Source organism: Somniosus microcephalus, chromosome 13 (assembly GCF_052327205.1).
Source record: "Somniosus microcephalus isolate GS21.2 chromosome 13, FLI_Smic_1.0, whole genome shotgun sequence".
NCBI lineage: Eukaryota > Metazoa > Chordata > Chondrichthyes > Squaliformes > Somniosidae > Somniosus > Somniosus microcephalus.
The window spans coordinates 7,366,221-7,425,632 of NC_140999.1; the positions used below are offsets into that span (position 1 = coordinate 7,366,221).

Below are 59,412 nucleotides of genomic sequence, written 5' to 3' on the forward strand. Positions count from 1 at the left end.
CAGAAACGCTGTTTATGGAGGTCACTGACCATCATCAAAGACCCTACCCACCCCAGCCACAGTCTGTTCGCCCCCCTGCCATCTGGGAGACGCTACAGATGCATTCGCACCCGAACGACCAGATTTAGGAACAGCTTCTTTCCCAGGGCTGTCATCCTACTGAACTCCACAAATAAACTCTAAAGCCTGCACATCTGCCAATGCACTTTATTATGGTTATGTTAATGTATTACAAGCCAAATGAATGTTGAATGTTTAAATGTCTTAATCTAAATGTACACTCTCGGGAGCCGCAAGCCTACATTTCGTTGTACTGCACTTGTGCACTAACAATGACAATAAAGTTGATTATTATAATGCCCCAAACAAAAACAGCAGACACCCAATTAAGCCCAAAGAGTTTAATATAATATATACAAAGATGTTCAGAGTCACTCAGCTTGTCTGGTCCCAGTCGGTTCACGTCTACAGGACTCAACGTGAGGCTCAGTGTGTCAGCGATTTCCGGCCCTTGAGCATCCTGCGTAGAATCACCTCGATGCCGCCCCGGGTGCTGATGCGCTTCTGCCAGCCGTGGGTCCGTATCCGCTTGATGGTCTTCGGCTGGTACTCGGTGCCGCGCTTCTTCGTCCGGATCTGCTGCTGTTGCAGGCTCCAAGGGAAGAGCCGGGCGGCCAGGCCACCGGTCTCCGCCCGCCCCCCCGCTGCCAAGCCCGGGGTCAGGGGGCCAGCGGGCCGCGACAGGGCAGAGCTGCAGACCTCGCGCGGGCTGGAGTTCGACGACACAACAGGGGCCAAGTACTGCGCCGGGTGCCACCTGTGGGAAGCAACAAAGATGGCAGAGGATGGGCTAGCGAACTTTGGTTTTACTCTAGGAACGAGCTGGAATAGGAGATGGCTAGGAATAAGACTGGAGAATTTTAGCTACGAGGAAAGATTGGATAGGCTGGGGTTGTTTTCTCTGGAACAGAGGAGGCTGAGGGGAGATTTAATTGCGGTGTATAAAATTATGAGGGGCCTAGATAGAGTGGATAGGAAGGACCTATTTCCCTTAGCAGAGAAGTCAATAACCAGGGGCCATAGATTTAAAGTAATTGGTAGAAGGATTAGAGGGGAGTTGAGGAGAACTTTCTTCACCCAGAGGGTGGTGGGGGGTCTGGAACTCACTGCCTGAAAGGGTGGGAGAGGCAGAGACCCTCATCACATTTAAAAAGTACTTGGATATGCACTTGAAGTGCCGTAACCTACAGGGCTACGGACCAAGAGCTGGAAAGTGGGATTAGGCTGGAGAGCTCTTCGTCGGCCGGCACAGACACGAGGGGCCGAATGGCCTCCTTCTGTGCTGTAAATGTCTATGATTCTATGGCCATTCGGTCCATTTTTATAAGTCCAAGTATGTAGTCGAACTATTGTTAACTCTCTCCTGCACTGGGGTCATACACAGACCATTGAAATGCCAGCGGTTTAGCATTGTGTATACCAGTCTTGCTGTTCCACTGTGGTAGTCCACCAGTATCACCCATTCATTTCAATACGGAGGGGTGGGAGTTTGATGAGAGTAAATGAGGAGAAACTGTTTCAACTGGCTGGGGGGGGAGGGGGAGGGGGCAGGGGGGTCAGTAACCAGAGCGCACAGATTTAAGATCATTGGCAAAAGAACCAGAGTGGAGGCCGAGGTAAAAGATGTTTCCACTTACTGGGGAGACCAGAACATAAGATAGTCACTAATAAATCCAACAGGGAATTCAGGAGAAATGTCTTTACCCAGGGAGTGGTTAGAATGTGGAACTCGCTACCACATGGCACGGTTGAGGCAAATAGCACAGATGCCTTTAAAGGGAAGCTAGATAGGTATATGAGGGAGAAAGGATTAGGAGGATATGCAGATGGGGTGAGATGAAGAGGGGCGGGAGGAGGCTCGTGTGGAGCAGAAACACCGGCACGGAGCAGTTGGGCCGAATGGCCTGTTTCTGGGCTGTAAACACTATGTAATTCTATGTAATAATTTTTTTTATAAATGGTAATTTCACTCCCCAGCGCTCTTCCCTCTCCTGCCTATCTTTCTCCATTTAGAGAACGGCATTTACTCTGCCTCAAGGCTTTTTAACCAAAACCTGCAGCACACAGGCCATTAATCCATGGTCCGTAGAAATACTGGGTTGATTGTTTGCCGAGTTCAATTCCAACTCCAAAACAATGCAACCAGACTCTCTCTCTCTTGCTCGCTCCTGCCAGCTGAAACGGCTCGCTCTCAATTTCATTTGGATACAGCGTCAGTCTCATTCTTTTGGGTGCAAGCCCATATTGCAATCTCACTCAGAGAGAGACCAAGAGGGCAGTGAAACAGGTACAATCTAATCCATCGCTGACTCCAGCCGACCCATTTCACTTCTGGACTTTTCTGCAACATTTCTACCTTGGCCACACTCCCCGAGATAAATCAAGCATTACTCTAGAGTAAAATAACAACAGAAAATGCTGGAAACACTCAGCAGGCCAGGCAGCATCCGTGGAGAGAGAAACAGAGTTAACGTTTCAGGTCTGGGACCCTTCATCAGAACTGGAAAAAGCTGGAGATGGAACAGATATTAAGCAGGTGCAGAGACACTAGAGTGTCTCTCCAGCCTTACATATATTAAAAATCTTACATCTGCACACATTAGGTTCCAACTTTTACCATTATAAAACGCTGCAATTACACCCTTCCTGATTTGAGGCGCTGCAGCACCCCCACTGGGGGGAGGGTGTAATTACAGCGTGACAAGTTTACAGAGGAAGCTCCCTTATAAACATGGAATTTATTGTAGCAATGTATAAAAACAGGGACAGAATGTATGACTCTATGATGGGGACTGAAGTAGATCTCTGCTATCTATTTATCTCTCTCTGTCGCTTTCTACCCTATCTTGATAACCCTTAACTTAATTCCTAGAATCACAGAATGGTTACGGCACAGAAGGAGGCCATTCAGCCGGTCGAGCCCGTGCCGGCTCTCTGCAAGAGCACTCAGCTAGTCCCGCTCCCCTGCCCTTTCCCCGTAGCCTTGCAAATTTTTCTCCTTCAGGTGCTGATCCAATTCCCCTTTGAAAGCCACGATTGAATCTGCCTCCACCACCCTTTCAGGCAGTGCATTCCAGATCCTAACCACTCGCTGAGTTAAAAAGTTTTTCCTCATCTCGCCTTTGGTTCTTCTGCCAATCACCTTAAATCTGTGTCCTCTGGTTCTCGACCCTTCCGCCAATGGAAACAGTTTCTCTCTATCTACTCTGTCTAGTCTAGACCCCTCATGATTTTGAAAGACCCCGCATGATTCCTAACCAGGTTAGTCTTTTAAAAAGAATTAAAATACTTTAAGTCTAAAAAGGTGTTAAAAATAAAATCTACACAATTTACTTAAAGCTCAAAGCCTTTTCAGAAAGCTGAATAGATCTTAATATATGAAGTCACATGAAAACAGTGAGGCTGTGATTTTCAATTTAGTAAAAGTGCTTGAATTTTGACAAAGCCACTTATGCCGAGCGTGTTAATCAGCACAGCATTAAAAATGGGGAAGGTCCAAGGGATACTTTTTGTTCAAAGTAATTCCCTTAAATGTTTACATTAAAAAAACTTACTATTTTAATTATTATTTTTACATCCAACCTGTAGTCACCTTCCCTTCTAGGAGACTCCTATGGAGCATAAACACCAGATAAGACTTGTTGGGCCGAATGGCCTGTTTCTATGCTGTAATTTCTATGTAATAGTGAGGTATCCAACCCCACCAGAGACATGCTACCCTCTGCGCAATTTTCCACTATAACTGCTTCCCTCTACCAACCACAAAAAAAATTCAAATTACCTCCTATCTGGACAACGGGTGGCCGGCTGCGCTCAAGAATCTCCCCCCCACCCCCCAAGACCATTATTCACTGTAATAACAGAAAATGCTGGAAATACTCAGGTCAAGCAGCATCTGTGGAGAGAAACAGATTTAACGTTGCTTCTCTCACCACATGGTCAGCTGTGGCTCAGTGGGTAGCACCCTACCACCTCGGAGTCAGAAGGCTGTGCGTTCATAGTCCCACTCCAGAGACTTGAGAACAAAAATCTAGGCTGACACTCCAGTGCAGTACGTCTTTCGGATGAGATGTTAAACCGAGGCCCCGTCTGCCCTCTCGGGTGGATGTAAAAGATCCCACGGCACTATTTTGAAGACCAGGGTGTTCTCTCCGGTGTCCTGGGGCCAATATTTATCCCTCAATCAACATCACTAATACAGTTTATCTGGTCATTATCACATTGCTGTTTGTGGGAGCTTGCTGTGCACAAAGTGGCTGTTGCGTTTCCTACATTACAACAGTGACTACACTTCAAAAAGTACTTCATTGGCTGGAAAGCGCTTTGGGACGTCCTGAAAGGCGCTATAGAAATACAAGTCTTTCTTTACCTCAGGACGTCTCCGAACACTTCACAGCCAATGAAGGACTTTTTGAAATGCAGTCGCTGTTGTAATGTAGGAAATACAGCAGCCAATTTGCGCACAGCAAGCTCTCACAGACAGCAATGTGATAATGAGCAGATCATCTGTTCTTTTAGTGATGTTGATTGAGGGATAAATATTGGCCCCAGGACACCGGGGAGAACTCCCCCTGCTCTTCTTCGAAATAGTGCCACGGGATCTTTTACATCCAACTGAGAGATCAGGCGGGACCTCGGTTTAACATCTCATCTGAAAGACGGCACCTCCGACAGTGCAGCGCTCCCTCAGTACTGCCCCTCCGACAGTGCGGCGCTCCATCAGTACTGCCCCTCCGACAGTGCGGCGCTCCCTCAGTACTGCCCCTCCGACAGTACTGCCCCTCCGACAGTGCGGCGCTCCATCAGTACTGCCCCTCCGACAGTGCGGCGCTCCCTCAGTACTGCCCCTCCGACAGTGCGGCGCTCCCTCAGTACTGCCCCTCCGACAGTGCGGCGCTCCCTCAGTACTGCCCCTCCGACAGTGCGGCGCTCCCTCAGTGCTGCCCCTCCGACAGTGCGGCGCTCCCTCAGTGCTGCCCCTCCGACAGTGCCGCGCTCCCTCAGTACCGCCCCTCCGACAGTGTGGCGCTCCCTCAGTGCTGCCCCTCCGACAGTGCCGCGCTCCCTCAGTACTGCCCCTCCGACAGTGCGGCGCTCCCGCAGTACTGCCCCTCCGACAGTGCGGCGCTCCCTCAGTACTGCACTGGGAGTGTCAGCCTAGATTTTTGTGTTCAAGTCTCTGGAGTGGGACTTGAACCCACGACCTTCTGACTCAGACACGAGAGAGTGCGGCCCACTGAGCCACTGGCCGGCGCTGTAGAAAATGCAAGTCTCTCTTTCTTTAACTGAGCCCCTCAGTCAGTAAGCCCAGGCGACATTCCCGGCTAGGCCGCGGCCCGCGGTCTACCTGCAGCCCCGCACCGCCGCCCTCAGCAAACTCATCTCCTCCGCCTCGCCGCTCCTCGGGCTTCAGTAGGCCCGCCGCTCTCCCGCCGTCTCATTGGCCCACAGCAACCAGGCAGCGTCTCGGCCAATCACAAAGCCCCTTGCGACACAGGCGAGCACGCATGCGCGCCCCCGCGCTCAGCCCTCTGGGAGTTGTAGTTGACTGGCTCCCTCCAAACCTTTTCTGCAACTCAGCAACAGCAAGAACTTGCATTTATAGAGCGTCTGTAACAACAAGAACTTGCATTTATAGAGCGACTGTAACAACAACAACTTGCATTTATATAGCATCTGTAACAACAGCAACTTGCATTTATATAGCGCCTTTAACAAAAACAACTTGCATTTATATAGCATCTTTAACAACAACAGCTTGCATTTATATAACGCCTTTAACAAAAACAACTTGCATTTATGTAGCACCTGTAACAACAACAACTTACATTTATGTAGCACCTGTAACAACAACAACTTGCATTTATATAGCATCTTTAACAACAACAGGTTGCATTTATGTAGCATCTTTAACAACAACAGCTTGCATTTACAGCTGCTGAAACCTCTAGACTTGACTATTCCAATGCACTCCTGGCTGGCCTCCCACGTTCCACCTTACGTAAACTTGAGCTCATCCAAAACTCGGCTGCCCGTGTCCTAACTCGCACCAAGTCCCGTTCACCCATCACCCCCTGTGCTCGCTGACCTACGTTGGCTCCCGGTTAAGCAACGCCTCGATTTCAAAATTCTCATCCTTGTTTTTCAAATCCCTTCCATGGCCCTTGCCCCTCCCTATCCTTGTGACCTCCTCCAACCCTACAACCCGCCGAGATCTCTGCCCTCCTCTAATTCTGCCATCTTGAGCATTCCTGATTATAATCGCTCAACCATTGGTGGCCGTGCCTTCTGTTGCCTGGGCCCTGAGCTCTGGAATTCCCTGCCTAAACCTCTCCGCCTCGCTACCTCTCTTTCCTCCTTTAAGACGCTCCTTAAAATCTACCTCTTAACTGCCCTAATTTATCCTCATGTGGCTTGGTGTCAAATTTTTTGACTTAAAATACACCTGTGCAGCGCCTTGGGACATTTTACTACATTAAAGGTGCTATATAAATACAAGTTGTTGTTATATAGCACCTTTAACAACAACAATTTGCATTTATAAAGGGCCTGTAATGTGGTTAAAAACGCCCCAAGGCGCTTCACAGGAGTGTTATCAAAAAATATTTGACTCAGAGCCACATATATTAGGACCAGTGACCAAAACCTTGGTCAAGGAGGTTGGTTTTGAAGAGCGTCTTAAAGTAGCAGAAAGAAAGACTTGGATTTCTACAGCGTCTTTCACCACCTCAGGACGTCCCAAAGCGCTTTACAGCCAATAACGTAGTTTTGAAGCATAGTCACTGTTGTAATGTAGGAAACACGGCAGCCAATTTGTGTACAGCAAGCTCCCACAAACAGCAAAGTGATAATGACATAAGCACATAAGAATTAGGAGCAGGAGTAGGCCATACGGCCCCTCGAGCCTGCTCCGCCATTCAATAAGATCATGGCTGATCTTTGACCTCAACTCCACTTTCTCGCCCAATCCCCATATCCCTCGATTCCCCGAGAGTCCAAAAATCTATCAATCTCTGCCTTGAATATAATCAACGACTCAACATCCACGGCCCTCTGGATTTGATTGGGATTACGGAAACATGGCTCCAGGGCGGCCACGTCTGGGAACTCAACATCCAGGGGTATTCAATATTCAGGAAAGATAGGCAAAAAGGAAAGGGAGGTGGGGTAGCATTGCTGGTTAAAGAAGGGCTTAACACAATTGTAAGGAAGGATATTGGCTCTGATGATGTGGAATCTGTATGGGTAGAACTGAGAAATACCAAGGGGCAGAAAACGTTAGTGGGAGTGGTATATAGACCTCCAAACAGTAATGCAGAGGTTGGGGATGGCATTAAAAGGGAAATTAGAGAAGCGTGCAATAAGGGCACAGCAGTCATCATGGGTGACTTTAATCTACATATAGATTGGGCTAACCAAATTAGTAACAATACTGTGGAGGAGGAATTCCTGGAGTGTTTAAGGGATGGTTTCCTGGACCAATATGTTGAGGAACCAACCAGAGATCAGGCCATCTTAGACTGGGTATTATGTAACGAGAAAGGATTAATTAGCAATCTTGTTGTACGAGGCCCCTTGGGTCGGAGCGATCATAATATGATCGAATTCTTCATTAAGATGGAGAATGAAGTAGTCGACTCAGAGACTAGGGTCCTAAATTTAAATAAAGGAAACTACGATGGTCTGAGGCGCGAGTTGGGTAGGATTGATTGGGGAATGTCACTCAAAGGGTTGACGGTGGATAGGCAATGGCAAACATTCAAAGACCGCATGGATGAACTACAGAATTTGTTCATCCCAGTTTGGCATAAAAATAAAACAAAAAAGGTGACTCAACCGTGGCTAACAAGGGAAATTAGGGATAGCATAAGATCCAAGGAGAGGACATATAAATTGGCCAGAAAAGCAGTAAACCTGAGGATTGGGAGCAGTTTAGGATTCAACAAAGGAGGACAAAGGGATTAATTAAGAAAGGGAAAATAGAATATGTGAGTAAGCTTGCAAGGAACATAAAAACTGACTGTAAAAGCTTTTATAGATATGTGAAGAGAAAAAGATTGGTGAAGTCAAGCGTAGGTCCCTTGCAGTCAGAATCAGGGGAATTTATAATGGGGAACAAAGAAATGGCAGACCAATTAAATACATATTTTGGTTCTGTCTTCACAAAGGAGGACACAAATAACCTCCCAGAGATGCCGGGGAACATAGGGTCTGATGAAAGGGAGGAACTGAAAGAAATCAGTATTTGTAGGGAAATGGTGTTAGGGAAATTGATGGGATTGAAGGCCGATAAATCCCCAGGGCCTGATAATCTACATCCTAGGGTACTTAAGGAAGTGGCCCTGGAAATAGTTGATGCTTTGCTGATCATCTTCCAGCATTCGATGGAATCTGGAACAGTACCCATGGACTGGAAGGTAGCTAATGTTACCCCACTATTCAAAAAGGTGGTAGAGAGAAAACGGGGAATTACAGACCGGTAAGCCTGACATTGGTAGTGGGGAAAATGCTAGAGTCCATTATAAAAGATGTAATAGCAGAGCACTTGGAAAACAGTGACAGGATCGAACAAAGTCAACATGGATTTACAAAAGGTAAATCGTGCTTGACTAATCTACTGGAATTTTTTGAGGATGTAACTGGTAAAATAGATAAGGGAGAACCAGTGGATGTGGTGTATTTGGACTTTCAGAAGGCTTTCGTTAAGGTCCCGCATAAGAGATTAGCGTGTAAAGTTAAGGCACATGGGATTGGGTGCAAGGTATTGACTTGGATAGAGAACTGGTTGGCAGACAGAAAGCAAAGAGTTGGAATAAACGGGTCTTTTTCCGAGTGGCAGGTAGTGACTAGTGGGGTACCGCAGGGATCGGTCCTTGGGCCCCAGCTATTCACAATATATATTAATGATCTAGACAAGGGAACTAGATGTAATATCTCCAAATATGCAGACGACACAAAGCTGGGTGGGCATGTGTGCTGTGAGGAGGATGCCGAGAAACTCCAGGATGATTTGGACAGGTTGGGTGATTGGGCAGATGCATGGCAGATGCAGTATAATGTGGATAAATGCGAGGTTATCCACTTTGGTGGCAAAGACAGGAAGGCAGATTATTATCTGAATGGCAATAGATTGGGAGAAGGGGAAGTGCAACGAGACCTGGGTGTCCTTGTGCACCAGTCGCTGAAGGTAAGCATGCAGGTGCAGCAGGCGGTTAAGAAGGCAAATGGCATGTTGGCCTTCGTAGCGAGAGGGTTTGAGTACAGGAACAAGGATGTCTTGCTGCAGTTATACAGGGCCTTGGTGAGACCACATCTTGAGTATTGTGTGCAGTTTTGGTCGCCTTATCTGAGGAAGGATGTTCTTGCCATGGAAGGAGTTCAGCGAAGATTCACCAGGCTGATACCTGGGATGGCAGGAATGACGTATGAGGAGAGATTGGGTCGATTGGGCTTGTACTCGCTGGAGTTTAGAAGAATGAGAGGGGATCTCATTGAAACTTATAAAATTCTGACAGGACTGGACAGACTAGATGCAGGAAGGATGTTCCCGATGGTCGGGGAGTCCAGAACCAGGGGTCACAGTCTAAGGATAAGGGGTAGGCCATTTAGGACAGAAATGAGGAGGAATTTCTTCACCCAGAGAGTGGTGAACCTGTGGAATTCTCTACCACAGAAGGCAGTAGAGGCCAATTCATTAAATATATTCAAGAAGGAGTTGGATATATTTCTTAAGGCTAAAGGGATCAAGTGGTATGGGGAGAAAGCAGGGACCGGGTATTAAATTTGGATGATCAGCCATGATCGCATTGAATGGCGGAGCAGGCTCAAGGGGCCGAATGGCCTACTCCTGCTCCTATCTTCTATGTTTCTATGTACACAATTCCAAAGATTCACAACCCTCTGAGTGAAGAAATTCCTCCTCATCTCAGTCTTAAATGGCTGACCCCTTGTCCTGAGACTATGACCAGATAATCTGTTTCAGTGATCTTGATTGAGGGATAAATATTGGCCCAGGACATCGGGGAGAACTCTCTTGCTCTTCTTTGAAATAATGCCATGGGATCTTTTACGTGAGAGTGGTAGAGAGGCGGAGAGGCTTAGGGAGGGATTTCCGGAGCTTAGGGTCTAGGCAGCTGAAGGCACGGCTGCCAATGGTGTAGCCACGAAAATCGAGGATGCTCAAGATGTCAGAATTGGAGGAGCGCAGAGAGGGGACGTCTTATTGGCCAATTAGGATGTCACTGGGCTGCCCCAGGTGTCATCCATCCAAATCAAATAAATCTAATAAAAGTGGCCCCTTTTTAAAGGGGCACAAACAATAAACATTAAATTATTAATAAAACCAAAGGAAACTGAGCAAATTAAATCATAATATTGTTTTCCATGTCAACAATACGCTCCAGTCCCTCCGGTGCCCACCGACCGCGAGATGAACTCAGGAGCGAAGGGGAAAAAATGCTTCAAAACAAAACAAGCCACATGAGCTTTGTTCTTCACGCATGACGATGCCACCTGAATCTTACGAGATTGGTGCCTTGTCACCTGCTATTCTAGTGTCAGCTGTGGCTCAGTGGGCAGCACCCTCGCCTCTGAGTCAGGAGGTTGTGGGTTCAGGGTCCCACTCCAGAGACTTGAGCACAAAACGCCAGGCTGACACTCCCAGTGCAGTGCTGAGGGAGTGCTGCACTGTTGGAGGTGCAGTCTTTCGGATGAGATGTTAAACCGAGGCCCGGTCTGCGCTCTCTCAGGTGGACGTACAAGATCCCATGGTCACTATTCTGAAGAAGAGCAGGGGAGTTCTCCCCGGTGTCCTGGCCTTTACTTACCCCTCAATCAACATCACTGAAACAGATTATCTGGCCATTACCATGTTGCTGTTTGTGGGAGCTTGCTGTGCGCAAATTGGTTGCTGCATTTCCTACATTACAACAGTGACTACACTTCAAAAAGTACTTCATTGGCTGTAAAATGCTTTGAAATGTCCGGTGGTTGTGAAAGACGCTGTAGAAACACAAGTCTTTTGTCTTTCTTTCTTTTATCACTTACCATTATAGTGGGTAACATTGAACTTCGACAGGGGCCGAAAACTGTCGGGTATTGGATGGACATCCCGTTATACACCTTGCCTGATTTTCCTTTCTGTTGATTTCAGTGATATATAACGGGCAGTCAATCCAATATCACCAGTTTTCCACCCCCAATGAAGCTGAAAGTTACTCTCTTACATTTTGAGGGCTTATCTCAATAGTCACAGAGTCATAACGGCACAGAAGGAGGCCATTCGGCCCATCGAGTCTGTGCCAGCTCTCTGTGGAGCAAACCAGTCAGTCCCATTCCCCCGCTCTATCCCCGTAGCCCTGCAAGTTTAGTTCCCTCAAGTGCCTATCCAGTCTCCCCTTGAAAACATTGAGTGTGTCCATTTCCGCCACTTCCTTCGGCAGCGAGTTCCAGTCGCTGCATAAAAAAGTTTTTCCACACATCCCCCCTGTATCTCTTGCCCAAAACCTTAAATCTGTGTCCCCCTAGTCCTTGTACCATCAACTAGTGGGAACAGCCTTTCCCCGTCTAGCCTATCCAAACCCGTCATAATCTTGTACACCTCTATCAAATCACCACTCAACCTCCTTTGCTCTAATGAAAACTAATCCAGCGTCTCCAACCTGTCCTTGTAGCTAAGAACCCCCATCCCCGGAACCATTCTGGTAAATCTCCTCTGCACCCTCTCAAGGGCCTTCACATCCTTCCTAAAGTGTGGTGACCAGAACTGGACGCAATACTCCAGTTGTGGCCTAACCAGAGCTTTATAAAGGTTCAGCATAACTTCACTACTTTTGTACTCAATACCTCTATTTATGAAGCCCAAGATCCCATATGCTTTGTTAACCACTCCCTCAATATGTCCCGCCACCTTCAGGGACCTATGCACATTAACTCCCAGGTCCCTCTGTCCCTGCACACTCTTTAAAACTGTGCCATTAAGTGTATATTGCCTCTCCCTGTTCCTTCTGCCAAAATGCATCACCTCACACTTCTCTGTATTAAATTCCATCTGCCACTTGTCTGCCCATTCTGCTAGCCTTTCTATGTCCTGTTGCAGTCGATTGGTATCATCCTCACTGTTTGCCACACTCCCAAGTTTGGTGTCATCGACAAATTTAGAAATTCTACTCTGTATTCCAATATCCAGGTCATTTATATATATCAAAAAAAGCAGTGGCCCTAGCACTGACCCTTGGGGAACACCACTGTCTACCATCCTCCAGTCTGAAAACAGCCATTTACCACAACTCACTGTTTTCTGTCCTTAAGCCAATTCCTTATCCAAGCTGCCACTGACCCACCTATTCCATGAGCCTCAAATTTGTTTACCAGCCTTCTATGTGGTACTTTGTCAAACGCCTTCTGAAAATAATACCTTCTTCCTTTCTTCCTCCACTCCTAAAGAAACTGACTTACAAACAATAAGAGTAAAGAGGTGATGATAAAAATGTAAAAGGCAATGGTTAGGCCACAGTTAGAGCACTGTGCGTAGTTTTAGGCACCCATATAGAAAGGACATTAAAGCCATAGAGAGCGTATAGTGTAGATTCACAAGGATGATGCCAGGGTTGGGAAATTATAGTTATGAAGAGAGACTTGAGTTTATAATAATTTTTTCATTCGCGGGATGTGGGTGTCGCTGGCAAGGCCAGCATTTATTGCCCATTCCTAGTTGCCCTCGAAGGTGGTGGTGAGCCGCCTTCTTGAACCGCTGCAGTCCGTGTGGTGAAGGTGCTCCCACAGTGCTGTTAGGGAGGGAGTTCCAGGATTTTGACCCAGCGACGATGAAGGAACGGCCGATATATTTCCAAGTCGGGATGGTGTGTGACTTGAAGGGGAACTTGGAGGTGGTGATGTTCCCATGCGCCTGCTGCCCTTGTCCTTCTAGGTGGTAGAGGCCGTGGGTTTGGGAGGTGCTGCCGAAGAAGCCTTGGCGAGTTGCTGCAGTGCATCTTGTAGATGGTACACACTGCAGCCACGGTACGCCGGTGGTGGAGGGAGTGAATGTTTAAGGTGGTGGATGGGGTGCCAATCAAGCGGGCTGCTTTGTCCTGGATGATGTTGAGATTTTTCAGTGTTGTTTGAGCTGCACTCATCCAGGCAAGTGGAGAGTATTCCATCACATTCCTTACTTGTGCCTTGTAGGTGGTGGAAAGGCTGTGGGGAGTCAGGAGGTGAGACACTCGCCGCAGAATACCCAGCCTCTGACCTGGTCTAGGAGCCACAGTATTTATGTGGCTGGTCCAGTTGAGTTTCTGGTCAATGGTGACCCACAGAATATTGATGGTGGGGGATTTGACGATGGCAATTCCATTGAATGTCAAGATGAGGTGGTCATTGCCTGGCACATGTGTGGCGCGAATGTTACTTGCCACTTATCAGCTCAAGCCTGGATGTTGTCCAGGTCCTGCTGCATGCGGGCATGGACTGCTTCATTACCTGAGGAACTGTGAATAGCACTGAACACCGAGTTACAGGGACTATTTCCTCTTGAGTGGAGAGAAGTCTAAAAGGAGATTTAATTGAGATTTATTTAAATTTTGACAGGTGAATGAGGAGACATGATTTCCCCTGGCTGGGGAGTCAGTGACAATGGGTAATCAATTTAAAATTGTCACGAAGACAGTGAAGAGAAAGGTTAGGAGAGAGTTCCCTCCCAGAGGGTTATGATGGAATGCTTTGCCACAGAGGAAGGTAGAAGCAGAGATCATTAAACCTTTTAAGGGAAAAGTGGATCAATACTTGAATCAGAGGAAGATACCGGGCCATGAGGAGAGAGCAGGCAGTGGGATTAGTTTTAGAGATTTCTAGCGAAGAGCTGGCACAGGCAAAATGGGCCAGATGGCCTCCTTCTGTGCTGTAAAATTCTATGGTTCATGCTGAGATAGAAACACAAGAATGTACAGCTCAGAAACAGGCCATTCAGCCCAGGTGGTTATGCTTCACACGAGCCTCCTCCCACTCTAATAACTTCATCTCACCCTATCCCCACCACCACGGAAGCCAATCTTCAGCCAATTCAATTCACTCCACGTGATATCAAGAAATGGCTCGGCGCACTGGATACAGCAAAGGCTGTGGGCCCCGACAACATCCTGGCTGTCAAGCTGAAGACTTGTGCTCCAGAACTAGCTGCGAAGCTGTTCCAGTACAGCTACAACACTGGCATCTATCTGACAATGAGGAAAACTGCCCAGGTATGTCCTGTCCACAAAAAGCAGGATCAATCCAATCCGGCCAATTACTGCCCCATCAGTCTACTCTCAATCATCAGCAAAGTGATGGAAGGTGTCATCGACAGTGCTATCAAGCAGCACTTACTCACCAATAACCTGCTCACCAATGATCAGATTGGGTTCTGCCAGGACACTTGGCTCCAGACCTCATTAGAGCCTTGGTCCAAACATGGACAAAAGAGCTGATTTCCAGAGGTGAGGTGAGAGTGACTGCCCTTGACATCAAGGCAGCATTTGACCGAGTGTGGCATCAAGGAGCCCTAATATAACTGAAGTCAATGGGAATCAGGGGGAAAACTCTCCACTGGCTGGAGTCATACCTAGCACAAAGGAAGATGGTTGCGGTTGTTGGAGGTCAATCATCACAGCCCCAGGACATCGCTGCAGGAGTTCCTCAGGGCAGTGTCCTAGGCCCAACCATCTTTAGCTGCTTCATCAACACCCTTCCCACCAACATAAGGTCAGAAATTGGGATGTTCGCTGATGACTGCCAGTGTTCAGTGCCATTTGCAACTCCTCAGATAATGAAGCAGTTGATTCCCGCGTGCAGCAAGACCTGGATGACATTCAGGCTTGAGCTGATAAGTGGCAGGTAACATTCGCGCAACACAAGTGCCAGGCAATGACTATCTCCAACAAGCGAGCATCTAACCACCGCCCCTTGACATTCAACGGCATTACCATCGCCGAATCCCCCACCATCAATATCCTGGGGGTCACCACTGGCCAGAAACTTAACTGGACCAGCCACATAAATATTGTGGCAACAAGAGCAGGTCAGAGGCTGGGTATTCTGCGGCGAATGTCTCACCTCCTGACTCCCCAAAGCCTTTCCACCATCTACAAAGCACAAGTCAGGAGTGTGATGGAATACTCTCCACTTGCCTGGATGAGTGCAGCTTCAACAACACTCAAGAAGCTCGACACCATCCAGGACAAAGCAGCCCGTTTGATTGGCACTCCATCCACCACCTTAAACATTCACTCCCTCCACCACCGGCGTACCGTGGCTGCAGTGTGTACCATCTACAAGATGCACTGCAGCAACTCGCCAAGGCTTCTTCGGCAGCACCTCCCAAACCCGCCACCTCTACCACCTAGAAGGACAAGGGCAGCAGGCGCATGGGAACACCACCACCTCCAAGTTCCCCTCCAAGTCACACACCATCCTGACTTGGAAATATATCGGCCGCTCCTTCATCATCACTGGGTCAAAGTCCTGGAACTCCCTCCCTAACAGCACTGTGGGAGCACCTTCACCACACGGACTGCAGCGGTTCAAGAAGGCGGCTCACCACCACCTTCTCAAGGGCAATTAGGGATGGGCAATAAATGCCGGCCTTGCCAGCGATGCTCACATCCCATGAACGAATATTTAAAAAAAAAATCCTATTCCTTTCTTCCTGTTTGATACCTGGGATGGCAGGAATGACGTATGAGGAGAGATTGGATCGATTGGGCTTGTACTCGCTGGAGTTTAGAAGAATGAGAGGGGATCTCATTGAAACTTATAAAATTCTAACAGGACTAGGCAGACTAGATGCAGGAAGGATGTTCCCGATGGCGGGGGAGTCCAGAACCAGGGGTCACAGTCTAAGGATAAGGGGTAAGCCATTTAGGACAGAGATGAGGAGGAATTTCTTCACCCAGAGAGTGGTGAGCCTGTGGAATTCTCTACCACAGAAGGCAGTTGAGGCCAATTCATTAAATATATTCAAGAAGGAGTTAGATATATTTCTTAAGGCTAAAGGGATCAAGGGATATGGGGAGAAGGCAGGGACAGGGTACTGAGTTTGGATGATCAGCCATGATCGCATTGAATGGCGGAGCAGGCTCGAGGGGCCGAATGGCCTACTCCTGCTCCTATCTTCGATGTATCTATGTTTCCTCTAGCTTCCCCTCAAAGGCATCGATGCTATGTGCCTCAATTACTCCAGGTGGTAGCGTGTTCCACATTCTCTCCACTCTCTGAGTAAAGATACAGTCCACAGGTATCATCAGCCTGCTAGCTGGAGGAGGGGGAGGAGGAGATAAAAGTGGGCAGCAAACCGGAGCCTTCAATGACTTCTCCCCCTCGCTAGGCCAGGTACACTCAGACCAGTTGTGTGCTTTGCTCAGATCAGATAACCCAGCACAGACCATTTGGTGCTTAAAACTGGAAAACTTCTTGATCTATGCACCTCAATGGGAAAAAGAAAAGACTTGCATTTATATAGCGCCTTTCACGACCACCCCAAAGTGCTTTACAGCCAATTAAGGACTTTTTGAAGTGTAGTCACTGTTTTAATTTTGGAAATGCGGCAGCCAATTTGCACACAGCAAGCTCCCACAAACAGCAATGTGATAATGACCAGATCATCTGTTTTTAGTGATGTTGGTTGAGGGATAAATATTGGCCCCAGAACACCGGGGAGAACTCCCCCCTGCTCTTCTTCGAAATTGTGCCATGGGATCTTTTACTGAGAGAGCAGACGGGGCCTCGGCTTAACGTCTCATCCGAAAGACGGCACCTCCGACAGTGCGGCACTCCCTCAGCACTGCACTGAGAGTGTCAGCCTAGATTTTTGTGCTCAAGTCTCTGGAGTGGGGACTTGAACTCACAACCTTCTGACTGAGTAGACGTGCGTGCCGCCCACTGAGCCGCGGCTGACACACATAGGAGGTCCATTTACCATCTGAGCCATTTATTTGGTTTTAATGTGAATTTCTGATCGAAATCTTAAATCTGGAGAAAGTCGAATGTCAATTCTTATCCATTCCAGCACTCGCACAATTACATTCCAGACTTAATACTGCGTTAATGCTAGGGAATACAAATCAGTGCTGGAAATGTGTGTCACAGCAGGACTGTCCCTCTGTTTGAAGAGCTATCAGGGTTGGCAAGTAGGCTTTTGTTTTTACTCTCCTAAATTAACTTTTTATTTGCCAAAAGCTATTAGTCAAACGGAAAGAGCGCTGCAATAATATATTGTTGTGATCTGGAATGCGCTGCCTGATAGGGCGGTGGAAGTCGATTCGGTAGTTACTTTCAGAAGAGAATTGGATAAATACTCGAAGCCCTGCAGCGGGTAGTAAAAACTGCCCAACGCATTACCGGCACCCGGCTACCGACCATAGAGCACATATACCAGAAACGCTGTTTACGGAGGTCACGGTCCATCATCAAAGACCCTACCCACCCCAGCCACAGTCTGTTCGCCCTCCTGCCATCTGGGAAACACTACAGATGCATTCGCACCCGAGCGACCAGATTTAGGAACAGCTTCTTTCCCAGGGCTGTCATCCTACTGAACTCCACAAATAAACTCTAAAGCCTGCACATCTGCCAATGCACTTTATTATGGTTATGTTTATGTTAATGTATTACAAGCCAAATGTATGTTGAATGTTTAAATGTCTTAATCTAAATGTACACTCTCGGGAGCCGCAAGCCTACATTTCGTTGTACTGCACTTGTGCACTAACAATGACAATAAAGTTGATTATTATTATTATTAAGGGGAAAACATTTGCAGGACCATTGGGGGAAAGAGCAGGGGGAGTGTCCGGCCCCCAGAGTCCAGGCCGCACTCTGCTCCTGCGGGCCTGAAGACGTCGGGACTGGGGCTCGCGACACTCGGAGCGCCTGCGCATTGAAGCCTGCTCCTGCCGGACTGCGTGGCCTGGTACAGTTAGTGCGCGGCACCCCCCCCCGAGCCGTACAGCTTAAAGAGAACATTGGAGCGGGACTAATTGGACAGCTCTCTCAAAGAGCTGGCACAGACACGATGGGCCGAATGGCCTCCTTCTGTGCTGCGAGATTCTATGATCTTTGCCGAAGAGAGGTGCGAAGTGGGCTGATGCAACAGGCTGTAAAGAAAGAGATTAAAGCAATTTGAGGATTCAAGAAGGCTGGAGAATCACGCTGGTGTTATTAGCAAACAGCTGAGATTGTTTTTCAGCTCAGTAAAGCTGAAACTAACTCACCCCCCGGGGACTGGAATTTTCCACTGAATAACTATCCCGTGTGTGCTGAGAGGAGGGAGATGAATAAATAGATTCACAGACAGGTAAGCAGCCAGGTACGGAGGTCACGGTCCATCATCAAAGACCCTACCCACCCCAGCCACAGTCTGTTCGCCCTCCTGCCATCTGGGAGACGCTACAGATGCATTCGCACCCGTACGACCAGATTTAGGAACAGCTTCTTTCCCAGGGCTGTCATCCTACTGAACTCCACAAATAAACTCGAAAGCCTGCACATCTGCCAATGCACTTTATTATGGTTATGCTTATGTTTATGTATTACAAGCCAAATGTATGTTGAATGTTTAAATGTCTTAATCTAAATGTACACTCTTGGGAGCCGCAAGCCTACATTTAGTTGTACTGCACTTGTGCACTAACAATGACAATAAAAGTTGATTTGATTTGATTTGAGGTAGATAGCTAAATCTAAGATACATAAAAAGATATTTAACTAGTTCACCCATCACCCCTGTGCTCGTTGACCTACACTGGCTCCCAGTCCGGCAACGCCTCAATTTAAAAATTCTCATTCTTGTTTTCAAATCACTCATTGGTCTCGTCCCTCCCTATCTCTGTAACCTCCTCCAGCCCCACAACCCTCCAAGATCTCCGCGCTCCTCCAATTCGAGCCTCTTGTGCATCCCCGATTTTCATCGCTCCACCATTGGCGGTCGTGCCTTCAGCTGCCTGGGCCCCGAGCTCTGGAATTCCCTCCGTAAACCTCTCCGCCTCTCTCTTCTCCTTTAACACGCTCCTTAAAACCTACCTGTTTGACCAAGCTATTGGTCATCTGTCCTAATATCACCTTATGTGGCTCGGTGTCAAATTTTGTTTGATAATCGCTCCTGAGAGGCGACCTGGGATGTTTTACTACATAGGATTACGTGGGATATACAGCACAGAAACAGGCCATTCGGCCCAACCACTCCATGCTGGCGTTTATGCTCCGCTCGAGCGAGTTCCACATTCTCACCACTCTCTGGGTAAAGAAGTTTCTTCTGAATTCCCTATTGAATTTCTTGGTGACTATCTTATATTGATGGCCTCTAGTTATGCTCTTCCCCACAAGTGGAAACACTCTCTGTGTGTCCACTCCATCAGAACCTTTCATAATTTTAAAGACCTCTATTAGGTCGCCCCCTCAGCCTTTTTTCAAGAGAAAAGAGACCCAGCCTGTTCATCCTTTCCTGATATGTATACCCTCGCATTTCTGGTATCATCCTTGTAAATCATCTCTGCACCCTCTCCAGTGCTTCTATATCCTTTTTATAATATGGCAGAAAGCCAGTTTAATGCTGCATCAACTAGTCGCAGTCTGATGAAAGAAGTTCCTAAAATGCGAGCCGTAATCTTTTAGAGGCTGCCTGACTTGGAATGTCTTTCCATTGTTTTCTGCTTTTTTGGGGGGCTAATGGAAATGCTCCCAGGACATTGCCAACTAGATAGGTGAAGATAAAAGATGAATATAAAAGAGGTCATCACACTCAGAGAGATGAATATAATGTGTATGGAAGGACCTAGGACACAAGGAATGTGGGCAGGGATGAATATGATGTCATAACATTACAACAGTAATAGACTATTTTTAAAAGAAAAAGTACTTCATTGGCTATAAAGCACTTTGGGACGTCCTGAGGTCATGAAAGGCGCTATATAAATGTAAGAGGTTATACCTATTAGGAAAGATTGAGCAGGCTGGGGCTCTTTTATCTTGAAAAGAGAAGACTGAGGGGTGACCTGCTGATCGAGGTCTTTAAGATTATTCAAAAAAAAGACTTGCATTTATATAGCACCTTTCACGACCACCGGACATCCTAAAGTGCTTTACAGCCAATGAAGTACTTTTTGAAGTGCAATCACTGTTGGAATGTGACAGTCAATTTGCACACAGCAAGCTCCCACTAAACAGCAATGTGATAATGACCAGAGAATCTGTTTTAATGATGTTGAGGGACAAATATTGGCCAGGAATAACTGCCCTGCTATTCTTTGAAATAGTGCTAATGGGATCTTTTACGTCCACCTGAGAGGGCAGACGTCTCATCTGAAAGGCAGCACCTCCGACAATGCAGCACTCCCTCAGCACTGTACTGGGAGCATCAGCCTAGATTTTTATGCTCAAGTCCCTGGACTGGGACTTGAACCCCCAACCTTCTGACTCAGAGACAAGGGTGCTACCCACTGAGCTACGGCTGACACTGAAAGGGTTTGATAGGGTAGACGTAGAGAAGATGTTTCCACTTGTGGGGGAGACCAGAACCAGGGGCCATAAATATAAGATCGTCACTAATAAATCCAATGGGGAATTCAGGAGAAATTGCTTTACCCAGAGAGTGGTGAGAATGTGGAACTCGCTGCCACAGGGAGTGGTCGAGGTGAATCGTATAGATGCATTTAAGGGGAGGCTAGACAAGCATATGAGGGAGAAGGGAATAGAGGGTTATGCTGATAGATTTAGATGAGGAAAGACGGGAGGAGGCTCGAGTGGAGCATAAACGCCGGCATGGACTGGTTGGGCCGAATGGCCTGTTTCTGTGCCGTATATCCTATGTTTTCAGGTACTGGCTGTGAATAACCAGCATCTATTTCAGATATACATGTATCCATCTGTGAATCCAGAGAGTGGTGAGAATGTGGAACTTGCTACCACAGGGAGTGGTTGAGGTGAATAGCACAGATGCATTTGAGGGGAAGCTGGATAAACACAAGAGGGAGAAAGGAATAGAAGGATATGGTGATGGGGTGAGATGAAGAGGGGTGGGAGGAGGCTCGTGTGGAGCATAAACACCAGCACGGAGCAGTTGGGCCGAATGGCCTGTTTCTGTGCTGTACATTCGATGTCTTTCTTCTCCTTCCTTTCTTTCTCAGACCAATCAATCCACCGCTCTTTTGAAAGTTATACTTCTCCAGGGAGTAGCTAAGTCATACAGAGCAGGGACCGGTCGGCCCCAGGTCTGCACTGAGTTAACCTCTCTCAGCTGGCTAGTGGGAAGGACGGGGCAATTAGCTTCAGCACCCCCTTAAGACAGGGAAGGGGAGATCAACCAGGGTTCCCCTTCCTGACTGCGAACCAGTGACCCATGCTGGGGGCGTGCGGATATTGGGGTGAGGACAGGCGGTGGGTGACTGACTGGCATGGTCGAACACCCTACGGACATTCAATATCTAGGCTCACACCTCAAGAACAGCCACTTAGGCAAGGTGCTGTTGGATGCCCGGCACTAATGGAACCATAGAATGATACAGCACAGACGGAGGCCATTCGGCCCATCGTGCCTGTGCCAGCTCTTTGACGTAGCTCTCCAATTAGTCCCACCCCCACCCCTGCTCTTTCCTCAGAGCCCTGCAAATGTTTCCTTTTCAAGTATAGTTGAGTCCCTTTTTGAATTCCCTTTTGAAAGTTACTGTTGAATCTGCTTCCACCACTGTTTCAGGCAGCGCGTTCCAGATCACAACAACTCGTTGCTGCAATCTTTTTTCCTCATGTAGCCTCTGGTTCTTTTGCCAACAAGCTTCAATCTGTGCCCTCTGGTCCCCGACCCTTCTGCCAGTGGAAACAGTTTCTCCTTATTTACTCCAGCGTGATTTTGAACACCTCTATACCACCGGAGTACCCAGCTTTCTGGGGCTGAGGAGAGGAGGTCAGGTAGGGGAGAGACATGCAGCTGCCGGAGCAAGTCAGTACAATTGACGCATTTTCAGCAGCGACCCGGCCATAACTCGCCTTGTGGAGGCAGGGCTGGCTGGCTGGCTGGTATTAGTGTGATTGACAAGAGGATCGCTCAGGGTTCGGTGCATTTATTGGCTCTCCGAGATGCCAATCAGGGCAGGGAGGTGGGGGTGCAGTAGCTCAAGTGCTGATTGGTCTCTTTCTCTGTGCGGCGATCAAGGACAAACGGAGACATCCTGCAAATGACCTGCAGATCAGCTGTTCAGCGAAGCAGGACACAGAGAGATACAGTATCCCCAGCAATTTATACCTGTAGCAAACATTGCAATCCCGAGTGACACTATGTAAATCAGCAAGCACAGGGAAACATACTGAGTCCATAGCTGCAGATTCCTGCTTGCGTTGCAGTATTTCAATGAATTAATTTATTTAATGAAAATACGTGCAGTTGTAATTTTTTTTGAAGAGCATCCGGAGTTTGCTTTTAATGAATGAGGTAAGGGGGAATTTTCATATTTTACATTTTTAGCCCAGTTTTGTTCATTGAACGTATTTCTCAAATAGGCAATCGATTCGCTGCGTTGCCCCAGCCTCGATATCCACCTGCATTTATTGATAGATTTCACTGCATTTATCTCTGCAATTCACCCGAGAGCGCAAAATTTCAATGCATTTTTAATTTGCACATTTAAAAATAAATCGCATTCTGGAATTCGAGAGCTGTATATATGTATTTCACCTAAACGCAGTTCATGGTCGGTTTGCATCTTCCTGCATCTTCTGATGTTGTTGCAGTTTTCATTAATATAATAAACAAGATTTGTGCATTTATTGTAGTTTTACACTTTTTTTTTCTGTGGGTTTTTTTTGTACTGCAACGTCGGTCTCTCTGGCGATAGGAATAAAACGCTATCCTGAGTAAATCTCCTGGGGTTAGGCAGATACCTGCAATTAAAAAAAACTGGAACAGAAATAATTGCAATTGAACCGACCGAGGTTTATATTTAAAGAAAGGCCGTTCGAGTCGGCGGATTAAACATCCCAAACCAGGATAATGATTTGATTTTTCCAGGTATAACCCAACTGGGGGGAATGTGCATTGCGAGTCCCATCGCTGAAATTGACAGGGCGAAAGGTAATCCCACAATATTCACATGCAGCCATGTTCAAGGAATCTGTGCACTCACAAGTCCCAAATCTGTTCTATTCTAGAATGCAGTTCGAAAATAGAGTTGCAATTGGAAAGAAAATCCCGACATTTGACTATTAACTTCACTGGCTGTTATATAAAACCATTTTGGAGTAAATTGGGCACAGTCAGCAATCAAACCAGTTCTGAATGACATTTAACCACAGCGCAAAACTGACCTACTTTGGCATTCAATTGGCTGCCTCCACCAGTGAGGCGACCAGAAGGGGCCATGTGGCAAATAGAAAAAGGTCACACTGGTGCAACAGGGAGCGCACTTCTGAGGTTGGGACTGAGGCACACGATGGGACAGTGCAGAGGGAGCTTTACTCTGTATCTAACCCGTGCTGTACCTGCCCTGGGAGTGTTTGATGGGACAGTGTAGAGGGAGCTTTACTCTGTATCTAACCCGTGCTGTACCTGTCCTGGGAGTGTTTGATGGGACAGTGTAGAGGGAGCTTTACTCTGTATCTAACCCGTGCTGTACCTGCCCCGGGAGTGTTTGATGGGACAGTGGAGAGGGAGCTTTACTCTGTATCTAACCCGGGCTGTACCTGCCCTGGGAGTGTTTGATGGGACAGTGTAGAGGGAGCTTTACTCTGTATCTAACCCGTGCTGTACCTGCCCTGGGAGTGTTTGATGGGACAGTGTAGAGGGAGCTTTACTCTGTATCTAACCCGTGCTGTACCTGCCCTGAGAGTGTTTGATGGCACAGTGTAGAGGGAGCTTTACTCTGTATCTAACCCGTGCTGTACCTGCCCTGGGAGTGTTTGATGGGACAGTGTAGAGGGAGCTTTACTCTGTATCTAACTGTGCTGTACCTGCCCTGAGAGTGTTTGATGGGACAGTGTAGAGGGAGCTTTACTCTGTATCTAACCCGTGCTGTACCTGCCCTGGGAGTGTTTGATGGGACAGTGTAGAGGGAGCTTTACTCTGTATCTAACACGTGCTGTTCCTGCCCTGGGAGTGTTTGATGGGACAGTGTAGAGGGAGCTTTACTCTGTATCTAACCCGTGCTGTACCTGTCCTGGGAGTGTTTGATGGGACAGTGTAGAGGGAGCTTTACTCTGTATCTAACCCGTGCTGTACCTGCCCCGGGAGTGTTTGATGGGACAGTGGAGAGGGAGCTATACTCTGTATCTAACCCGTGCTGTACCTGCCCTGGGAGTGTTTGATGGGACAGTGTAGAGGGAGCTTTACTCTGTATCTAACCCGGGCTGTACCTGCCCTGGGAGTGTTTGATGGGACAGTGTAGAGGGAGCTTTACTCTGTATCTAACCCGTGCTGTACCTGCCCTGGGAGTGTTTGATGGGACAGTGTAGAGGGAGCTTTACTCTGTATCTAACCCGTGCTGTACCTGCCCTGAGAGTGTTTGATGGCACAGTGTAGAGGGAGCTTTACTCTGTATCTAACCCGTGCTGTACCTGCCCTGGGAGTGTTTGATGGGACAGTGTAGAGGGAGCTTTACTCTGTATCTAACTGTGCTGTACCTGCCCTGAGAGTGTTTGATGGGACAGTGTAGAGGGAGCTTTACTCTGTATCTAACCCGTGCTGTACCTGCCCTGGGAGTGTTTGATGGGACAGTGTAGAGGGAGCTTTACTCTGTATCTAACACGTGCTGTTCCTGCCCTGGGAGTGTTTGATGGGACAGTGCAGAGGGAGCTTTACTCTGTATCTAACCCGTGCTGTTCCTGCCATGGGAGTGATGATGGGACAGTGTAGAGGGAGCTTTACTCTGTATCTAACCCGTGCTGTTCCTGCCCTGGGAGTGTTTGATGGGACAGTGCAGAGGGAGCTTTACTCTGTATCTAACCCGTGCTGTACCTGCCCTGGGAGTGTTTGATGGGACAGTGTAGAGGGAGCTTTATCTGTATCTAACCCATGCTGTACCTGCCCAGGGAGTGTTTGATGGGGCAGTGTAGAGGGAGCTTTACTCTGTATTTAACCCGTGCTGTACCTGCCCTGGGAGTGTTTGGTGGGACAGTGTAGAGGTAGCTTTACTCTGTATCTAACCTGTGCTGTACCTGCCCTGGGAGTGTTTGATGGGACAGTGCAGAGGGAGCTTTGCTCTGTATCTAACCCGTGCTGTACCTGCCCTGGGAGTGTTTGATGGGGCAGTGTAGAGGGAGCTTTACTCTGTATCTAACCCATGCTGTACCTGCCCTGGGAGTGTTTGATGGAGCAGTGTAGAGGGAGCTTTACTCTGTATCTAACCCATGCTGTACCTGCCCGGGAGTGTTTGATGGGACAGTGTAGAGGGAGCTTTACTCTGTATCTAACCCGTGCTGTACCTGCCCCGGGAGTGTTTGATGGGACAGTGTAGAGGGAGTTTTACTCTGTATCTAACCCATGCTGTACCTGCCCTGGGAGTGTTTGATGGGACAGTGCAGAGGGATCTTTGCTCTGCATCTAACCCGTGCTGTACCTGCCCTGGGAGTGTTTGATGGGACAGTGTAGACTGAGCTTTACTCTGTATCTAACCCATGCTGTACCAGCCCTGGGAGTGTTTGATGGGGCAGTGTAGAGGGAGCTTTACTCTGTATCTAACCCATGCTGTACCTGCCCTGGGAGTGTTTGATGGGACAGTGTAGAGGGAGCTTTACTCTGTAATTAAACCGTCCTGTACCTGCCCTGGGAGTGTTTGATGGGGCAGTGCAGAGGGAGTTTTACTCTGTATCTAACCCGTGCTGTACCTGCCCTGGGAGTGTTTGATGGGACAGTGCTGAGGGAGCTTTGCTGTGTATCTAACCCATGCTGTACCTGCCCTGGGAGTGTTTGATGGGACAGTGTAGAGGGAGCTTTACTCTGTATCTTCCCCGTGCTGTACCTGCCCTGGGAGTGTTTGATGGGACAGTGTAGAGGGAGCTTTACTCTGTATCTAACCCGTGCTGTACCTGCCCTGGGAGTGTTTGATGGGGCAGTATAGAGGGAGCTTTACTCTGTATCTAACCCGTGCTGTACCTGCCCTGGGAGTGTTTGATGGCACAGTGTAGAGGGAGCTTTATTCTGTATCTAACCCGTGCTGTACCTGCCCTGGGAGTGTTTGATGGGACAGTGTAGAGGGAGCTTTACTCTGCATCTAACCCGTGCTGTACCTGCCCTGGGAGTGTTTGATGGGACAGTGCAGAGGGAGCTTTGCTCTGTATCAAACCCGTGCTGCACCTGCCCTGGGAGTGTTTGATGGGACAGTGCAGAGGGATCTTTGCTCTGTATCTAACCCGTGCTGTACCTGCCCTGGGAGCGTTTGATGGGACAGTGTAGACTGAGCTTTACTCTGTATCTAACCCGTGCTGTACCTGCCCTAGGAGTGTTTGATGGGACAGTGTAGAGGGAGCTTTACTCTGTATCTAACCCATGCTGTACCTGCCCTAGGAGTGTTTGATGGGACAGTGTAGAGGGAGCTTTACTCTGTCTCTTACCCGTGCTGTACCTGCCCTGGGAGTGTTTGATGGGACAGTGTAGAGGGAGCTTTACTCTGTATCTTCCCCGTGCTGTACCTGCCCTGGGAGTGTTTGATGGGACAGTGTAGAGGGAGCTTTACTCTGTATCTAACCTGTGCTATATCTGCCCTAGGAGTATTTGATGGGACAGTTTAGAGGGAGCTTTACTCTGTATCTAACCCATGCTGTACCTGCCCTAGGAGTGTTTGATGGTACAGTGTAGAGGGAGCTTTACTCTGTATCTAACCCCGTGCTGTCCCTGCCCTGGTAGTGTCTGATGGGACAGTTTAGAGGGAGCTTTACTCTGTATCTAACCCGTGCTGTATCTGCCCTGGGAGTGTTTGATGGGACAGTGTAAAGTGTACTTTACTCTGTATCTAACCCGTGCTGTACCTGCCCTGGGAGTGATTGATGGGACAATGTAGAGGGAGCTTTACTCTGTATCTAACCCGTACTGTTCCTGCCCTGGGAGTGTTTGATGGGACAATGTAGAGGGAGCTTTACTCTGTATCTAACCCGTGCTGTTCCTGCCCTGGGAGTGTTTGATGGGACAGTGTAGAGGGAGATTTACTCTGTATCTAACCCGTGCTGTACCTTACAGGTGTACCTATTGAATTGCCATCGATATATCATGTGTTACGATTGTTCATGAAATGTACATATGTCAGGTTGATTACTGATTGATGTGTTTTGAATATTCTCTCTTCATGGGGACTTTATACATTTACATTAATCTTGCACATGTGAGGGAAGGTAGGTTCTGTTTAGATTGTGCAGATACATCGATCAGTTTTGGCTCTGTGTTTGAATAGCTAATTGACACAGAAGATAGATGGCAAGGAGCCTTATGGTTGCAATGGTCCCATGGTTGATTGAAGCCCGTGCTAAGTTTGCTCTTTCTCCTGGGGCTACAGGTAGGACACTTGCCTCAGCGCCCTCGGGGTTACGGAGGGGACGCCTCAGTCAAAGTCCCTCCTGCTAATAGTTAGCCAATGGACCCCACCACCCAACCCCTCCCCCCACCCGCCCTCCCCCCCGCTCGAAGGTGCATACGTGTAGATGTTGGGTGAGGACAGGATTGGCTCAGCAGTGATGCCTCCACAGCCAAATAGCCTACCAGCCACTCACTGCCAGGCTCACACAGGACGAATGGTTGTTTGAGAGAGATGCTGGAGACCTGTTTGCATCTGTGGGACATGCCCAAGAAAGAGTGTTCACAGGTGGAGGTGGAGGTGGGGGTGGGGGCATGGGGGGTTGGGAGAGGAAATTGATAAAAGTACAAATAGGTAATTGCCTGAAGACCTGTGGAAATGTTGCCCCAGGATTATAATATCTGGCCTTGGGCGTAAGACCATCTTTGGCGAGAGCTTAGATAACGGCCAGAACCCGGCCAGACAGCAAGAGAGAAGATGGGATCGTCTGAGATGCAAAGGTTGGAAGACACAAAGCTTGAAAAGTTGCCATAGAAACATAGAAGATAGGAGCAGGATTAAGCCATTCGGCCCCTCGAGCCTGCTCCACCATTTAATGAGATCATGGCTGATCATCCAAATTCAGTACCCTGTCCCTGCCTTCTCCCCATATCCCTTGATCCCTTTAGCCTTAAGAAATATATCTAACTCCTTCTTGAATATATTTAATAAGTTGGCCTCAACTGCCCTCTGTGGCAGAGAATTCCACAGGTTCACCACTCTCTGGGTGAATAAATTCCTCCTCATTTCTGTCCTAAATGGCTTACCCCTTATCCTTAGACTATGACCCCTGGTTCTGGACTCCCCAGCCATCAGAAACATCCTTCCTGCATCTAGTCTGTCCAGGCCTGACAGAATTTTATAGGTTTCGATGAGATCCCCTCTCAATCTTCTGAACTCCAGTGAGTATAAGCCCAATCGACACAATCTCTCCTCATACGTCATTCCTGCCATCCCAGGTATCAGCCTGGTGAATCTTCAATGCACTCCTTCCATGGCAAGAACGTCCTTCCTCAGATAAGGCGACCAAAACTGCACACAATACTCAAGGTGCGGTCTCACCAAGGCCCTGTACAACTGCAGCAAGACATCCTTGTTCCTGTACTCGAACCCTCTTGCTACGAAGGCCAACATACCATTTGCCTTCTTAACCGCCTGCTGCACCTGCATGCTTACCTTCAGCGACTGGTGCACAAGAACACCCAGGTCTCTTTGCACTTCCCCTTCTCCCAATCTATTGCCATTCAAAAAATAATCTGCCTTCCTGTTTTGCCACCAAAGTGGATAACCTCACATTTATCCACATTATAGTGCATTTGCCATGTTTCTGCCCAATCACCCAACCTGTCCAAATCGTACTGGAGTTTCACGACATCCTCCTCACAGCATACTGTCCTAAATGGCTTACCCCTTATCCTTAGACTGTGACCCCTGGTTCTGGACTCCCCCACCATCGGGATCATCCTTCCTGCATCTAGTCTGTCTAGTCCTGTTAGAATTTTATAAGTTTCAATGAGATCCCCTCTCATTCTTCTAAACTCTAGCGAATATAAGCCTAATCGACCCAATCTCTCCTCATATATCATTCCTGCCATCCCAGGTATCAGCCTGGTGAATCTTCGCTGAACTCCCTCCGTGGCAAGAAATCCTTCCTCAGATAAGGCGACCAAAACTGCACACAATACTCAAGGTGTGGTCTCACCAAGGCCCTGTACAACTGCAGCAAGACATCCTTGTTCCTGTACTCAAATCCTCTCGCTACGAAGGCCAACATACCATTTGCCTTCTTAACCACCTGCTGCACCTGCATGCTTACCTTCAACGACTGGTGCACAAGAACACCCAGGTCTCGTTGCACTTCCCCTTTTCCCAATCTATTGCCGTTCAGATAATAATCTGCCTTCCTGTTTTTGCCACCAAAGTGGATAACCTCGCATTTATCCACATTTGCCCAATCACCCAACCTGTCCAAATCATCCAGTATGTGAGTGCACCGCAAGACATTTAAAACCGTTAGTTTTAATGGAGGCTAACCGTAGGCCTCAAATTAGCAGCGATGGGGAGCCGTTAGATCAGACTTAAGAGCCCTATGTTTCTCTAGTCAATCCCAACTGTCTGTTTCAGTGTGTGTTACTTACACATTGCACAGCCTGCAATCTTGTTAGAAGCAGCATATGGATCTTTATATTTGAGATTAATTTTCTGTTCATCAAGACAAGGCATGCTTACCGTGGCTACAGCGTGTACCATCTACAAGAGGCACTGCAGCAACTCACCAAGGCTTCTTCGGCAGCACCTCCCAAACCCGCAGCCTTCACCACCTCGAAGGACAAGGGCAGCAGGCGCATGGGAACACCACCACCTCCAAGTTCTCCTCCAAGTCACACAAACCATCCTGACTTGGAAATATCTCGGCTGTTCCTTCATCGTCGCTGAGTCAAAATCCTGGAACTCCCTCCCTAACGGCACTGTGGGAGTACCTTCACCACACGGACTGCAGCGGTTCAAGAAGGCGGCTCACCACCACCTTCTCGAGGGCAACTAGGGATGGGCAATAAATGCTGGGCCTTGCCAGCGACGCCCACATCCCAAAGAATGATAAAAGAAAATGTTTGTGCTGGGGACTAAAACACTTTCCATATGAGATACCCAAGTGTCAGCATCAAGCGCTCCCGGATCAGGTGCAGAACATTCAGTCGCAAAGTAAAATTCGTCTCCGCAGTGTCCCATCAAGCACTCCCAGGTCAGGTAGGAGATGTACAGCAAAGCACCATCTGCGCTGACCCTTCATGCACTCCCAGGTGAGGTTAGATGCAGAGTAAAACTCCCTCTAGCCCTGCTCCAACAACTTGCCCCAACTGCAGAAGAGCGCCCCCACTGCACAAGTGTAACAGCTTTCCATTTCTCACCCTGTGGCCTTTGAGTGAGGTTGAATTGGCAGTACTGTACTTAGATTGAAAATGGTCAAGCTAATTTAATAGAAACATAGAAACATAGGAGCAGGACTCGGCCATTCGGCCCTTCGAGCCTGCTCCGCCATTCAATACGATCATGGCTGATCCTTTATCTCAATACCATATTCCCGCTCTCTCCCCATACCCCTTGATGCCTTTTGTGTCTAGAAATCTATCTATCTCCTTCTTAAATATATTCAATGACTTGGCCTCCACAGCCTTCTGTGGTAGAGAATTCCACAGGTTCACCACCCTCTGAGTGAAGAAATTTCACCTCATCTCAGTCCTAAATGTCCTACCCCGTATCCTGAGACTGTGACCCCCTCGTTCTAGAGCCCCCCCCCCAGCCAGGGGAAACATCCTCCCTGCATCCAGTCTGTCTAGCCCTGTCAGAATTTTGTATGTTTCAATTTCATTTAGATCCTTAACGCGACCAGGCCGAGGAAGCTTTTATCCCCATCATTCTTGGCCGAATTTGCACTTGGGTCCCAGTGATGGAAGGTCAGTGTTTGAAGTATCAAGTCATAGAATCTTACGACAGAGAAGGAGGAAATTTGGCCCATCGTGCTTGAAAGAGCTATCCAATTAGTCCCCCTGCGTCCCTCTTTCCCCAGAGCCCAAACACCGGAGGTTTTTTGCAGCGACTGCCACATTCCATGCCGAGATGTGGCACGTTGCCATATCCCCTCTCGGGAGCCTGTGTCTTATCGCCGGATGTTACTGTCATCCTGCAGGGCAAAAACGCACTCAGCCGGATCCTGAATGAAACCTTTGGTCTTTGTGCATGTCTCCAGGCAACAGGATGACTGGATTTCTTTCCCCAGCGCTAACCGACCTCTTGAAGGCTCTTGGAGGGAAATGTCAGGTCACCATGGTAACAGGTATGTGGAAGGAGTGACGTACAAACCAACCCATTTACGTTGGATTCCACAGCTGTTGGAACTTATCGTCCGTCACTTTTCACATGCCCGGTTTTAAAGATTAAGAGAACGGTGCTGGGCTAGTAATCCAGAGGCCTGGACTAATGATTCTGTGAGATATGTAGTTCAAATCCCACCATGGGGGAATTTAAATTCAGTTAATTCAATCTGGAATAAAAAGCTAGTATCAGTTATGGTGATCATGTAACTACCGGATTGTCATAAAACCCATCTGGTTCACTGATGTCCTTTAGGGAAGGAAATCTGCCCTCCTGACCCGGTCTGGGCCTATATGTGACTCCAGACCCACAGCAATGTGGCTGACTCTTAACCACCCTCTGAAGTGGCCTAACAAGCTGGCCTTACCAGCGATGCCTACGTCCCATGAATTAGAAAAAGATGCAACCATTCAACCACAGGGGCATCACAGCCGTCCCCAAACCTCTTTTTTTTATTCGTTCTTGGGATGTGGGCGTCGCTGGCAAGGCCAGCATTTATTGCTCATCCCTAGTTGCCCTCGAGAAGGTGGTGGTGAGCCACCTTCTTGAACCGCTGCAGTCCGTGTGGTGATGGTTCTCCCACAGTGCTGTTAGGGAGGGAGTGCCAGGATTTTGACCCAGCGACGATGAAGGAACAACAATACATTTCCAAGTCAGGATGGTGTGTGACTTGGAGGGATATTTGCGGGTGGTGGTGTTCCCATGCGCCCGCTGCCCTTGTCCTTCTAGGCGGTAGAGGTCGCGGGTTTGGGAGGTGCTGCCGAAGAAGCCTTGGCGAGTTGCTGCAGTGCATCTTGTAGATGGTACACACTGCAGCCACCACGGTGCGCCGGTGGTGGAGGGAGTGAATGTTTAAGGTGGTGGATGGGGTGCCAATCAAGCGGGCTGCTTTGTCCTGTCTTCTCTCGTGACATGCACGCAGACACATGTCACTGCGTGGCAATCAGGAGTGGGAACCTGGCTGATATTTTTCCCCTCTCCCTAGCCCAGGGTACTCTGGGCAATTGTGGTGCCCCAATGCCATCCAGGCTGAGATTGCACAGTATTTACAGCACAGAAACAGGCCATTCGGCCCGACTGCTCCGTGCCGGTGTTTATGCTCCACACGAGCCTCCTCCCACCCTTCTTCATCTCACCCTATCAGCATATCCTTCTATTCCTTTCACCCTCGTGTGCTTATCTAGCTTTCCCTTAAATGCATCTACACTATTCGTCTCAACCACTCCCTGTGGTAGCGAGTTCCACATTCTCACCACTTCCTGAGTAAAGAAGTTTCTCCTGAATTCCCCATTGGATTTGACTATCTTATATTGATGACCTCTAGTTCTGGTCTCCCTCCACAAGTGGAAACATCTTCTTGCCATGGAAGGAGTTCAGCGAAGATTCACCAGGCTGATACCTGGGATGGCAGGAATGACGTATGAGGAGAGATTGGACGATTGGGCTTGTACTCACTGGAGTTTAGAAGAATGAGAGGGGATCTCATTGAAACTTATAAAATTCTGACAGGACTGGACAGACTAGATGCAGGAAGAATGTTCCCGATGGTCGGGGAGTCCAGAACCAGGGGTCACAGTCTAAGGATAAGGGGTAAGCCATTTAGGACTGAGATGAGGAGGAATTTCTTCACCCAGAGAGTGGTGAACCTGTGGAATTCTCTACCACAGAAGGCAGTTGAGGCCAATTCATTAAATATATTCAAGAAGGAGTTGGATATATTTCTTAAGGCTAAAGGGTTCAAGGGATATGGGGAGAAAGCAGGGATAGGGTACTGAATTTGGATGATCAGCCATGATCGTATTGAATGGCAGAACAGGCTCGAGGGGCCGAATGGCCTGCTCCTGCTCCTATCTTCTATGTTTCTATGTTTCTCTATATCTACCCTATTGAACCCCTTCATAATTTTGAAGACCTCTATTTAGGTCACCCCTCAGAGAAAAGAGCCCCAACCTGGTCAATCTTTTGGCTAAGTCCGCACAGTGACCTGAGATCTGTGATCTCCTGGACCAGTTTTGATCACCTAGATGGGTCGGAGAGAAATTTCCCTGATTTTATTCCCCCCCCAAATTGGCCTGGGTTTTTCAATCTGTTTTTTTGCCTCTCCCAGGAGATCACCTGGTTTCGGGTGGGGTGGGGTGGGGAGTGTATATATTGCGATGCACAAAATATCGCAGTTGTGCGGGACGGGCTAGATGGACCAGAGGGTCTTTACCTGTCCGCCATGGATCGTATGTTTGTATAAAACCACTTCAGAAGACATAGGGGGAAAATTCAGTATCGCCCCGTTTGGGGCCCCATTATCGGCCGTGCGCAAAGTTTAGCGCCTGGCGCTAATTATCGCCTCCGACAGCAAACTTGGCTTTTATCGCCCCTGGAGGTGATTGGAGCGCTAAATCAGGTGCTTCACACCTGTCTTAAGGCACAAAGGCCGAGGAGCGAGGCGCTACCTCAGAGCGCTGGCGAAGCAAGGAAGGGCAAATCAAAATAAACCTGCAAAGTGCTGCTCAGTACCCAAAACTCCTTCACACAGCGTTGAATCTCTCCAGAAGTCTCTCTCTCTCTCTCTCAGACTGCGTGGTGCAAAAATGTCACCGACAAAAAAAGGCAGGAAGCGGTCGCCTTTAAATAGCGCTCCCCCAGTCCCTTTCTGATAGCATAACGCTCCCCTCAACCTGTCGTTGCTAGCGGCAGGCGGTAAGGCAGGGGGCGCCACTCAATATCCGGTCCGGGGCGCTACCGGGGCGTGGGGCGCTCGACTGATGTCACGATCTGCCGGCGCAGGAGATCGTGGTGGTAGTGTTTAGCGCCGCCGCAAAACGTCTAGTTAATTTCGCGAGCGGCGCAAACATCGCCGCGCCTGGACGCTAGTTGCTTTGCGCCCTCTTAAGACGCTAACGGGAGGCGCAAACAACTGAATTTTTCCCCCATTGAGTCAACCGGGTAGTGTGGGTTTGGAATCACATGTTGGCCAGACCGGGTAGACTGACCAGGATCTGCTCTGAAGGATATTAGTGACACTGTTGGGTGTTTCCGACAATCCAACAGTTTTCATGGTCACTTTTTTCTGCTGCCAGGCCACAAATCAAAGAAAGAAAGAATTGGCATTTATCTAACACCTTTCATGGCTTCAGGATGTCCAAACGCGCTTCACAGTCAATTAATTACTTTTGCAGTGTAGTCACTGTTGTAAGCTAAGTGTCAGCTACCTTTGATGACAGAGGGTTGTGGGATCAAGTCCCACTCCAGGGACTTCAGCACAAAATCTAGGCCGACACTCCCAGTGCAGTGCTGAGGGAGTGCCGCACTGTCGGAGGTGCCGTCTTTCAGATGAGACGTTAAACTGAGGCCCCGTCTGCCCTCTCAGGCGGACGTAAAAGATGCCACAGCATCAAAAGAGCAAGGGGAGTTCTCCCCGGTGTCCCGGGGCCAATATTTATCCCTCAATCAACATCACTAAAACAGATGATCTGGTCATTTATCGCATTGCTGATTGTGGGGGCTTGCTGTGCGCAAATTGGCTGCCGTGTTTCCTACATTACAACAGTGACTGCACTTCAAAAAGTACTTCATTGGCTGTAAAGCGCTTTGGGACGTCCTGAGGTCATGAAAGGCGCTATAGAAACCCGAGTTCTTTCTCTCTTTCTCCCTCATCAGTATGTCTCAGCTACTCACTGGATTAGCCTGGTGAGCTACTGTGGGACGTCGTGGATGTAATACATTAAAATAATTCCACCGCCAAGCTTCAGATCTGATATTGCAAGGCCGGACTCACTGTTGGCTCATTACAGAGTGAAATTGGCAGAGTCTGGGAGTTGGTCTTCCGTCCCTCCAGCTGGCCCTCTTGTAGGCCTGTGAGGGGAGGGTGGAGAAATTATTACATTTATTTTTAAGAAACCCTCTCCTGATGGATCACTGGGTATTTCCCCCCTGCCTGTGCGGTACGATCCACACAAAGAAGGCCAGGGTTCGATTCTCGGCCATTGCCCGTTTTTGCTGATCTCCGCTGGGGCTGGTGATGGCAGCATTGCCCGGCTCGAACCGGGTGGAACGCTCAGGTTCAATGTTCCTGATTGCAATGCCGTGACCCCTTCGCTGGAAATGTCCTTGGCATGGCTAAGGCCGGGATTGGTTTGCGACGCCCTCAGTGGTCAAATAGTCTGGCACCACTCACGGTCCAGGCTCGGGCTCGAAGAATGGCCTTGGACTTGAAATAAAAAGAGAAAATGCTGGAAAACGCTCAGCAGGTCAGGCAGCATCTGTGGAGAGAGAAACAGAGTCAATGTTTCAGGTCTGGGACCTTTTATCAGAAGTGGAAAGTTTTAGAGATGCAACAGATTTTAAGCAAGAGCAGGGAGAGGGGGGAGGGGAGGAAAGAACAAAAGGGAATGTCTGTGATCGGGTGGAAGGCAGGAGAGATTAAATGACAAAAGAGATGATGGTGCGAGGCAAAAGGAGATGGTAATGGGACAAGTTAAGAAACAAAAGATGGGTCTAGAGGAGGTGTAAATGGCGACAGCAGAACCATTACCAGCAACTGCTGTCCGAAAAAATGGGAGCGGCGGTTATGATCTGAAATTGTTGAGCTCGACGAACTCAACATTAAGTTCAACAAAATAACAACAGAAAATGCTGGAAAAACTCAGCAGGTCAGGCAACATCCGTGGAGAGAAATTTGAGTTGACGTTTCGGGTTTGACCCTTCTTCAAATTTCTCTCCACGGATGTTGCCTGACCTGCTGAGTTTTTCCAGCATTTTCTGTTGTTATTTCGGATTTCCAACATCTGCAGTATTTTGCTATCGTACATTAAGTTCAACAATTTCAGATCATAACCGCCGCTCCCATTTTTTCGGACAGTGGGTGCTGGTAATGGTTCTGCTGTCGCCATTTACACCTCCTCTAGACCCATCTTGTGTTTCTTTACTTGTCCCATCTCCTTTCGCCTCGCACCATCATCCCTTTTGGTCTTTAATCACTCCTGCCTTCCACCCTGTCACATCTCCAACACTTTCCAGTTCTGACGGAGGGTCATCGACCTGAAACATTGACTCTGTTTCTCTCTCTCTCTCCGCAGACGCTGCCTGACCTGCTGAGAGTTGCCAGCATTTTCTGTTTTTATTTCAGATCTCCAGCAGCCGCAGTGTTTTCGCTTTTGTTTTGGCTCTGGACTTGAACTAGGGGGTGCCAACCCCCCAGGATTGCCCTGGAGTCTCCGGGAATTAAAGGTTAATCTCCCGGACGCTGTCGTGAGCAACACCCGGGAGAAAAATCATCGCGGCATTAAAAAAATGGGGTGTGGTTTTTTTCCCCTCATTTTGAGCACTTTTGTTTATAAGTTATTAAAAATATTGGAGATGGAGAACAAAGGCTGTGTGACTGATGGTCAAGAATCATCCAATCAGGTTAGAAAGAGTCTGTTCGCTTTCCAATTGGCCATGGGCAGGGGAGTGCCGCGAGGATGGACATGTCGGGCGACCAATGGCGGGGGAGCGAGCGTGGGGGCGGGGCGGGTGGGTCACGTGAAGAAACCTCAAGGAATACGTCCCACCCGAGTTGCCGACCCCGAACTTGGACTGGATGCTGGTATTGATTGAAATTTACCCCAGCGAGAGTCAGCACCTTTAGGGGAGGAGGAGGGGGGGGGGCGGGCGTGGTATGTGGAGCAGCAAAGGGTGGGGGGGGAAAATAGCCTCTCCTTTTATTGCTGAATCACAGAGTTTGTGAAAGAACTGGCATAAATAATTGATAAGTAGCTTTCAGCAGAGAGGGTGAAGCGAGAGATGAATTATGAATCAAAGGGTAGAGTTGATGGAGGGCAGCAGCTGGACTGCAGTAGTTGGTGAAACAGGATGGAGATTTGCAAAGCTCGAGTGTACAGACCTTTAAGGATAAAGTCCAGCTCCCTTTGCTGCCTGGGGATTCCCATATTTGGGTTTAACTGGCAGCCATTTGATGTGTTTCTGAACAGTCATCTGTTTAAAAAGCTTCAATAACTTAGAAGCATAGAAGATAGCAGCAGGAGTAGGCCATTCGGCCCCTCGAGCCTGCTCCGCCATTCAATGAGATCATGGCTGATCATCCAAATTCAGTACCCTGTCCCTGCTTTATCCCCATATCACTTCATCCCTTTAGCCTCAAGAAATATATCCAACTCCTTCTTGAATATATTTTATGAATTGGCCTCTACTGCCTTCTGTGGTAGAGAATTCCACAGGTTCACCACTCTCTGGGTGAAGAAATTCCTCCTCATTTCTGTCCTAAATGGCTTACCCCTTATCCTTAGACTGTGACCCCTGGTTCTGGAACATCCTTCCTGCATCTAGTCTGTCCAGTCCTGTTAGAATTTTATAAGTTTCAATGAGATCCCCTCTCATTCTTCTAAACTCCAGCGAGTATAAGCCCAATCGACCCAATCTCTCCTCATACGTCATTCCTGCCATCCCAGGTATCAGTCTGGTGAATCTTCGCTGCACTCCTTCCATGGCAAGAACATCCTTCCTCAGATAAGGCGACCAATACTGCACACAATACTCAATAACAACAACAACTTGCATTTATATAGCGCCTTTAACGTAGTAAAACATATCACAACGCTTCACAGGAGCGATTATCAGACGAAATTTGACACCGAGCCACATTAAGGAGATATTAGGGCAGGTGACCAAAAGCTTGGTCAAAGAGGTCGGTTTTAAGAAGTGTCTTAAAGGAGGAGAGAGAGGCGGAGAAGTTCAGGGAAGGAATTCCAGAGCTTAGGGCCCAGGCAGCTGAAGGCACGGTCGCCAATGGTGGAGCGATGGAAATCAGGGATGCGCGAGAGGCCAGAATTGGAGGAGCGCAGAGATCTTGGAGGGTTGTGGGGCTGGAGGAGGTGACAGAGATAGGGAGGGGGGCGAGGGCCATGGAGGGATTTGAAAACAAGGATGAGAATTTTTAATTTGTGGCTTTGCTGTACCGGGAGCCAATGTAGGTTAGTGAGCACAGGGGCGATGGGTGAACGGGACTTGGTGCGAGTTAGGACACGGGGCAGTGAGCACAGGGGCGATGGGTGAACGGGACTTGGTGTGAGTTAGGACACGGGGCAGTGAGCACACGGGGTGATGGGTGAACGGGACTGGGTGTGAGTTAGGATACGGGGCAGTGAGCACAGGGGCGATGGGTGAACGGGACTTGGTGTGAGTTAGGACACGGGGCAGTGAGCACAGGGGGCGATGGGTGAACGGGACTTGGTACGAGTTAGGATACGGGGCAGTGAGCACAGGGGCGATGGGTGAACGGGACTTGGTGTGAGTTAGGACACGGGGCAGTGAGCACACGGGGTGATGGGTGAACGGGACTGGGTGTGAGTTAGGACACGGGGCAGTGAGCACACGGGGTGATGGGTGAACGGGACTGGGTGCGAGTTAGGACACGGGGCAGTGAGCACAGGGGGTGATGGGTGAACAGGACTGGGTGCGAGTTAGGACACGGGGCAGTGAGCACAGGGGGTGATGGGTGAACGGGACTCGGTGCGAGTTAGGACACGGGGCAGTGAGCACAGGGGGTGATGGGTGAACGGGACTCGGTGCAAATTAGGACACGGGGCAGTGAGCACAGGGGGTGATGGGTGAACGGGACTGGGTGTGAGTTAGGACACGGGGCAGTGAGCACAGGGGGTGATGGGTGAACGGGACTGGGTGTGAGTTAGGACACGGGGCAGTGAGCACAGGGGGTGATGGGTGAACGGGACTGGGTGTGAGTTGGGACACGGGGCAGTGAGCACAGGGGGTGATGGGTGAACGGTGTGAGTTAGGACACGGGGCAGTGAGCACAGGGGGCGATGGGTGAACGGTGTGAGTTAGGACACGGGGGCAGCAGAGTTTTGGATGAGCTCAAGTTTAAGGTAAAGGAAGACTTGCATTTCTATAGCGCCTTTCACAGCCTCCGGATGTCTCAAAGAGCTTTACAGCCAATGAAGTACTTTTTTGGAGCGTAGTCACTGTTGTAATGTGGGAAATGCGGCAGCCAACTTGCGCACAGCAAGCTCCCACACACAATGTGATAATGACCAGATAATCTATTTTAGTGATGTTGATTGAGAGATAAATATTGGCCCCAGGACGAACTGCCCTGCTCTTCTTCGAAATAGTGGCCGTGGGATCTTTTACGTCCACCTGAGAGAGCAGACGGGGCCTCGGTTTAACATCTCATCCAAAAGACGGCACCTCCGACAGTGCAGCACTCCCTCAGCACTGCGCTGGATTGTCAGCCTAGATTTATGTGCTCAAGTCCCTGGAGTGGGACTTGAACCCACTACTTTCTGATCTCAGAGGCGAGGGTGCTGCCCACTGAGCCACAGCTGACACAAGGAGGGTGGGAGGTGGAAGGCCGGCCGGGAGAGCGTTGGAATAGTCGAGTCTGGAGGTAGCAAAAGCATGGTTGAGGGTTTCAGCAGCGGATGGGTTGAGGCAGGGGCAGAGGCCGGCGATGTTACGGAGGTGGCAGTCGGTGGTCTTTGTGACGGAGAAGATATGGGGTTCAAACATGGAGTTGTGACAAAAGAAGGGCATGGACTTGGGAGGAGGCAACATGGTCATGGACTTTGGAGAGGAAAGGGAGGTTGTAGATGGGGTGGTAGTTTGCAAGGACTGAGGGGGTCAAGAGTTTTTTGAGGAGGGGGTGATGACGGCGGATTTGAAGGGGAGGGGGACAGTGCCTGAGGAAAGGGAACAATATCAGCTAGGAAAGGAAGTTGGGTTGTCAGCAGTTTAGTGGGAATAGGGTCGAGAGCAGGAGTTGGGTCCCATCGACAAAATGAGCTCGGAGAGGGCATGAGGGGAGATAGGAGAGGCGATAAAGATGCGAGTTCAGGGCTAAGGCAGAGGGAGACTTTGCGGGAAGATTGGCCTGCTGGGCTAAGGGGAGAGAATTGCGACTGAGGCTGCTGAACGGATGGTCTCAATCTTAGCGACAAAGCAGTCCATGAGCTCCTCGCACTTGGGCGAGAGTGGAGGGGAGAGTGGTTTAAGAAGATGTTTGGTAGTGGAAAGGAGAAGCCAGGGATTATCTTTGCATTCCAGGATGATCCTGGAGTAGTGAGCAGTTTTGGACGAGGAGAGCAGGACCCGATAGTGCTTTATGTGATCCAGCCAGATCTGGCAATGAATGGCTAAAACCAGGTTTCCGCCATAAGCATTCAAATCTGCGCCCTTGGACGTAAGGGAGCTTCGCAGGTTGTAGAATCAAGTCCCACTCTAGAGACCTGAGCGCATAATCTAGGCTGACTCTCCCAGTGCAGCGCTGAGGGAGTGCTGCACTGTCGGAGGTGCCGTCTTTCAGACGAGACGTTAAACCGAGGCCCCGTCTGCTCTCTCAGGGAAAACATCCTGTGACACTATTTGAAGAAGAGCAGGGGAATTATCCCCGGTGTCTTGGGCCAGTATTTATCCCTCAACCAACATCTAAAACAGATGATCTGGTCATTTATTTCATTGCTGTTTGTGGGAGCTTGCTGAGCCCAAATTGGCGGCTGGGTTTCCCTACAATAAAACAATGGCTAGACTTCAAAAAGTACTTCATTGGCTGTAAAGCGCTTTGGGAGTTTGGGAAAAGGGGCAAGTCTTTCTTTTGATTCAAAAAAGTTTTTTAAAGATTTGTTTAATTGGAATGGTGGTAGAAAGTCTGGGGCTGTCTCTAACGTTGTCTCTATCTCCAATCTTCTGCCCTTCTAAGGACCAACATGTTGACCAGCATAACCGATGGGATCATGTCCTGCATCACTGGCAGGATGCTGAATGTGGTGGGCGCCATTGACAGCGTGGAATCCAGCGACGGCTACGATTACATCGAGGTGAAGCCCGGGCGGGTCCTGCGAGTCAAGCACATGTTGCCGTGCCGGACTCCTGCGGAGGAGGAGAAGCCAGCGGTGGTGGAGGAGGAGGAGGAGGAGGAGGAGGAGGAGGAAGAGGAGCCGTCTGGTAAAGGCGTGGTGCACTGCAAGCGCAAGATCTCCGTCTACCGCAACGGGCAGGTGGTGATCGAGAACCTCGGCGACGTCATCCGCTCCGAGATCCTGCACTGCCGGAACGGGAACGCCGACCCCGGCAGCACGGTGGAGATCGAGCTCTCCGATGGCAAGGCCGCTTCGCCCCAGCCCAACAGCGCCAACGCCGGCACCAACGGTGCTGCCGCCCCGGATCAGGGCACGGCCAAGCGGCGCAAACGCAAGCCCAAGAAGACGGTGGTGATCGACTGCAAGAAGCGGATCACCAGCTGCAAGGGTACCCATTCCGACGTAGCGCTCTTTTTCATCCACGGTGTGGGGGGCTCGCTGGACATTTGGAAAGAGCAGCTGGACTTCTTCAGCAAGCTGGGCTATGAGGTGGTGGCACCCGACCTCGCTGGGCACGGCTCCAGCACTGCACCAAAGGTTGGGGCCGCGTACACTTTCTACGCCCTCGCGGAGGACATGAGAGCCATCTTCAAACGCTATGGGAAGAAACGCAATATCCTGATTGGACACTCTTACGGGTACGTTTATTGACGTAATAAAACTCACTACGCACTTGGTTTGAGTATAAAGCAAGGCTTTAATCAGAACATGAAGGTTTAGTTGTACTTCACTAGTTCCTTGTCTTACAAAATGTCCCTGGCAAGCTGGGGCCCACGCCCGAGTATGCTCCTTGGACGGCGCCACCAGCTGGCCGTCCAGCGTTATTTCATAAGTAGTTTCTTGATGTTGAGATTTATAACATTTATACAGACCCATTAAGACCCATTTGTCTTTAAACTCCCTCCCATGGGTTAACGCGCCAACTAGTGTTGGTACTGAGCCATACTGTGCTGGGTTGGTGAGAGGGGGCTGCCTGTAAGATGGCTGTATTTGGCTGTATCCGTTCCTGATCGCTACCCCTTGCCACCAACACCACCTCCTCCCGGCCCCTCCTCCCGCGACATGTCTAAGGCTGCCAGGCGAGGACTGGGTCACGTTCGGCTGTGATGCCTCCCATTGTCGAGCATCTGCCGCCGACATTCGCTGTCCAGGCTCACACACGTGGCAAGATACTGGAGGGCTGCCCAGTGCAAGCGGATCTGCCTGTCACTAAAAATAAAACAGATTTTCTGGTCATTATCACATTGCTGTTGGTGGGAGCTTGCTGTGCGCAAATTGGCTGCCGCGTTTCCTACATTACAACAGTGACTACACTTCAAGAAAAGTACTTCATTGGCTGTAAAGCGCTTTGGGATGTCCGGTGGTCGTGAAAGTCGCTATAGAAAAGCGAGGCTTTTTTTTAATGTCAGTGCCTTCAGGAGAGAAGGTGGAAAGTGAAAGAGAAAAGGCTTTTTGACAAATAGGATCCCTTTTCAAAAAGGAAGCCTTGAAATCTATTCTGAAGATCCTCCATTTCTGCTGACTTTGCGAAATTGTTTTGTAATTCCTTTCTTGAGGGCTGATGGCCTTGAATGGATTCACTCCACAGTGTCATTTTTCATTGATGAACCCAGCTGGAGGCCTTTGGCTAATAAAGCAGGACTCCACCAGGGCTGGGCAGAAGCGAGGACAAGTTCAAAGAAGAAATAGTGGGTTAGCTGACACTTAACATGGGTTCTAAAAGCCCTGAGGAGGAATGGGAGCCTGAGAGAGGTGAGGAGTGCTACCATTTGGAGGTCCTAGGAAAGAATGAGTTAGAGCGGGAGGCAGTAGAACCAGTCTTGATTTCAACACTGGCGCCCTTCGATGTGAGGGCACTTTCATTCATAGCAGAGGCACGGTCCTCCGCAGCCCGAGAGGTGATCCTAGTGAGAGATGACTGGTACAGAATTATTTTCTCTCCTTATATGGAGAAAGCTGGGCGAGCTAGATGTTTACACTCCACCAGATGTTTCCCTAGCTCAGTTAAAAAAAAGAAAGATTTGCATTTATATAACACCTTTCACAACCTCAGGATGTCCCAAAGTGCTTTACAGCCAATGAAGTACTTTTTGAAGTGTAGTCACTGTTGTAATGTGGGAAACGCAGCAGCCAATTTGCGCACAGCAAGCTCCCACAAACAGCAATGTGATAAATGGCCAGATAATCTGTTTTAGTGAGATAGCAAAATACTGCAGATGCTGGAAATCCAAAATAACAACAGAAAATGCTGGAAAAACTCAGCAGGCCAGGCAACATCCGTGGAGAGAAATTAGAGTCGACGTTTCGGGTCAAAACCCTTTATCAAAACTGGAAAGGAAATGAAATAGATCGAAGGCAGGGCTGGGAGAGAACAAGAGAAGTGAAGAGACATTAAGAGGTATTCAAAACCAGACGAGATGGTGATAGGACTGGTGGAGACAAAAGACGGCTCAGATTAGGTGTGGAATGTTCTGGCAGAATGGGAGACAGCTGCCATGTGGGAGAGAGAAAAAAGAGAGGGGGGGGTGGTGGTGGGAAAGGGCCAAAACAAAGATGTGGATAAAATATAAGCAAAAATGTAATGGGGGCCGAGGTTATGATCTGTTTTAGTGATGTTGATTGAAGGATAAATATTGGCCCCAGGGAGAACTCCCCTGGTCTTAGTTGAAATAGTGGTCATGGGATCTTTTACATCCACCTGAGAGAGCAGACGGGGCCTCGGTTTAACGTCTCATCTGAAAGACGGCACCTCCGACAGTGCGGCACTCCCTCAGTACTGCACTGGAGTGTCAGCCTAGATTTTTGTGCTCAAGTCTCTGGAGTGGGACTTGAACTCGCAACCTTCTGACTCGGGAGGCGAGAGTGCTACCTAATGAGCCACGGGAAAGATACCATTGCTCAGAACAAGAAAGCAATCAGATAAGGTGACATCCAGGGCCAGAGGCAGGGTAAAGGAGAGCAACGTGGCTGAATCCCAGCTACAGGTATGCAGCCTGGAAAACAGACAACTGAGAGAGACGTATAGAGGTATGTACGTGATGAGATGGGGAAGGTAAACCTGGAGCAGTATCTATGGAGACTCCCAAGGATGCAGGACAAGAGGGCATAAGGTTGGGGCAGTGAAGGGCAAGCTTAAGACAAACACCAGCAAGAGGGTGATTGACAGCTGGTACTGGGGTCCTCAGTGATGGTGGCTGATGTAAGAAAACTACTAGGCACTTGGCCTGAGTATTAAACAAAGCTTTAATCAACTGTTTTTCCACATGGAGATCTAGTTGTGTCCTTCACTAGTTCCTGTTAATGTCCTGAGCAAGCTGGGCCCGTGCCCGAGTATTTATAATCTCCCTGGACAGCGCCACCAGCAGGCCACCCAATATTATTTCCACATGAATGACAAGCTTCATGTCAGTGGCCAGGAAAGATTTGCTTTTGGGAAAGTGCGGGGGAGTGGGATAGCTCTTCCAAAGAGCTGGCACAGGCACAATGGGCCGAATGGCCTCCTCCTGTGCTGTAAGATTCTATGAAAAGGGATGAGAGGAAAGTTGATGAGGAGTGTTAACTACAGCAGTACTGCTAGAATACAAAAGGAAGGTTGCGATGGAGAGAGACGCTGAGGGCTGGAAGGGTCTATCAGGTGCGCTTTCTCTTGTATTCCAGCAGTGTGCATCCGGCATCTTACCTGAAATATTTCTCCCGCAGGGTTTCGTTCTGCACTTTTCTGGCTCACGAGTATCCGGATCAAGTACACAAGGTGGTGATGATAAACGGGGGAGGTCCGACTGCACTGGAACCGAGCCTCTGCTCGATCTTCAACCTGCCGACCTGCGTCTTGCACTGCCTCTCGCCCTGTCTCGTCTGGAGTTTTCTCAAGTAAGGGCAAGCTGCTTAGAATGTGCTGTAGCAAAATACTGCGGATGCTGGAAATCTGAAATAACAACAGAAAATGCCGGAGACACTCAGCAGGCCGGGCAGCATCCGTGGAGAGAGAAACAGAGTTATCCCGTCGGAAAGAAGAGCAGAACTTCTTCAAGGTCTCCGACGGGATTACTCAGTTTCTCTCTCTCCACGGATGTTGCCTGGCCTGCTGAGTGTTTGCCAGCATTTTCCGTTGTTATTTATGCTTAGAATGTGTGGTGGTTTAAAGGCAATCCTGTAGGAATTGGGTGCCGCAGTATGTTAGACACTGACCTTTTATCTCTGGGGCTCAGGTTCAAATCCACCTTCAGTCTAAAGGATGTTCTTGCCATGGAAGGAGTGCAGCGAAGATTCACCAGACTGATACGGTGGCATAGTGGTTAGCACTGTTGCCTCACAGCGCCAGGAACCCGGGTTCGAATCTGGCCTCGGGTGACTGTCTGTGTGGAGTTTGCACATTCTCCCCGTGTTTGCGTGGGTTTCCTCCGGGTGCTCCGGTTTCCTCCCACAGTCCAAAGATGTGCGGGTTAGGTTGATTGGCTATGATAAATTGACTCTTAGTGTTAGGGTGATTAAATACATGGGGTTACGGGGATAGAGTGGGATATGTGTTGGTGTAGGGGTTACGGGGATCGGGTGGGATATGTGTCGGTGCAGGCTCGATGGGCCGAATGGCCTCTATCTGCACTGTGGGGTTTCTGTGATTCTGTGATACCTGGGATGGCGGGAATGACATATGAGGAGAGATTGGGTCGATTGGGCTTATACTCGCTGGAGTTTAGAAGAATGAGAGGGGATCTCATTGAAACTTATAAAATTCTGACAGGACTGGACAGACTAGACGCAGGAAGGATGTTCCCGATGGTCGGGGAGTCCAGAACCAGGGGTCACAGTCTAAGGATAAGGGGTAAGCCATTTAGGACAGAGATGAGGAGGAATTTCTTCACCCAGAGAGTGGTGAACCTGTGGAATTCTCTACCACAGAAGGCAGTTGAAGCCAATTCATTAAATATATTCAAGAAGGAGTTAGATATATTTCTTAAGGCTAAAGGGATCAAGGGATATGGGAAAAAGGCAGGGACAGGGTACTGAATTTGGATGATCAGCCATGATCTCATTGAATGGCGGAACAGGCTCGAGGGGCCGAATGGCCTACTCCTGCTCCTATCTTCTATGTTTCTATGAAAGTCTCCACGATCAGTCGGGTTGCCAACTCTGGTTGCTGCTGTTCCTGGAGGATTCACCACACGTCCTCTTGCCTCTGCCCGGTCAAACGTCCTTTCTTCCAGTCTCCAATATTATTATAACCAATGAACAAGCAAGTGTTGAAAGCACATTTTAAAAACGCCCCTGTGATTTTCCTCCCGGGTGTTGCTCACAGCCAGTGTCCCGGAGATTAATCTTTAATTCCTGGAGACTCCAGGGCAATCCTGGAGGGGTTGGCAACTTTTCTGCCTGATAGCTGTAACGGGGCCTGTGTGAAATTAGTCTGGGCGGCACTCAGTCCAGTTTCTAGGGGGCTTTGGTGAACAGCAGGAAACTTAACTGGATTTGTCACAAAACCTAGTACGATAGCAAAATACTGCGGATGCTGGAAATCCGAAATAACAACAGAAAATGCTGGAAAAACTCAACAGGCCAGGCAACATCCGTGGATGTGCCATTCAATGATTCCACGGAGGTTGCCTGGCCTGCGGAGTTTTTCCAGCATTTTCTGTTGTTATTTGTCCTTAAACCTAACCCGGCTTGTCCTTAAACCTAACCCAGCTTGTCCTTAAACCTAACCCAGCTTGTCCATAAACCTAACCCGGCTTGTCCATAAACCTAACCCGGCTTGTCCTTAAACCTAACCCGGCTTGTCCTTAAACCTAACCTGGCTTGTCCTTAAACCTAACCTGGCTTGTCCTTAAACCTAACCCGGCTTGTCCATAAACCTAACCCAGCTTGTCTTTAAACCTAACCCGGCTTGTCCTTAAACCTAACCCAGCTTGTCCATAAACCTAACCCAGCTTGTCTTTAAACCTAACCTGGCTTGTCCTTAAACCTAACCCAGCTTGTCTTTAAACCTAACCCAGCTTGTCCTTAAACCTAACCCGGCTTGTCCTTAAACCTAACCCGGCTTGTCCTTAAACCTAACCCGGCTTGTCCTTAAACCTAACCTGGCTTGTCTTTAAACCTAACCCAGCTTGTCCATAAACCTAACCCGGCTTGTCCTTAAACCTAACCCGGCTTGTCTTTAAACCTAACCTGGCTTGTCCATAAACCTAACCCGGCTTGTCCATAAACCTAACCCTGCTTGTCCATAAACCTAACCCGGCTTGTCCATAAACCTAACCCGGCTTGTCCTTAAACCTAACCCGGCTTGTCCTTAAACCTAACCCGGCTTGTCCTTAAACCTAACCCTGCTTGTCCATAAACCTAACCCAGCTTGTCCTTAAACCTAACCCGGCTTGTCCTTAAACCTAACCCGGCTTGTCCTTAAACCTAACCCTGCTTGTCCATAAACCTAACCCGGCTTGTCCATAAACCTAACCCGGCTTGTCCTTAAACCTAACCCGGCTTGTCCTTAAACCTAACCCGGCTTGTCCTTAAACCTAACCCTGCTTGTCCATAAACCTAACCCTGCTTGTCCATAAACCTAACCCAGCTTGTCCTTAAACCTAACCCGGCTTGTCCTTAAACCTAACCCGGCTTGTCCTTAAACCTAACCCAGCTTGTCCTTAAACCTAACCCAGCTTGTCCATAAACCTAACCCAGCTTGTCCATAAACCTAACCCAGCTTCTCCTTAAACCTAACCCGGCTTGTCCTTAAACCTAACCCAGCTTGTCCATAAACCTAACCCGGCTTGTCTTTAAACCTAACCCAGCTTGTCCTTAAACCTAACCCGGCTTGTCTTTAAACCTAACCCAGCTTGTCCATAAACCTAACCCAGCTTGTCCATAAACCTAACCCAGCTTCTCCTTAAACCTAACCTGGCTTGTCCTTAAACCTAACCCAGCTTGTCCATAAACCTAACCCGGCTTGTCTTTAAACCTAACCCAGCTTCTCCTTAAACCTAACCCGGCTTGTCCTTAAACCTAACCCAGCTTGTCCTTAAACCTAACCCGGCTTGTCCTTAAACCTAACCCGGCTTGTCCTTAAACCTAACCCGGCTTGTCCTTAAACGTAACCCGGCTTGTCCTTAAACCTAACCCGGCTTGTCCTTAAACCTAACCCGGCTTGTCCTTAAACCTAACCCGGCTTGTCCTTAAGCCTAACCCGGCTTGTCTTTAAACCTAACCCGGCTTGTCCTTAAACCTAACCCGGCTTGTCCTTAAGCCTAACCCGGCTTGTCCTTAAACCTAACCCAGCTTCTCCTTAAACCTAACCCGGCTTGTCCTTAAACCTAACCCAGCTTCTCCTTAAACCTAACCCGGCTTGTCCTTAAACCTAACCCGGCTTGTCCTTAAACCTAACCCGGCTTGTCCTTTAACCTAACCCGGCTTGTCCTTAAACCTAACCCGGCTTGTCCTTAAACCTAACCCGGCTTGTCCTTAAACCTAACCTGGTTTGGCACTAATTGGCCAACTAACTCGGAAAGGCCACAGGATGGTTGCTATGGGAAATCAAAGTAAACTTCCTGTCATGTCACACTGGCAGCAGTAGGCGAGATTACACAAACTAGGGTTGTATTCCCTAGAATTTAGAAGGTTGAGGGGTGATCTGATCGAAGTTTTCAAGATATTAAGGGGAACAGATAGGGTAGATAGAGAGAAACTATTTCCGCTGGTTGGAGAGTCTAGGACTAGGGGGCAGAGTCTAAAAATTAGAGCCAGACCTTTCAGGAGTGAAATTAGGAAACACTTCTACACACACAGGGTGGTAGAAGTTTGGAACTGTCTTCTGCAAATGGCAATTGACGCTAGATCAATTGTTACATAGAAACATAGAAGATAGGAGCAGGAGTAGGCCATTCGGCCCCTTGAGCCTGCTCCGCCATTTAATGAGATCATGGCTGATCATCCAAACTCAGTACCCTGTCCCTGCTTTCTCCCCATATCCCTTGATCCCTTTAGCCTTAAGAAAGATATCTAACTCCTTCTTGAATATATTTAATGATAATATTAATATTAAATCGGAGATTGATAGATTTTTGTTAAACAGAGGTATTCAGGGATAAGGGCCAAAGGCGGGTATATGGAGTTAGGTCGCAGATCAGCCATGATCTCATTGAATGGCGCAACAGGCTCGGGGGGCTGAATGGCCTCCTCCTGTTCCTATGCTCTGGAGGTTGAGCTGTGATTAGTTCCCCAGCGCTAACACACCTCACAAAAAATTAACACAGCGGTTCAGATGGTACAGACCTGCATCAGGACGGCCCCGAGGTTTGATCCCTGCCCTGTGCTGAGTTAGCAGCTCCCAGCAGGGTTAGCTTTTGGCCGCTAAAATTGTTCTTTAGTGTTGCTGGGTTTGGAGGTGAAATGCTCAGTCAGTGTTACTGATTACTATCCCCGTGACCTCTGCCCTGTAAAGTGGATGTTGGTTGTGGATATGATCAGGCTTAGTTTTTTTTTTTGAAACCCCACAGTGCAGATAGAGGCCATTTCGGCCCATCGAGCCTGCACCGACACATATCCCACCCGATCCCCGTAACCCCTACACCAACACATATCCCACCCTATCCCTGTAACCCCACGTATTTAATCCCCCTAACACTAAGGGTCAATTTATCATAGCCAATCAACCTAAACCGCACATCTTTGGACTGTGGGAGGAAACCGGAGCACCCGGAGGAAACCCACGCAAACACGGGGAGAATGTGCAAACTCCACACAGACAGTCGCCCGAGGCCGGATTCGAACCCGGGTCCCTGGCGCTGTGAGGCAACAGTGCTAACCACTATGCCACCATGCGTAGTTGCGATACCTTATTTCCTGCTGTCATAATATTTGGTCACATTTTCCATGGCAAATTGCTACTTCAACATTTCCCGTTCAATTTAGCTATGTCAACGGTCACGGTGTAGTTGTGGCTTCTGGCCAGTATGTGGCGCTGCAGAGCGATATTCTCTCCTAACTCTATCGTCATAAAGAAAGAAGGAACTTGCATTCATATAGCGCTTTTCACAACCTCAGGACGTCCCAAAGCGCTGTAGGAAAGGCTGATATTTAAAGATGTTTAGTAGACGAGAATCGTATTTGTATAACTTCAAGTGCAGCCATTGACCAAATAATATTACCCATAATTACTCCTGGGTAACTAAAAAGCTAAGACTTGTTCAGAATGCAGCTACAAGAACGGTCAAAAGCAGTTTTGACTAAGCTTTGATAACAAGCAGTCACAGGCTGCAAGTGAAGGTCAAATCATTAAATAACATACTATGATGCTAAGAACTTAGATTTCACTTAACAAAACTAATTGCAACAATATTTAAAGGATAATTAGTATAAGGACATAAAATGAGAGAGATCATGGAAGTTAAGGTATTTATCTGGTAGATTAAAGTGAGATAGTCTGGATACCTCAAGGCAAGTAAAACAGCGCTGATATGGGCCCTTAGTATAAGGGCCTTGTACCAGGGAGGCTATGAAATGAAAAAGATATGGTAAATTCCAATGGGGTGAAAAGCTATAAACAAGATAACATGACAGCGGAGCAGAGTTAGTGGAAATGTACTGAAAAGGAGAAATGTAAGAAGTCACACAACACCAGGTTATAGTCCAACAGCTTTATTTGAAATCACAAGCTTTCGGAGCGCTGCTCCTTCTTCAGGTGAAGTGGAGAAATGCATAAAGACACAGCTTATATAGTCAGAGAATAATGTCAGATGTTTACAGGTAATCTTTCCAACTGCCATTTATCACACCTCGGCAGAGAGATAATCACAGCAGTCAAAGGTGTGAATGGTGTCCAAACAGGTCAGTCAGGGAAACATTACATCAAAGAACAATGAGGTGGGGTCACAAGGGGTCAAATAGGAGAGGCCAGGTTACTAGCCTTAACCTGAGTGACATTGGTATTTTGACCATTAGAACCAATTAGAAGAAGATAGGAGCAGGAGTAGGCCATTCGGCCCCTCGAGCCTGCTCCGCCATTCAATGAGATCATGGCTGATCATCCAAATTCAGTACCCTGTCCCTGCCTTCTCTCCATATCCCTTGATCCCTTTAGCCTTAAGAAATATATCCAACTCCTTCTTGAACATATTTAATGAATTGGCCTCTACTGCCTTCTGTGGTAGAGAATTCCACAGGTTCACCACTCTCTGGGTGAAGAAATTCCTCCTCATCTCTGTCCTAAATGGCCTACCCCTTATCCTTAGACTGTGACCCCTGGTTCTGGACTCCCTGACCATCGGGAACATCCTTCCAGCATCTAGTCTGTCTAGTCCTGTTAGAATTTTATAAGTTTCGATGAGATCCCCTCTCATTCTTCTAAACTCCAGTGAATACAAGCCCAATCGACCCAATCTCTCCTCATACGTCATTCCTGCCATCCCAGGTATCAGCCTGGTGAATCTTCGCTGAACTCCTTCCATGGCAAGAACATCCTTCCTCAGATAAGGCGACCAAAACTGCACACAATACTCAAGATGTGGCCTCACCAAGGCCCTGTACAACTGCAGCAAGACATCCTTGTTCCTGTATTCAAAACCTCTCGCTACGAAGGCCAACATACCATTTGCCTTCTTAACCGCCTGCTGCACCTGCATGCTTACTTTCAGCGACTTGTGCACAAGGACGCCCAGGTCTCGTTGCACTTCCCCTTCTCCCAACCTATTGCCGTTCAGATAATAATCTGCCTTCCTGTTTTTGACACCAAAGTGGATAACCTCGCATTTATCCACGTTATATTGCATCTGCCATGCTTCTGCCCGATCACCCAACCTGTCCTAATCATACTGGAGTTTCTCGGCATCCTCCTCACAGCACACACGCCCACCCAGCTTTGTGTCGTCTGCAAACTTGGAGATATTGCATCTAGTTCCCTTGTCTAGATCACTTATATATATTGTGAATAGTTGGGGTCCTAGGACCGATCCCTGCGGTACCCCACTAGTCACTGCCTGCCACTCAGAAAAAGAGCCGTTTATTCCAACTCTTTGCTTTCTGTCTGCCAACCAGTTCTCTATCCAAGTCAATACCTTGCCCCCAATCCCATGTGCCTTAATTTTACACGCTAATCTCTTATGCGGGACCTTATCGAAAACCTTTTGAAAATCCAAATACACCACATCCACTGGTTCTCCCTTATCTATTTTACCAGTTACATCCTCAAAAAATTCCAGTAGATTAGTCAAGCATGATTTACCTTTTGTAAATCCATGTTGACTTTGTCCGATCCTGTCACTGTTTTCCAAGCGCTCTGCTATTACATCCTTTATAATGGACTCTAGCATTTTCCCCACTACCGATGTCAGGCTTACCGGTCTATAATTCCCCGTTTTCTCTCTACCACCCTTTTTGAATTAAAGAAGGTGATTTTGTTAAAGACCGTAAATGGACACTGGCCAAATGAACTGTTGATAAGGAAAGGGTTAAAACCTCGATACTCAAACGACAACTTTACACAGAGATTTTCTGCGAAGAAAAGGAACAGACTTGCGACGACGCTGCCTGTGTCCGAAGGGCTCCAGAGACCAAGGGCTACGAGCTATTCATTTTACTATTGCCTAATGTTAAGTATTAATTACGCTGTAAGCTTAATAAATCTGATCTATTGCTCAAACATACTGGCTGCTGCCTATTGGTGTCTTGTCTAAGAACTCTGAGAGGTCACTTGACTGACTCACAGCGCTTTACAGCCAATGAAGTACTTTTGAAGTGTAGTCACTGTTGTAATGTAGGAAGTGCATAACCAATCTGCGCACAGCAAGCTCCCACAAACAGCGATGTGATAATGACCAGATCATCTGTTTATTTAGTGATGTTGGTTGAGGGATAAATATTTGCCCCAGAACTCCCCTGCTCTTCTTCAAAATAGTGACCATGGGATCTTTTATATCCACCTGAGAGAGCAGACGGGGCCTCGGGTTTAACATCTCATCTGAAAGACGGCACCTCCGACAGTGTAGCACTCCCTCAGCACTGCACTGGGAGTGTCAGCCTGCATTTTGTGTTCAAGTTTCTGTAGTGGGGCGTGAACCCACAACCTTCTGACTCATAGGCAAGAGTGCTACCAACAAAACATATGTTCATCAACTCATTACAATAAATTAGATAGACTGTTCAGCACAGAAACAGGTCATTCGGCCTAGCTGGTCCATGCTGGTGTTTATGCTCCACACGAGCCTCCTCCCATTCACCTTCATCTAACTCTATCAGCATAGCCTTCTATTCTTTTCTCCCTCATGTCTTTATCGAGCATCCCTTTTGAATGCACCGATAGTATTCGCCTCAACCACTCCCTGTGGTAGCGAGTTCCACATTCTCACCACTCTCTGGGTAAAGAAGTTTCTCCTGAATTCCCCATTGGATTTATTAGTGACTGTCTTATATTGATGGCCCCTAGTTCTGGTCTCCCCCACAAGTGGAAATGTCTGCTCTACGTCTACCCTATCAAACCCTTTCCTAATTTTAAAGACCTTCGTCAGGTCACCCCTCAGCCTTCTCTTTTCTAGGGAAAAGAGTCCCAGCCTGTTGAGCCTTTCCTGATCGTTATAACCTCTGCTTGTGGTATCGCCTCTTTTCTAGAGAACTGACGGGCGGCGCTGTGGAAAGTTTGCCGGTATTGTTTATTAATCGACCCGCGTCTTCTTTGCTTTTTCTGGTGTCTCATCAGAGCGGCATTTGCACGTCAGGGAGCGAAAGAGAAGCAGATGTTGAAGGAGGGGAACGCTTTCAGGGTGACCTCGTTCGTGCTGCGGGCAATGATGAGCGGGCAGTACTGGCCCGAGGGCGATGAGGTGTACCATGCAGAGCTGACGGTGCCTGTCCTGCTGGTGCATGGAATGCACGATAAGTTTGTCCCCGTGGATGAAGATCAACGCATGGCTGAGGTAACGGACTCTCTTTCATTTCAATCAAGCTATTGTCCCCGATTTGATATCGACTCAGAATCAGCCATGACCTACTTCCACCTCCGTAACCTCTCCCGTCCCCACCCCGGCCTCAGCCTAGCTGCTGCTGAAACCCTCATCCATGCTTTTGCCTCCAGACTTGATTATTCCAAGTTCAGTCCGTAAGGGTGACCCCGAGCTTCTGGTCGCCTGTCACTTTAATTCACCGCCCCATTCCCACTCAGACCTCACCGTCCGCGGCCTCTTGCACTGTTCCACGGAAGCTCAGCGTAAGCTCGAGGAACAGCACCTCATCTTCCAATTAGTCACTTTACAGCCTTCCGGACTCAATATCGAGTTCAACAATTTCAGATCATAACCTCGGCCCCCATTACATTTTTACTTATATTTTATCCACACCTTTGTTTTGGCCCTTTTCCCCCCCCCCTTTTTTTCTCTCCCACATGGCAGCTGTCTCCCATTCTGCCAGCGCATTTCACACCTAATCTAGAGCTGTCTTTTGTCTCCACTAGTCCTATCACCATCTCGTCTCGCTTTGAATACCTCTTAATGTCTCTTCTCTTTTGTTCTCTCCCAGCCTGGCCTTTTGATCTATTTCATTTCCTGTGCTTTTCCAGTCTTGACAAAGGGTTTCGACCTGAAACGTTGACTCGATTTCCCTCTCCATGGATGTTGCCTGGCCTGCTGAGTTTTTCCAGCATTTTCTGTTGTTATTTCGGATTTCCAGTATCTGCAGTATTTTGCTATCGTTGACTATTCCAACACTCTCTGGGCCGGCCTCCTACCTTCCACTCTCTGTAAACTTGAGGTGATCCAAAACGCTGCTGCCCTGTAACCTAACTCGCACCAAGTCCTGTTCACCCATCACCCAGTGCTCGCTGACCTACACTGGCTCCCGGTTTGGGAACGCCTCGATTTTAACATTTACATCCACATGTTCAAATCCTTCCACAACCACTCCCTATCTCTGCAACCTCCTCCAGCCCTACAACCCTCCGAGATCTCTGCGCTCCTCCAATTCTGGCCTCTTGCGCATTCCCCACTTCCTTTGCTCCACCATTGGCGGCCGTGCCTTCAGCTGCCTGGGCCCCAAGCTCTGGAATTCCCTCCCTAAACCTCTCTGCCTCTCTCTCCTCCTTTAAGATGCTCCTTAAAACCTACCTCTTTGACCAAGCTGTCCCTAATATCTCCTTAAAGGCGCTATATAAATGCAAGTTGTTGTTGTATGATCTAATTGAATGGCGGAATAGGCTTGAGGGGCTGATCGGCCTACTCCTGCTCCTATATTCGCGTTTCCCCAGAGGCTAAGTCAGTGAGTGCACAGCGCGGTGTGGGCCTGAGCCTTACGGGAAGATCCCACGCTGGTCTCCGCTGAGCTAGTTGGTGTCGGCTGGGACAGAGGGTGCTACAGTTGGCTTTAGCGCTTGGGCCAGAGAGCGGGAAAACCAGCCAGGGATCTCCCGAGGGATCCCCAGAAACCCCTGCTGGAATGTATGCAGGGGTGAGGAGTGGGGGGGGGGGGCAGGGGGAGCAATGGGAGGACTGGGCTTAGTTGTGATGCAGCACACGGTTGAAAAGCCACTCACTATCTGGGTTCAGACATGAAACGCACCCCACTTGGGGTTGTGGCGGGATGGGGGGGGGGGGGCGCGAGGTATCATTTTAAGCTTAATTCCTATGAAAGCCAATAAATGCCTTTGAATCCTATTATCTTGTGCAATAACATAAATTTATAAGTAAGAACATCCATTCGCTAAGAGTTGGCACCTCAGATAAAGGGGCAAAAGTGTTGGCATATTTAGTAGGACTGGGGTCGCCCATTTAAGACAGAGATGAGGAGAAATTTTTTCTCATAGAGGTTTGTGAGTCTTTGGAACTCTCTCCCTCAGAGGGCGGTGGAAGCAGAGTCTTTGAATATTTTCAGGCAGTGGTAGATAGATTCTTGGTAAACAAGGGGGTGAAAAGTTATCGGGGTTAGGCGGGAATGTGGAGTAATCGGATCAGCCGTGATCTTAGTGAATGGCGGAGCAGGCTCGAGGGGCCGAGTGGCCAACTCCTGCTCTGAATTCGTATGTTCAGATTTTAGGCGGGCAACCTGTATTTCTCTGACTTTTAACACTGCCGCGTTGCAGTGAGTTAATCTGCCATGGCCATTATTGTAGTGTATGTACCTTTAAGGGGAGAACTACTTTTTACAGCTCCTGTATACTGTAGTACCGGCAGTGACCACACCGGTATATAAACCCTGAGTAGGGATCTGTACTTTAGTTTTTGAGTAACCTGCATCCAGTAAACACCTGTTAATTGTTCCTCTGCAGTCTCTGTCGATTTATTGAAGAATACCATACATTAACATTCACGGATCCAACAGTTATCAAACTCTAAACTAGATGAGAGTTTAGAGAAACTTAACCTTTCCCATCAAGCATCACATTTTGAGTTGGGCACTCTTGGACAGAGACGCATTTAAATGGCTTAGAGCCCCTTTGACCAGGGGTCGGTTTAAAAGGACACACGCGCCCGTTTAAACTCGGTGCTCCATTAATCGCCCATCCTTTTTGCCAATCAGATTTTGTTGATTGCGTTCCTGAAAGTCATCGATGAGGGGAGTCACATGGTGATGATGGAGTGCCCGGAGACAGTGAACACGCTACTCCACGAGTTCCTGCTGTGGGAGCCGGAGGTCACTGCGAGCGAGAAAGCGGAGGCCGAACGGACGACAGAAAACAACAAGTAAAGAAGGTCGCCGGTACAACTGTTTATCCACAAACTTTGGGGAAAAATGGCTTTGCTCACATGCCGATTGAGAGAAGCTGTCAGAGATTCTCAACAGTTTGAGGCTGTTTATAATATGCAGCTGTGTTGCTAAGGCCATGTGAAGGGGTCGAGAGGATTTAGCCTGGGTCTGGGCCTCAACCTAGGCTTCAGGTGTTGGCATAAAGAGTGAAAACCTGTACAATGTATATTTCGATAAACGGCAGCTAAATGTGGTGGTTTATCATCAGTTGTGTATTTTTTTTAAACAAAACTAATCACCACATAAGCTGAAACTGTATTAACAGAAAGAGCAAGGCTTCAGATAGTGTTTTGGGAGTACCAATGTGGTCGCCAATCCTCCAGGATAGGCCTGGAGTCTCCAGGAATTGAAGATTCATCTCCAGGATGCTGCTGTGAGCAACACCCGGGAGAAAAATCATAGGAGGCAATAAAGAAATTGTGTGCGTGGGTTTTTTTTTCTTTTTTTTTAACACTTTTGTTTATTAGTTACGAAAATATTGCAGATGGGGGAGGGGAGGGGGGTGTGTTGGTGGTAAAGGCTGTTTGATCGACAGTCAAGAATCGTCCAGTGCGGTAACGAAGCTCCTGTTCGTGTTCCGATTGGCCGTGGGGAAGGCGAGTTGCTGCGAGGACTGACGTGTCGGGCGAGCAATGGCGGGAGGGTGAGGGTGGCGGTTGGAGGTCATCTGATGAAATCTCCTGGAATACATCCAACCGGAGAGCTGGCAACACCCGAGAGTGCCACAATCCAGGAGGTCAAGAGCATGGGTCAAACACGCCAAATCCGCTCTTCCTGGGGCAACTCAGTGGCCCTACAAGTAAGGCAGAAGATTTGACAAAGGGTTTGACTGGAAACGTTGACTCTATTTCTCTCTCCACGGATGTTGCCTGGCCTGCTGAGTTTTTCCAACATTTTCTGTTGTTATTAGGCAGAAGATTTGTAGTCTCCAGTCCTTGAGTGCGGGAGTCCAGACAAATGTGTGTACTGGGCTGTTATTTGCATGTTGGGTGTGGGTGGGAGCATGTGGAATTGGGACATTATGTTCCAGGAGATTCCCCACCCTTTTTGTCATTTGGAGATCACATTTTAACGGAGATTGTTAAAAAAAAAATGTTCTTTGAAGTTTTTGGCCAGCTTTGCCCTGCCTTTCCGCCGGTCTGGTCACCTGACCCGTAGCGGAATCATGTGACACCTCAATCCGTCATCACAGTCGCAACTGTCCATGAACCCACCCCTCCCAAAAAACAAAGACCATTCACAACCTGAGCACGAAAGTGAAGCTTGCATCTCGCTATTGTGTACGATACACTGACTGGTGAAATGTGCTGTTATATAATATACAGAATGTTAGTAATTTACAGTATATATACTATTGTGTAATATGCACTGTTATTTATATTATATGCTATGTTGTTATAAAAGACGATAATATGGAATATATTGGTCCCCGCTAATGCCACAGTGCAAAATATTTTATAAAAAGTATGAATCCAAGGGAGGACCTCCAAGGGAGTTATTGATTTTAGACTTCCAGTAATAGTTTTAAATAGTCTCAGTTTTGTCTCTGTAGTTTATATCATTTGAACCCCTCGATTAGATTCCAGCCTGTAACTCACTCCCGGGTATCTGTTATTCAATATATAAACCCCCCGAACCACTCGATTAGATTCCAGCCTGTAACTCACTCCCTGGTATCTGTTATTCTATATATAAACCCCCCGAACCCCTTGATCAGATTCCAGCCTGTAACTCACTCCTGGGTATCTGTTAATTCTATATATAAACCCCCCGAACCCCTCGATTAGATTCCAGCCTGTAACTCACTCCCTGGTATCTGTTATTCTATATATAAACCCCCCCGAACCCTCGATTAGATTCCAGCCTGTAACTCACTCCCGGGTATCTGTTATTCTATATATAAACCCCCCGAACCCCTTGATCAGATTCCAGCCTGTAACTCACTCCCGGGTATCTGTTATTCTATATATAAACCCCCCGAACCCCTCGATTAGATTCCAGCCTGTAACTCACTCCCTGGTATCTGTTATTCTATATATAAACCCCCCCGAACCCTCGATTAGATTCCAGCCTGTAACTCACTCCCGGGTATCTGTTATTCTATATATAAACCCCCCGAACCCCTTGATCAGATTCCAGCCTGTAACTCACTCCCGGGTATCTGTTATTCTATATATAAACCCCCCGAACCCCTCGATTAGATTCCAGCCTGTAACTCACTCCCGGGTATCTGTTATTCTATATATAAACCCCCCGAACCCCTTGATTAGATTCCATCCTGTAACTCACTCCCGGGTATCTGTTATTCTATATATAAACCCCCCGAACCCCTCGATTAGATTCCAGTC

At 48.3% G+C, this 59,412-nt stretch overlaps 2 protein-coding genes across 2 annotated transcripts; one reads left to right on the plus strand and one right to left on the minus strand.

Moving 5' to 3' along the window:
* Positions 1-386: 386 nt before the first annotated feature.
* On the minus strand, positions 387-5,517 carry mrpl34 (mitochondrial ribosomal protein L34). Its single transcript, XM_086004438.1, has 2 exons — positions 5,408-5,517; positions 387-817 (listed from the first exon to the last, which is right to left on the minus strand). The coding sequence occupies exons 1-2, from the start codon at positions 5,440-5,442 to the stop codon at positions 487-489; spliced, it is 366 nt and encodes a 121-aa protein (XP_085860564.1). The 5' UTR covers positions 5,443-5,517; the 3' UTR covers positions 387-486.
* Positions 5,518-22,234: 16,717 nt separating this feature from the next.
* On the plus strand, positions 22,235-58,540 carry abhd8a (abhydrolase domain containing 8a). The gene is made up of 5 exons (XM_086004439.1): positions 22,235-22,510; positions 41,194-41,991; positions 45,053-45,223; positions 54,030-54,246; positions 56,837-58,540. The coding sequence occupies exons 1-5, from the start codon at positions 22,506-22,508 to the stop codon at positions 57,002-57,004; spliced, it is 1,359 nt and encodes a 452-aa protein (XP_085860565.1). The 5' UTR covers positions 22,235-22,505; the 3' UTR covers positions 57,005-58,540.
* Positions 58,541-59,412: the final 872 nt, after the last annotated feature.

Coding starts and splice junctions, on each gene's coding strand:
- mrpl34 (XM_086004438.1), bottom strand. CDS start 5,442: ATGAGTTTGCTGAGGGCGGCGGTGCGGGGCTGCAG. Junction 818..5,407: donor GCGGCGGTGCGGGGCTGCAG/GTAGACCGCGGG, acceptor TGCTTCCCACAG/GTGGCACCCGGCGCAGTACT.
- abhd8a (XM_086004439.1), top strand. Junction 41,992..45,052: donor CTGATTGGACACTCTTACGG/GTACGTTTATTG, acceptor TTTCTCCCGCAG/GGTTTCGTTCTGCACTTTTC. Junction 54,247..56,836: donor AAGATCAACGCATGGCTGAG/GTAACGGACTCT, acceptor TTTGCCAATCAG/ATTTTGTTGATTGCGTTCCT.